Here is a 69,615-nt window from a genome sequence, read left to right as displayed (position 1 = left end):
GGATTGCAAACACTGACTTTCTACCACCACCTATACATCTTGAGAACAGATTTGAAATATTAATGAATATGAGTGAGGAATCCCCAAATGGGATAAATGTGATTGAACACCGATCTAATCAGCCAGCAGCTCACACTGATGCTAACCGCCGCTCAAGATTGAGCAGACAGCGGCACTCAGCGCAGAGCGCATCCGAGCCCAGAACTCTGATATTGGGCGACTCACTTATCAAAAACATTAACAACCGGGACTCAACTACGTGCTGCCTTCCACAAGCAACTGTTTCTGATGTAAACAGGGAACTTCAAAACATTCTGATGAAACATAAGACTGTAAATCGAGTTGTCATTCATGTGGGGAAGAATGATATTCACAAAGAGCAATCTGAACTCCTTAAGAGGGATTTCAACAAACTTTTTGAAACACTCAGAACAGTGAAAGTTCAGCCGTTCATCAGTGGACCACTTCCAGCAAGAGGAACAAATAGGTTTTCACGGTTGCTTGGACTTAATACATGGCTGCAAAAAACCTGCAACATAAAGGGACTGAACTTTATCAACAACTTCAATCTTTTCTGGAGTCAGAGACAACTATTTAAAAAGGATGGCATCCACCCAAACAGACTGGGTGCAAGAGTGCTAAAGGACAATATCTATTTCTCCCTTCATCATCCTTCAGCAGTGTGTGCCAATCCACTCAACCTGAATGGCACACACACACCTGGACAGAGTATGAATGACCACAGGACTTCTCTTCAGCACCTAAATGGACATGACGTCGACATATCCCACAAGGACAGAGATAACACCACGCAGCCACAACAACCACTGCTCATGGACACAATCTCAGCTGAGTCATGCCCACAGAGCTCACCACAGTCAGACTGTGTCAGATTAGAACTGCTCCAAGATTCAGCACCCAAGGACGACTTTCTGGAAAACAGCCAGGGAAACCAGGACTACATATCACAGCCTCCGGTCACATCAGAGCAACAGGACTCCTCCTCACTAGATATGTCATTCCTCTCTCCAGCATCCCCACTTTTGACCTTCTCCGGAAAAATGGAGGAACTGGTTTATGCTGGAACTAAACTATCCCACTCTATTGCTGCGAGCCCCCAGCTTTCGACCAGAAAACGGCAAGCCCCACAACCACCAAAACCAGTGGGCCCAGCTCCTCCTCCTCGTCCTGTGAGAGCTCTTCGGTCTCAGACACAACGCCAAGACACACACCCTCCTCCATCTGCTGTAGGTGAACCAAAAACAACTGATAACGGCTCTCAGTGATGTGTGTCGAGTTTCTGCTATGAAAATACTAATACTTTCAATTGTATACATAAAAAGCAGGAACTCAGTGTACCTATATCTTTCTTTATTTCTGTTTTAGTACATGATAGAAAGCCTAAGGCTGCATCAAACCGTGTGGCAAATCAATCTAATCTGCTGCCTGTGATATATCAAACTAAGATATCTGTTAGGGAAAAAATTAGTACTGTTAAGTTAGCACTTTTAAACATCTGTTCACTTAAAAATAAATCACTTCTAGTCAGCGACTTAATAACCACAAACAACCTGGATTTTATGTTTCTAAATGAAACATGGCTAGAAGAAAGCTACAGTGCAACAGTCCTTAATGAAACAGCCCCTCCTAACTTTACATTTATGAATGTCTGCAGAAATGCTAGGAAAGGGGGAGGTGTAGCTTCTCTTTTTAAAGATGTCTATCAATGTAAGCAAGTGTCATTTGGGAATTACCTGTCCTTTGAATATCTAGGTATTGTGTTGAAAGGTACCCCACGCATTCTACTGATCATTATTTACAGGCCCCCAAAATACTCTCCAGCATTTGTTGAGGACTTTACAGAACTGTTATCAATGATTTCCTCAGAGTTTGACTGTTTTGCTCTTGCTGGAGATTTTAACATTCACATAGATAAGCCAGACAGTATTATGGCAAAAGATGTCACAGCTGTTTTAAATACTTTTGATCTGACTCAACATGTACATGGACCCACACACAATCGTGGACACACTCTAGATTTAATTATCAGTAAGGGTTTAAACATTTCATCAATTGTTATTAAGGATGTAGCACTGTCTGATCATTTCTGTATTTTCTTTGATATGATAATCTCTCCTACTATTGAAACTAAATCTGTGTCTGTCAAAAAGAGATGCTTAAATGAGAACACCAGTGTGCTATTTATGAAGGCTATATCTTTAACACCAAGCATATCTGCAGACTCTGTTGATTTTCTCCTTGATTCCTTTAATTCGAAAGTTAAGAGTGTAATCGATGATATTGCTCCTGTGAAAGTCAGGAAGAAGAATGGCAGGCAAAAATCACCTTGGAGAAACTCAACAGAGGTGCAGAATATGAAGAGACAATGCAGAAAAGCTGAGCGCATGTGGCGGAAGACAAAACTTGTAGTCCATTATCATATCTATAAAGACAGCCTTCGTGCTTTCAGTGTGGAACTAGGCAAAGCTAGACAGACATTCTTTTCAAATATTATAAACAACAACATAAATAACACACGCACTCTTTTTGCTACTATAGAGAGACTAACAACCCCCCCAAGTCACATTCCTAGTGAAATGCTCTCAGACAGCAAATGCAGTGAGTTTGCTAACTTCTTCTCTGAGAAAATCAATAATATCAGAAAGGTGATCAGTACATCCTTGAGCTGCGCCGGGGTCGGACAAGTCAGATCACAACATCAGAAAGTAGTTACGATGTCTGATTTCGAAGCAGTTGATGGTAAAATTTTGGAAGAAATAGTACAGCATCTTAAAACATCAACCTGCGCCCTTGACACACTCCCAACATCTTTTTTCAAAAGTGTCCTTAACTGTTTAGAAGCAGATCTCCTAAAAGTGGTAAATTCATCACTTAACTCTGGCACTTTTCCAAAGTCCCTTAAAACTGCATTTGTTAAGCCCCTCCTGAAAAAGAGCAACCTAGATAACACTGTATTGAGCAACTACAGACCAATCTCAAATCTTCCTTTCATAGGCAAGATCATTGAAAAAGTTGTTTTCAATCAGCTGAACAAATTCTTAATTTCTAATGGTTACTTTGACATTTTTCAATCTGGTTTCAGACCACACCACAGTACAGAGACAGCGCTCATAAAGATAATAAATGATATTCGCCTCAATACAGACACAGGCAAACTATCAGTGCTGGTGCTACTCGACCTCAGTGCTGCTTTTGACACTGTCGATCACAACATACTTCTTGACAGGCTGGAAAACTGGGTCGGGCTTTCTGGGGTGGTCCTGAAATGGTTCAAGTCATACTTAGAAGGGAGAGGTTATTATGTAAGTATAGGTGGCCATAAATCTGAGTGGACATCCATGACATGCGGAGTCCCGCAAGGCTCAATTCTAGCGCCACTCCTGTTCAACCTGTATATGCTCCCACTAAGCCAAATAATGAGAGAGAACCAAATTGCCTATCACAGTTATGCAGATGACACTCAGATCTACTTAGCTCTATCCCCTAATGACTATAGCCCCATTGACTCCCTGTGCAAATGCATTGATGAAGTCAACAGTTGGATGTGCCAAAACTTTCTTCAGTTAAACAAAGAGAAAACTGAAGTCATTGCGTTTGGAAACAAAGATGAAGTTCTCAAGGTGAATGCATACCTTGACGCTAGGGGTCAAACAACTAAAAATCAAGTCAGGAATCTTGGTGTGATTCTGGAGTCGGACCTTAGTTTCAGTAGTCATGTCAAAGCAATAACTAAATCAGCATATTATCATCTCAAAAATATCGCAAGAATTAGATGCTTTGTTTCCAGACAAGACTTAGAGAAACTTGTGCATGCTTTTATCACCAGCAGGGTGGATTATTGTAATGGCCTCCTCACTGGCCTTCCCAAAAAGACTATTAGACAGCTCCAGCTCATTCAGAACGCTGCTGCCAGAATTCTGAGCAGAACCAGAAAATATGAACATATCACACCGGTCCTCAGGTCGCTACACTGGCTACCAGTTACATTTAGGATTGATTTTAAAGTATTATTAATGGTATATAAATCACTCAGTGGACTAGGACCTCAATACATTGCTGATATGCTCATTGAATATAAACCCAACAGGTCACTCAGATCATTAGGATCACGTCAGCTAGAAATACCAAGGGTTCACTCAAAGCAAGGAGAGTCAGCTTTTAGCTATTATGCCAGTCGCAGCTGGAACCAGCTTCCAGAAGAGATCAGATGTGCTCCAACAGTAGTCACATTCAAATCCAGACTCAAAACACATCTGTTTAGCTATGCATTTACTGAATGAGCACTATGCTGCGTCCGAACTGATTGCACTATATTTTATATGCACTATTTTAATTATTTTTATTTCTCTTGTTTTTATTCTTATTTTTATTTTTAAAAGTTTTATACTTGTATTCCTGTTTTATTCTTTTTCATACATTTAAACAGTTTTTATTAAAATCACATTTATTTTCTTTTAATTGATATTTAAAATTCATGTATATTTGATTTTTTGTTTTCTCATTTCTATGTAAAGCACTTTGAATGACCTCTGTGTATGAAATGTGCTATACAAATAAACTTGCCTTGCCTTGCCTTGCCTACCTGCCCGTTGTTTTACTTACCTGCCCGTTATTGTACTTGCCTGCCCGTTGTTTTACTTGCCTGCACGTTGTTTTGTCATTAAATGTTACCATGTCTTGTGAACTCCGCAATTGTGTCCTTACTCCTGTTACCAGTCATGACAAAAAAAATGCCTTATTGGAGAAGGAAGAAAAATTGTACTCCGGACGCGAGCAATGCAACAAAAGATCATAGAAGTCATGATGTGGTGCGGTTGCGTCCGGTGTAGAAGCGATGTTTTGTCAAATTATAACAAAGAAACTTAACCGTGACATAACATATACTTAAAGTTTGTTTAAAATAAGACCTTCATCCTCTGTTTTTTCTGGGGTGCATTTAACAGGTCCCAAAAAGAGCAAAATTGCAAAGTAGAAATGAAAATTAAAGAAATTGTGAGAGCAACAGGAGATTTAAAGCCGATGAACGATGCTTCGCCTCATAACTTGTATTTGGCTGCATGTTAGTTCACTCATGTCTGAAAGTGTATTTGACAGACTTAATGCAGCGCTGCAAGAACAGACGAGATGAGATCAAAGTACCGTGAGAATGATTGAAGAAATAATACGACTATCCAAAAAGCTTGCAGTTCTCTACTCTTTCTTTGTAAATATCTAAGTATTGTTTGATATATAAGAATTTATTGGTGTGGTCTCTCTGTCACGCATGAAAGCCCTCTGCTTGTGTATCCTCTGCATTAGACGAGCGAATGTCTTGTCAATATAATTACTCTATTTTTGCCACAAAAAAGTCAAGACTTTATTATTTATGCCTACCTTTGACTAAACATATTTAAGCCCTTTTCACACAGAAATTCCGTTAAATACCCGTAAAATGCATCCTGGATTTTTCCGGAATAGTTAGAGGTTTTTTTCGTTCACACTGCCAAGATTACACGGCATCTGATGGTCCCGGAAAGACACTTGACATGTTGAAAGTCCCGCCCTCTCTTCCACGCAGCGTCTGAAGTTTGCATATTATATATTATTTCTCTCTCCAGAAACAACTCGCGTGCATTTTTGTTTATGATAAGACTACAAAGGAGCGCGTGAATGCACAGTTCTATTCTGGTGAATGATCTCAGCTTCAGAGTGGATATTTGACGAGCTCCCTGATTTCTGCTTTGATACAGTTTTCAGACATTTCTCATCGTGATTGTTTATATGCATTTAAAACCCGCATTTTGAGGAGCTGCAATATATCTTGTTGGGATGACATGCGGGTATTTTCGTTTATTATAGCTCAAATGAGCACGTGACGCGATATTCTTTTATGCTGCTGAATGATCTCCGTTTCAACACAGTAAGTAACGAGCTAACTTACCTGAAATCTGCTTCAGTCTAGTATGCTGCCATTTCTCGTCGTGAATGTTGTAAATCCCTCATTTTAAAGAGTTGAACCAACTTCATGTTGCTATGACACGCGCGTCCTCACTATGGCACGTGCGTCATTGTTTATGCGTCTCATTTATCATTTTCTGATAACTGCTTCAATCTAGTTTGCAACATTTCTCGTGGTGAATTTTTATATGCATGTTATCTCTCGTTGTAAGGAGTTGAACCATAACTTGTGTTGTGATGATGACGCGCGCGTCCTCACTTCGTCACGCCGTTTACGGCATTATTGTTCTCACAGAGTGTTACGCGCGTATCTTACTATGTCCTCTTTCCGGCAACGATCCTATAAGATTAACAGAACGAGTTTTTGTTCACACAGACGCTTGTCTGGGAAATTTACGGGTAATTTCTGGGACCAGAGGTCTGTGTGAATGGGGTTTTAGTCTCAGATGTGCGCTACTCCTAGTTGGTGCAAATTGAGATTTGCACTCTTTTTATATTTACAGAAAATAGGCAAAGACTAAACATTTAAATATGAATGTGTAAATTGTTTTCAGCAGCCTTTTATTTATTTTTACATTCTGTTGTTTTTAAATCATGTCATGTCGTCCAACAGAACTGATTTTAAAAGCAGAATTATTTTTCGAAGTTTCTCATTTTTAAAACTACTTCTAAGCTTTAATCTTTAAGACAAAATCTTATCTCTGTGTGTGCAGGTGTGTTTGGTGCTGTAGTGAAGTCAGTGTCAGTGATGGAGGGAGATTCTGTTACTCTACACACTGATATTAAACTACAGACAGATGATCTGATACAATGGGTGTTTGGACCTGAACATTCTCTCATAGCAAGAATCAATGGAGTGGCCAAAGAGATCTCAATATATGATGATGTTCTTGATGGGAGATTCAGAGACAGACTGCAGGTGAATAATCAGACTGGAGATCTCACCATCACAAACATCACAACTCAACACACTGGACTTTATAAAGTAATCATCAAAGGCAAACAGAAGATCTCATCACACAGATTCAATGTTACTGTCGATGGTGAGTAAAGATTTAGAAAAAGTTCACTGGAAGTAAACACAGATTTCAGATTTCATAATTTCAATGTGTTGTATTATCCAACTGGATTTGATGTTGTTTTCTAAAAGTGTGTCAGAGTGCTATTCATAACCCAACACAAGTAGTTGTGTTTTGTTTTTACCAAATTTTGTTGATTTTCTAAGAGTCACTGCTTTATGTTTTCTTTCTTCAGTAATATTCTAAAAAAAATACAAAGCGACGCAACTAAAGATCATACACAGGAAAGTCCCCAGTGTTAAATTAACTCTATCAGTGTTAAGTCAACACTGTTTGGTGTTTGTGTGGTCCACACCAGGATCGGTGTTAAAAAAGACTGGTGTTAAAAATATAACTCTGAATCAGTGTTAAAGTTAATGAGATAATGAAGTGATGATTAAGACATTAATGGTGAACACCTGCTGGTTTCAAATCAATTACATTTTGGACATTTTCCTGTCTCTAAATTTTTATTCTGATGACTCGTCTTCTGGAGAAAATACTAAAATAATAAAGAAAAACAAATTATTAAATGCAATAAATGAATACTGTTGGGTGTATTCCTCCAAAAGCTTTCACGCTTGCCTCTCTATCAGCATCTCTGTTTGAAAATAAAAAGACAACTTGCTGAGTTATTTTCTAGTTGGATAAGTTTAACTTCTAAACAGCTGTCAGAACAAAATACAAGTGCTCAACTATTCCAGCATCCACACGCGTGATTTAGTAGACAAATCCACTTTCTGACGCGATGTCTCACAAGTCAAATAGACATTTATCACAAAATGTATCACATTAAATCTTAAGTTTGTGTTTGTTATGAGTTCATTTGAAGTCACCATTACTGTGATTAGTGTTTCCTTTAGTTAGGCATTTGTCCCTTGACCTTCACTAATCTAACTCTCCTCGTTTAGCAATAGCAACAATGTTTTAGTAAAACCACTTGTTCATTGCTTCATGTAAGGGGAAAACCTTCCAGACCTTCTCAGTTTCTCAGTACTTCACTTCTCTCATCTCCCTCTGCTTTAACAGATGTGTTTTATAAACACACTGCCACAATTAGCAGAAGAAAGCTAACACTACACTTCAAGACCCAGGTACCCAACTAAAGGGAACACTAATCGGAGCAATGGTGACTTACTTTATTAACCAGATTTACAGCAGTTCTTTAGAAGTTCAACCTATCATCCATGTAACTCTGCAAGCAAGTTGTAATTTTAGTTTTCAAACAGAGATGATGATAGTGTTCATTTAACTATGGTGATTTCATCTATTGCATTTAATAATTTGGCTTTCTTCTTCATTTTAGTATTACTTTCTCCAGAAAAAGAGTCAACAAAATAAAATTTTTAAGACAGGAACAATTCCAAAATTGAGTTGATTTGACACGGAATGACCAGCAGGTGTTCACTATTAATGACTCAATCACTTCATTATCTTATTAACTTTAACACTGATTTAGTGTTTTTTTAACACCAATCTTGGTGTGGATTATATAAACACCGAGCAGTGTTAATTTAACACTGGGGATTTTACTGTGTAGAACCAGTGCCGCTGCAAGCCATTTTGGTGCCCTAAGCATAATTCCTTTATGATGCCCCCTAACTGGACCCAGAGAAGAAAAAGTTTGTTTTTGCCAATTTAACTTTTTACTAAACATAACTAAACCAATAACACAATAGCAGCATCACAGTAGCCTATTGTGGGCGACAATCCGTAATCCAAAAATTTGTCGGCCGAGAGGCTGAGCAGGGGAAACTATTGCCAGACGTGCTTCCTCAATGATAATTATTCCAAAGAGCTCGTTTTATAGATGTCTTTGCGTGAGAAACAAACAAGGTTATGTATCCAATACATTCCATAATTATTTCACTTGCATATGAAATATTGTCCAAACAGCATTAGAATTGCGTTCTACAGTGGTCAACAAAAATAAAACTTACCCAGTCACCCCCTTTGTCCAATCGTGAACCACACAGGTGAACAGATGATATGCTTTACCTCTTCCACCACCACCAGGTGCTTTAATTACCGTAAGTGACCAAAAAGGTGTTCAGAATAATAAACCCATTTCTAGCGCTTTCATTCCGGCCCCTAATTATTACAGTTATACATGGTAATAATTACACATACATTACCTATGCAGGGGAAGAAAAACAGGTTAAATTATTTATAGTCCATCATATAAAGTTAACTGATCCTTGTTCCTCCTCTCAAAAGAAAAAAGGCAAAAAATAGTTCAATCAATTCAGTCAAAATCAAGTACAGCAATCAGAATTCAGCTGACTCCTGAAGAAGGCAGATCTTGGTTACGGGCCTGCATATACGGCTAGTTTGGGTCTTTATCCAGACTTGTCTCACGAGTCCTTTTCTGTCTGGCACCACTTCAGTTATCCTCCCAATGATCCAGGAGTTGCGGGGCGGAATCATCCACTACAAGACTGATGTCTCCAGGAATGAAATTCCGCTTGATCTTTGTCCATTTTTGTCGTTCCTGCAGTTGTGGTAAATATTCCTTAGTCCACCTTTTCCAAAACAAGTCCGCCATGTATTGAACTTGCTTCCATCTTCGCCGTGCATACATGTCCTCTTTGTGAAATAGCCCAAGAGGTAAACATGGTTTAGTTTTAAGAAGCAGAAGGTGGTTCGGAGTTAGTGCCTCCAGGTCGTTTGAATCTGTGGATTCCTTGGTGATGGGTCTACTGTTGAGAGTTGATTCCACTTCACAGAGCACTGTGTGAAGTGCTTCCTCATCCAGACTTTGTGTCCTCAAGGTAGAGTTAAGGACCTTTCTGACAGAACAAATCAACCTCTCCCATGCTTCTCCATGATGTGATCCTGTGGGAGGGTTGAAGGTCCATTTTATTCCTTTTAAAGAGAGTGCATTATTGATCTGTTCCAAGTTCCATCCTTCAATGGCTCGTCTCAACTCACGCTCTGCCATTGTCTGATCGCAACTCTTTGACCTGTCCTCTTCTTGCGATGAAGCGTCGCAATGCATTAATGCAAGAATCTGTGTCCAGTGATGAGGCAACTTCAATGTGTACTGCTCTTATCACTAAACATGTGAAGATAACTCTATATCTTTTTACAAGACTCCTACCACGCTTGACCTCGAACGGACCAAAGTAGTCGACTCCAACATGGCTGAAGGGAGGTTCTTCTGGACAAATTCTGTCTGCCATCTGCTGTTGCCCTGCAGCTCCATGTAGCCGCTGACACACCACACATTTTGCCAAAATCTTCCTTATGGAACCATTAACGCCAGGGATCCAATATTTCTGGTGTAGTCTTGACAACATATAATTTCTACTTCCATGACCAACCTCTTGATGAATATGTCGTAGAATGAGGTCAGATATATGAAGGTCTTTAGCTAATATGGCAGGATGTTTCGACTCTTCAGGCATGGCAGCTTTACTCAGCCGTCCTCCAACTCTTAGCACACCCTCTTCCAATATCGGATTGAGCTTATATAGATGACTGTTTCCTTTTACACTACTTCCCTTTTGGAGCAGGGAGAACTCTTCTGATACCTTCTCTCCTGACAAAGCCTAATTATTTCAATTTCAGCTTTTCTAATCTCTCCCAATGAGAGATAACCACTACAGAGCTTATTCTTGAAATCACATGCATACTTGGTGAGAGCATCTTCCCGTTGAATTGCATCTGACACAGACTGAGTAGGATGTTCAGTGGCCTTCTTCATTCTCCTAAGATTAAAAAACAAATCCTTGAATCTTCGGACCCAGCCCATCACTCTTGTTAGGTGTGTCCAAGATGAGTCACAGCATCATTTTCATCCTTTATTGCAGAAACTCCAATTGCAGCTGATACCTTGACCTCAGGGTCTCCAGGTGGAAGCTCTTGTAATTCATCCGGGTTAACAGGCCAGTCTTCTTCTGACTGCAAGAGAAATGAGGGACCAGAAATCCAAGTTTCATTATTTAGGAATGGTTCCACCCTTGCACCTCTAGGCAAGATCTGCTGAATTGTGTGTGGTGTTCACAAGATGCATCAGAAACCTTGAGAATCTCTGAGACCCTGTTTGCCACAAAGATACGAAATCTTGAAGTTTCATTCTTAATGTATTTTAACACAGAGGTGCTATCTGTCCAGAAAACTGAGTCTTGAAGCTGTCGTCTCAGCTCCTTTCTCCACAGTTAGATCCAAGTTGAGGGGGGCATACTTTCTAGACTATAGCAATAAATTATCTCGTTCCCTCTTTTTGTTACATATACATGGCTAAAAAGTGCCTAATAATATTTCTATAGGCTAATGAAAACATATCGGCATTATAATTTTTTTCTTTTTTAGGCTATTATTTTGGTGCCCCCTCAGCACTTGGTGCCCTTCGCACAGCGCGTGATGCACGTTATGGGAGTGACGGCACTGCATAGAAGCCATGATGTGGTGCGGTCCAGAACGATAATCTGTTGCTCGCTTGCGTCCGGTGTAGAAGCGATGTTTTGTCAAATTATAACAAAGAAATTTAATCGTGACATAACATATACTAAAAGTTTGTTTAAAATAAGACCTTCATCCTCTGTTTTTTCTGGGGTGCATTTAACAGGTCCCAAAAAGAGCAAAATTGCAAAGTAGAAATGAAAATAGAAGAAATTGTGAGAGTGTAAAGGGTTAATAAATGTTTATACAATAATTAATTGAAATTTGACACCCCCCCCCCCTATATTTTTTTAATGTGAACACCAATAGTTCAGAATCGTTGCCAGAAGCAATGTTGAGGTCTCAACCAACCAACTGACAGACAGAACTCCACCGCGCTAACGTCAGCTCGCGCCCGCACCACGTGCATATCACGCTGTGTAAACTTCTTCTTCTTCGGTTTTATTGGCGGTTGGCAAACCAGCTTAAAGGTAATGTGATTGGCTTATAAGTAAACAATCCCCCACGTGGGGTGCGTTCTTGTGATTGGCTAAAACAAGGGAGATATCTGATTGGTTGCAGATCATTCCCTGTTAAAAAGGCATTTGTGTGTCGAGCCAAGTCAGGGGAGTCTCCAAATTCACACACAAATGCAGTAAAGTTCACAGACCAAAAACAGTTTGTAAATCAAGATATATTTGTGTGGGCATCAGAAATACATTTCTGAATCTTGTCCTGTGCATTTGTGAATCTTGAGTGCATTTGTAAATGTTGTTTGCATTTCTGAATTGGTTGTGTATTTATGAATTTTGTGTGCATTTATGAATTTTGTGTGCATTTGTGAATCTTCTGTGCTTCTTAAATTTTGTGTGTGCATTTGTGAATTTTGTGCGCATTTGTGTATCCTGTGTGTGTATTTATAAATCCTGTGTGTGCATATGTGAATGTAGTGTGTGCATTTATTTTTATTGAGACTCTTCTAGCTCCATAGAACAGAGCGATCACACTAGTCAAACAAACCAGGCTTTGGGGGTCAAACGCGCCCGAGCGCGGTTTGGTTTGGATAGTGTAAGTGCGCACTTATTAGTCTCAGACGTGCGCTACTCCTAGTTGGTGCAACTTTGCACTCTTTTTATATTTAAAGAAAATAGGCAAAGACTAAACATTTAAATATGAATGTGTAAATTGTTTTCAGCTTCCGTTTATTTATTTTTACATTCTATCGTTTTTAAATCATGTCATGTCTTCCAACAGAACTGATTTTAAAATTTAAATTTTTTTCGAAGTTTCTCATTTTTTAAACTAGTTCTAAACTTTAACATTTAAGACAAAATCTTATCTCTGTGTCTACATGTGTGTTTGGTGATAAAGTGAAGTCAGTGTCAGTGATGGAGGGTGAATCTGTTACTTTAAACACTGAGTTTACTGGCAAACAGAGAGATGAGATACTGTGGCGGTTTGGACCTCAAGAGACCCTCATAGCTCGAATCAATGGAGTGGCCAAAGAGATCTCAATTTATCCTGATGTTCTTGATGGGAGATTTAGAAACAGACTGCAGTTAAATGATCAGACTGGAGATCTCATCATCACAAACATCACAACTCAACACACTGGACTTTATCAAATGATCATCATCGGCAAACAGAAGATCTCACACACATTCAATGTTACTGTCTATGGTGAGTAAAGATTTAGAAAAACTTCACTGGAAGTAAAAACAGATGCATTGAATTATTCTAACTGGATTTGATGCACTGTTTCTTTCTTTTTTTTTTAAGGGACAATGCATATTAAGATAACATATTAGCTTTTCAGCAATATAAATATGCCAGAATTAGCCCCCAGGTTATTTTACATCTGTAGTCCCTTGTCAGGTCACCAACAGTCCTCAATAACACAGCAAAACATTTAACTCTGAATTAACATATCAGACATCACAACTATGAAATCAACACAATCTCCTGTTTACACTAACAACACGAAATACCACAATTAACAAAACATACCCTCTAACATGGTAGACACCCATATGACATACATAGAAAACACATCTAAACATACACAGTGACGTGCTATTCTATATATATAAATATATTCTCCTATTCCCTTAGTGTTCACAAAATTGATGTGTATTTAGCCATAGTTTCAGATGGTTCTTAAAACTGAGATAGGTCGGACATTCTCTCACATCAACAGGTAGCGTGTTCCAGATCTCTGACCCTTTGATTGATAGTACATATTGTTCAAATGTTGTGCGTCTGTAGGGCACAATACAGTCTCCTCTTATAGCAGCCCTGGTTACATTTCTTCCTCCGCCCATTTTTTTTCAATTTAAAGGGGTCATATGATGAAAATGTTAGCATTGCCACTTTGTAGGTGTGAGCAAAAATAGGTCATTGAAATGTGGCTTTCATTATGATGTCATAAGGATATCTTATTAGAATAATACCGCCTCCTTAATCTGAACTCTCCAACCACTGCACTGCCGTTTAGTGCAGAGAGAAAGAGAGAGAAAAGAAGGACTTGACAGCACAATTGAGTTGAATTACAACAAACCACCATCATTGTGATCAGTGTTTGCACTTTATCCGCTCATTTGCATTTTAAAAAACACACCCAAAACGACACATTTTTGGACTTGACAGCACAATAGAGTTTCAATTACAACAAACCACCATCATTGTGATCAGTGTTTGAACTTTATCCGCTCATTTGCATTTTAAAAAACACACCCAAAACGACACATTTTTGCTCAAACCTACAAAGTGGCAATGCTAACATTTTCATCATATGACCCCCTTAATATATTTACTTAATGGGGGTGGAGCAAGTCCATGTAAGATCTTATAAATAACACAGGCATATTTGAACTTTGTAAAATTAGCAAAACTTAAAAGATTATTATTTCTGCAAAATTAAGCAGTGATGATATGTCAATGGTTTTCTGTCTAAAATTGTATAGCTCATTTGTAAGTGACCAGTTGGTAAAACCGCATTCAATATGGGACAGGATCATAGCATGGAGAAACATTCTGGCTATTTTATATGACAAAGACGGTCTTATCTAAAGTCAACGAGATTAAATTTAACAGTTTTTGAAAGACTTTTGATATGATTTTTAAAAGACAGTGTAGAATCTAACACAATGCCAAGGTATTTGAATTCATTTACAATCTGTAATTATTCTTGGTTTAAAAAAACATTTGAACGTGTAATTTCACATTTTAATTTTGATAATCTGGACAAGAGAATCCGATGATTGATGGTATCAAATGCCCTTTACAAAAAAAAAAAAAAAACAGCACCCACAACAGAATGAGTGTCTAGCGAATGTTTGACATTTTCAATAAAAACAGTAACCACCGTTTCAGTTGAATGGTCGGCGCGAAAGTCAAATTGCATAGGATGCAGAGAGGAAGTACATCTATTTAAGTGCTTTGTTAATTGTTTAGCTACCCACTTTTCAATAACTTTAGATATGACCGGTAAAATGCTGATCTATAATTATTGATATCTAATTGATATCTAATTTACTCCCTGTTTTAAAACTTGGTATAATTGTGGCCATCTTCCAATTAGGTGGAACAACAGATTGTCTTATTGACAGATTAATCATATGTGTAATAGGACATATTAAAGATTCTTTATGCAATTTAATGAAATTTGTGTCCAAACCAAACACATCCTTGTTTTTGGAGTTATTTAATTCATCAACAACAAGGCCACCTCTGGTTCTGTAATTTCCTTTATCATATATATAGGCTGTATATATAGTTTACGGTAGAAGAAACACTTATAGTTGGGGTGAATAATTAAGATATTTCATTGACAGAATTTCTAAAAAACGAATTTAACTCAGACGCTAAAATAAGTGGGTCCTTCACCAATACATTATTAATTTTAACTTCAGTTAATTTATCTTGTATATTCTGTTTACCAGTTAGTTTATTAATACTTTGCCATATTTTTTTCCCATTTTCTTTTGCACTATCAATTATGTTCTTAAAGAACTTTGCTTTAGCCTTCCTCATCATTTGTATAACTTTATTTCTTGCTGATGTCAATTGTTGTCTATCTAAGGTAAGGCCAGTTTTAATCGCCCTTTTAAAGGCACACCGTGGAACTTTTTGGCCACTAGGGGGCGCTAGACATGTATTTTTCATGCCTAGCGCCCCTAGAGGCCACAAGCGCCGCAGCACTGTCGCAAAGGAAAAGAACTGGCCAACCTTAAAACTAAACTAAAAACTAAACCTTTAAAACCCTAAAATATCAACATTTTGAGGCATCAGGAAGAAACGCAGTCATGTTACAACTTTCTAATGAGGAACTCGTGGCAGAAGCCATTTCTCAATCTGAAGGTTGCAGCCTGCGGATGTCGTATTTCTAAGCTGCATACGTCATCAAGACTGTCTTATTTCAGAATATTAACAATTATAAAGTTGACTATTATACTAAGTTAATCGTAAATTGTTGCAGTATGCTTATGACTTGCGAATGTAATGCTCAGTTTACCTTACTAAACCAGGTTTGATGACGTATGCAGCCTGCATATTTGACCTCCGGAGGCTGCAGCCTTCCAATTGAGAAACGACCAGAAGTATTTCCTTGCCTTTTTCAAAACAAATATTGTTGCATCGTCTCTCTCTCCCTCGCCACCAGGATTTTTTGCAATGGCGCTCGTTTTTCCTCTCTTTTGTGTGAAAATTGTCGCTCCAAATCTAAGTAAACCGATGTGTTTAGGTCTGCCGCTTTGTAATACGTCACGCGAGTGTCAGCGGAACGCAGCAAATGAGGAAGAGAGGAGAGAGAAACGCTCGGATCTGATTGGTGAATGAATAGGGTTTGGTTTTACACTGTGTGAGTTTGAGCAAGTTTGACTGCTATAGCATCCTGGATTGTAATGTAAATACCATAGACAGTAAAAGAAAGATAAATACGTGAACACGTGAATGCAGCATCTGAATACAGGGAACTATATGCAAGATAATCGCCGTCATTTATAAAGAAGATCGCATTTATGTATGAATCAAGATCGTGAGTTTATATAAAAAAATTGCCTGAAAGGCGAATTGAACCCAGGTCGCCCGCATCACATTTATAGTAAGATGCTGAAACATGTGTAGTCATCCGTTTCTACGTCATTTAGAAGATAAGCTTCAATTTGTCAGTGATTAAGAACATAAACAGTTAAACACAAATCTAGTGAAATCATAAAACGTATGTCTTGTTCTCAGTACATGATGTTTAAGTCCTTGGACATTGTACTTTGCTCAAAAAACAGAAAGAGCATAATTCTGTACGTTAGCAGAAAAACATGATCTCCATATGAATCACAATTTATGAGCTTATGATTGTAATTAAAAAATGAAAAATAGGATGAAAAATAAAACATAATAATATGAAAATAAAAGCATAATAAAAGTCCTCCACTACACTCCTCCCTTTTTATGATTTATTCATAACTTCATTTACTGTCATCGTTACGTAGCTCTGGTTATTACCCTTAACCATAGTGTACATATAGTTCTGTGCAGTTGCAAAAGCAAAAAATGCACACACACATAGTATGATCATGAACCTCATTTTTGAAAGAAGAAAAATAGTTTGTTTTCTTGAAGAAATTGAGCACAGTTAGAGTTGGGGTCGTGAGCCCTTGATGATTCCGGATTGAGCACAGTTAGAGTTGGGGTCGTGAGCCCTGAGCACAGTTAGAGTTGGGGTCGTGAGCCCTGAGCACAGTTAGAGTTGGGGTCGTGAGCCCTGAGCACAGTTAGAGTTGGGGTCGTGAGCCCTTGTTGATTAATTTCCTTTGTAGGTTCGGGTTTGGTAGGACCACACGGTGCAGTCGTGCCAAGCTATCCTGCTTTCTTGTTCGAATGAAATTATCTTAGTGTCTAAATTAATGTGGGGTCTAGAAGCTGGTGTTGTAATTACAGTTATTAAGCTGCAAGCGTCGTGTCGATTACCCACATTAAAGATGTCGTGTGCGTGTGTCCAAACCAAACCCAGAATACTGGAGTCGTCCTCCAATACCTTGTGAGCTGTTGCAGTTCTCTCGTGTCGTTCTTCGTATAAACTTGCAGTATACAGGTATCTGTGGTTCCCACCAATACGAAAAAGTGGTCCGTAGCAGTCGACTAGCCGTCCTCCCTTTGGTTTACACCTTGCAGTCCAGGACCAACCCTCCGGCAATGGGCAACGTGCACCCAGGTGGCACGCTCCGCGACCTTCACGGCGGTGTGAGTCGTCAGCAGAACCTGAAATGGCCCCTCCCACCGTCTCGCCTTCCAGGATTTCCTACTCAGGTTTTTCACCAACACGAAATCTCCTGGTTTGATGTTGTGCAAAGGTCCCTCTGCGGGGCGTGGTAGTGCTGCTTTAACCTGTTTTGAGATATTTTGAAGGATAGAAGACATAGGAATACAATACTGCAACATGTCATTTTCATTTCGAAGGGTATCACCTGTCGCCCTGTGTGGTTCCCACCCCATATGTGGGGGTCTACCAAAAAGTATTTCAAATGGGGACAATTTTGTTCGGTCTCTGACCCTCATTCTCATGTACATGAGTACCAGTGGTAAGCACTGAACCCAATTCAATTTTGTTTCTTCACACATTTTGCTTAGTTTTGCCTTGATGGTGCCATTCTCTTTTTCCACTGCACCTCCACTTTGTGGATGGTAGGCACAGTGATTGATCAAATTGATTTGCAAAAATGTACCCACATCTTTCACCACTTGAGCAGTGAAGTGTGCTCCATTGTCACTGGAAATTTTGTTTGGGATTCCCCATCGGGGAATAAATCTTTCAAAAGCATTTTTGTCACCCCAGCACTATCTGCATGTTTGGTGGGCGTGGCTTCAGCCCATTTTGAAAACATGTCTGTCATAACCAAACAGTACCGTTTACCTTCTGCCGGTGTCAATTCAATGTAATCCATCATTACATGTGTGAATGGTGCCCCACAGGTTCGGTTTTTACCCCTCTTGCAACATTATTACCCAGACATATATGACAGTTTTCACAATGTCTCTGCGCTACAGGAGAAAAAACCCTTTGTGAACCAATTTTGTGCCATGGCTGTCAGCATTCCTCCTTTGGACACGTAGTCTAAGCCATGTGTCAACCTAGCAAAATGGAAATAAAAGTGTTTAGGTAAGCAAGGTTTTTGATTTGGACCCATCCAAATCCCTTCAGGAGTTTTGGTAGCTCCACACGATTTCCATAGAGCTATTTCTGTTGGGAGAGAAAATGTTTGCATGCTTATTAATTACTCCTGTGCTGTTTCAGCTTCATTTCCTTGGGAGATCTGTGTAAGAGAAAAGTTTGTGTTATTAGTCATGAGCGATGCTGGTTTTGCACATCCGGGCGTGCGTTTCCTCTGGAGATCACGTCCTGTCCGTTGGTGTGTGCTTTACACACAGCTATTTGAGAAAGGAGTAAAATTTCCTCTAAAAGAGAAACAAGCAGTCAATGTAAATGGTTATAGATTGATTAGTAGCAATTTTACAAGCTTGTGTTAGTGCATGCAATTCAGCCACCTGTGCAGATTTGTGAGGTGGTAAGCATCCGGATTTCAATACTTCAAAGTCAGACACTACCGCCCACCCCATCCTATTCATGCCTCTATCATCTCTGGAAGAGGACCCATCCACATAGTATGTGAGGGTGCAATTAGGTATGGGTGTGTCAGCCAGGTCAGGCCTTGGTGTACATACTTCCCGCAGGGCAGACAAACAACAATATGGTGTACCTTCATCAGGTGTAGGTAACAATGTCGCCGGGTTCAGAACTGTACATCTTTCAACTGTGACATTAGACATTTGTAACAATGCACAGGAATAACGCAGCCACCTTGCTGCAGACAAGTGAGATGTGCGCTGTTCAAGCAGTATATGAGACACAGAAATGAGGGACCAACAGACAAAGCTGCGCGTAACCCACAAACTCACTGCTGGCTTGTACTGCTTTCTCTGCAGGTGCCACTGCCCTGAGACATCCTGGTAGGCCCCTGGCAACCGCATCAAGGCGACCTGAAAAATATGCAACTGGTCTCAACTTGTCACCATGTTCTTGCAACAAAACAGATGTCATACAGCCATTTCTTTCATCCACAGTTTGAATAAAAGGATTTTTTTTTGATCTGGCAGCCCCAAAGTGGGTGCCTGCTGTAATGTCTGTTTTAGTTCCACAAATGCCCTTTCAGCCTTCTCTGTCCACTTTACCTTCTCTGATGGTGCCAAAGGTTTCTCATAAATCATGTCATGCAATGGTTGTTGCATCTCAGAATAATTAGCAATAAAAGTCCTGCAATAAGATGTCATACCCAAAAATGACATTACTTGTTTCTTTGTAATGGGTTTTGGTATGTTAGCTATCGCCTCTATTCTCTTTGGAGAGAGAGACTAACCCATTGGTGTAATTTCGTGTCCTAGAAAGGTTACTTTCTGGACAGAGTACTGTACCTTCTTGGGGTTGACCTTGTGGCCCTCCTCAGCTAGATGAGTGAGCAACCATATGGTGTTGTCTGTGCACGACTGCTGAGTAGCGCCACCACCAAGAGGTCATCCACGTACTGCAATAAAGCAACATCATCATCCAACACAAGTTTCTGTAATGAACAATGCAATGCAGAGTTGTAAATCGTGGGGCTCTCGCTGTACCCCTCAAATGTAAAAGTAAACCAAAACTGGCTATCAGGATGGACAGGAAACACTGAAAGATGCATTTGAAATATCCACTACAGAAAACCACTGGCCGTCAGCTGGTATCTGTGAGAGAATTGTGTAAGGGTTCGGCACGTTTGGTGCCCTTACCTGCACCGCAGCATTTACTGCTTGGAGGTCTTGAACAAACCTCCACTCTGTGGGCTGACCTGCATCTCTGACCTTTTGTACAGGAAAAATGGGTGTTCTCACAGGTGAGTTTGGGCAGGGAACAATTATCCCTTTCTCCAATAAGGCCTCAAATACTGGCCTTATTCCCTCAAGCGCCTCCCTTTGCAGAGGGTATTGAGGTTTGCATGGTCTGTAATCACTCTTTGGGGTGATAACTACTGGTTCACACCCTTTAATCAAAACCCACATCATATTTATCTTTAGCCCACAGGTAGTCAGGTACTTTGTCAAGAACCTCTTGCAGTAAATCAATGCTAGCACACGTCATGTGTGCTGGCAAAATGTTTTGTAAATTTGAATCTGCAGAAACAGCTTTCTGTATTATAACTCTCTCAGCAATGAAAAAAAGAAACACAACTTCTCCTGTGTGCTGTTATCTGCTCTGAGAACTGCACGTTTTCTGACAACATTTCCTAATCAACAGCCTCGCTACAGGCCTTTGCAAATTCACCTGCTTTTTCCCATGGCTGACTGGTATTTTTTGCAATAGAAACATGGGGTACCGAATTTTCAACATCAAAAATTTGTTCTTGCTTTTCTGTCAATTTTAACGAGTGCCACACACCACGAGTCATTCCAGCCTATATGGGTTATAGTCAAACCTTCTGTTTTTACAGAGAACCATTTCTATGAGCTGTGCAATGCATGTTATCAGCTGGAATGACCTCGCTGGCTTGTGGCAATCTTATCTTCCCTTCAGCATGCAACTCATTCATACACATACAACAGAGACACACATATAGATGACATTCTGGGATCCCAACAAGAAATATTCAGGCCTTGGTTGTTACATAAGATGCTAGCATTAATTTTACACATCAAATCCCTCCCCATGAGGTTTACCGGACACGCGTCAGATAAGAGGAACATATGCATAAACTCGTTACCGTCATGCATACAACAGAGTGGAGCAATAAATTCTTCCCTCACTATATGCCCCGTAGCACTCATAGATGAGTTAAACTGCCCACTCAAGGTGACAAATGGGAATTCATCTTTGCGTATGACAGAGTTAGTCACGCCAGAGTCCACCATAAACAACAGAGCCTGTCCCTCAATCATTATTTCTTCGAGAGGCAATTTAGAGTATGCCTCTCGTCAATTTCAAGCAAAGCAAGTTCTTCATTGCACAGAGCATTCCTTTCCCTATCACACACATCAGAAAAATCAGAATCAGCAAGCAGATAATATGGCATTTGAACCGCAGAAAAAACAAGATTGGACTTACCCCCTTCCGTCTGATTCTCTCTTTCCCCCTCCTGGCTTCAGTCCCCTTTTTCTTTACACCCCGCAAAGTTTCCCTTGCTCGCTTGGGATTCCAGTGTCTCTTGAGATTTCAGGAATTGGAAAAATTGGTTTTTCAAGTGTCCTTTCTGTCCGCAATGCCAGCAAACTATTTCTTTTGGATTTTCCGGCCACTGCTTTGCAATCCTCTTCTCTCGTTCTTTCTGCTGCCAGTTCTCCTGGAAAACGTTGTCCTTGTGTAAGGAAACTGTGCTGATAACGCTGTTGCTGGCCCCATTCGCCTATCTTGACAAAAGCTGAAGATAGTTGTTGATCGGCCTTTCTCTGCTTCTTTCGTTTTTCTTCGTCATGCAGGCATTCAGCATGTAGAGAATGTGTAATGACCTCACTCAGCTTTCCTGATTCCCATCCGATGCAGGTTTGCTTCACCTTCGTTGGAATTTCAGGCTGAAGTCCCCCGAGGAACATTTGCTTTAGGTAGGATTCCCAGGATGTTACCTCTCCTGTGTTGATGTTTTTATCTGGACTTCCTCCTCTTCCAAAGTGCTGTCGAGGAGGATTGGTGAGTTTAGCTCAGGTGGTAGTTCTTGTGCTGGCGGGGGTGCAGTTTGTATTCTTGGTAATGCTTCTTGTGCGGGTGGTTGTGGGAGTCTTCTTGGAGGGGGTTGGAGATCATCGTCTAGAAGAGGTACCTTTGTATAAGAGAAATGTACCCCAGGTGGGGTACGTGCAGGTGCATATGGAGGAGGAAAAAAACAGAAAGTTAGGTTCATCATGTAATGATAAGTTTCCTGATGTAGGAAAACATTATGCTTAATGTTTAGCTCTGACTTAGTCTGAGTCAGTTCGTCCTTGGTCTTTATCTTACTCGGTGCTCTCATTTCTCTGCCATCCGCAATGATTTTTTCCCTTAATAAAGTGAGTGCTTTCTCACTTAGTTTTCCTTTAGGAGGAAAATCATACCTTTTCTCCCAGATTTTACGCTTTCCAACGCCCCCGTGCCCTTTGATTTGATCACTTGAGCATACACGCCATTTTCCAGATCCATTGACTTTGTACTCCCTTTCGAATTACCCTGACCCATGGTCACGAACGAAATAACGCTTACCGTATTATCTATTCAGATGCCACCACAGCGGTTCTTTTCCAGATTCCGTCAGCTTTGACTTCAGAAATGGTTGAGACTCTCCTTTCCCTTAGGCCTGGGGTACGGAGCCCGAGACCTCTCGTCTCAGGGGTGATTAGTCAGTCTCTCCCAAACCTTCTGGAGTCTTTGGCTGTGGAATCCGCATCCTCGTCGCCATTATTGTCGTGGAATTTTAGCCGCATCAAATAATACTCACTAAGAGTCAAAGTCAAGGATCACACAGACACACTGTCGACAGAATTTTCTTTGTCTGAATTTTATATATTCTGCAGAATAGGCTCTCACCCCCATGGTGCTAGAAGTTTAAAAACCTAAGAGCCCCGATTACAAGGTTGAACACACATTTATAGTAAGATGCTGAAACATGTGTAGTCATCAGTTTCTACGTCATTTAGAAGATAAGCTTCAATTTGTCAGTGATTAAGAACATAAACAGTTAAACACAAATCTAGTGAAATCATAAAACGTATGTCTTGTTCTCAGTACATGATGTTTAAGTCCTTGGACATTGTACTTTGCTCAAAATACAGAAAGAGCATAATTCTGTACGTTAGCAGAAAAACATGATCTCCATATGTGACCCGCTCTGGCGAAATGAGTCGGAAGTCGTAACGTTCTATTTTAAGATATGAGCCGATAATGTGGAAAAACAATGAAATTATCAAAAAAAATATTTTAAGCTAATTTCAAAGAACAGACATTAAAAAATAATCTCCCAAAGTTTCGTAGTCCAAATAATTTAGTAAAGGTGTTTAAATGACTATTAAAGTTGAAACAGTTTTACTAAATTCGCTGGAAATTGCTTTTCTCAAATCCTCTCGTCACCTCCGAGCATTTCGGGGGATCCCCTGAAACGTATCTCTCCAAATATGGTGTTACACGTTGTTTTAGAGCCAATCAGAAATCTTCATAAACGCTGATCGTTTGTCAATGGGAAACCCCGGGGCACGCGATTGGTCCAGCCATCCTCCTGTCAGTCTCGCAGCACTCTCCTCTCCTATTTAACTCTTTTTTGAATTGTTTACACTGTTATTGTCAACTAACCTACACAAAGATATGAATGCATAGGCAAGCATTATTTGTTTTCTTTTTGCTTGTCTCTCTGCCTCTCTCAATTTCTCTCACACGCGCACGCGAGCGCGCAGACACGCGAAAACGTACACACGCGCGCGCACGCATAAACACACACGCACGCACACACACATTCTGGTTTCCATGTTTTGTGGGGACATTCCATAGACGTAATGTTCTATTCTCTCCCCCTAACTCAAACCCCAACCATCACAGAAACCTTTCTGTTACTTCACATTTTCAATAAACATCATTCTGTTTGATTTATAAGCTTGTTTCTTGGTTTACTGTAATAGCATTTATATTAATGTCTTTGGTCAAACTAAGCTGTAAAATAAATCGTTTATCCCTTTAAAAATGCAATGGATTTTGAAAGATATACAAAAAACGGGCAAAAAACTTTAAAGGCGTTTTTCTCAGGTTTTCAATTGGAAAAAGAGGACAGACAACCTTAATTCAAATGTCTATATCTTTAAAACCATTCAAGGTATGACTTTGACTAGGATATCATTTGAAAGCTTATGATCTCCTCTTTCCATTGATACCAAAATCTCAATTTTGAAATTTGGGTCACTGTGACTCCTTTTGCTGGATCAGGTCACATATGAATCACAATTTATGAGCTTATGATTGTAATTAAAAAATGAAAAATAGGATGAAAAATAAAACATAATAATATGAAAATAAAAGCATAATAAAAGTCCTCCACTGCATTGGTTACTACCCGAAACCCTAAGTTTTAAAGTACGAGTAAAAGCGATACAGACCCCGTCAAGCTATGGTAGACATGTCATTCAACCTATTTAAAGTCGATGTACTATCACAAGGGTCTTGAAAATTTATTATGAAGGTTGAAAAACTACATGGTGTCGCTTTAAGTAATTGGTCTCTTCATTTGCAACCTGCAATCTTTGTTAAGCCATGGTATGGTCTTATCATTTTTTCTTCTATGCCTCCCCTTTTTAATGAATGACGCCATAACCATTTTAACCTTGCTGTGAAAGATGACACTATTGTTTATAACATCTTCACTTGCGATTAAATTAGTCCAGTCCTGCTCATTCAGAGCTATTTGCAAATTTTCATGTTGGTTTTTAGGGATTATATTATAGCACACATTATTATTTGAAGGATTTAGGTTGCAAAATCGTGATTTAGTTAATTTTTGTGAAAAAAAGTTTCCGTTATGATCAGATAGACCAGTTAAAAAATTATACGTTTTAGTAATTCCTTCAGGTTTGTTTGTGAATATACGATCTATTACTGTTTCAGAGCGATTAGTTATTCTAGTTGGCGTTTTGATTAATTGTTCCAAATTAAAATGGTCCGTTATCTGTTTAAGATTGTCCCAGTTATTAAAATCATATAATCTTATTACATTTAAGGGAGTCTTTAACATATAATATATAACCCCCCTTCCTTCCCCTGACCCCTGTCCTTTCTAAAAGCATTATAGCATGGTATTGTTATTGCTGCCTCTGGTGAGAAGGATGTTAACCATGTTTCTGTTAGTCCTAAAAAGGAAATATTAGACTGAATTAGAAGATGCTCTAACTTTTCACGTTTGGAAATCATACTTCTGATATTTAGGTGTCTATCAAGTAGCCCTTTTGGTTTACAGCATGTGTCCCATATGATCTTTGCCTGATTTAAAGTCCGAAATATTTTTAATGTTCTATGTTTCTTAAAAAGGTTAACTGCGGTGATAGCCCGGAGTGCTGCGTCAGTTGTAGCCAAGTAAGCTGCGGCGCGGATATCCATGTTAGCTGCGATGGTAGCCCGGGAAGCTGCGTTGGTGATATACAAATTGGCTGTGAGAGAAACCCCGGAAGCTGCGCCGATAGTATCCATATTAGCTGAGGCGGTAGCCCGGTAGTTTAATCTTAACGGCTGCTCGCTGCTCTTACTCGTTCTCTTTCTCTTCCAGCGCATCCGCGATCATAACTGTCATTAGAGTTTGAGCATACTTCTAAAACACAATCGATCAAATAATTGCAGAGGTATGACTTCATGAATCATTTGCAAATTTACCTCGTAAATCATGTCAATGCCTCACGCGTGAAGACGTTAAACTCCGTGACATTGCAAATTACTGAAAAGTAATTGCAGGCTTTTAGAAACCACTACAAAATATGATAAAAAAATAAACTCTTTTACTGCAGTAATATTTTAACTAATACAATTTTAACGTAGATTTGAAAGGAATCTACTGTTCTGTTCTGTTACTTGAACTTGGGGCTCGAGCCCGACCTAAGGTTCGACCTGCCTTCGAGAACAGCAAGTCAAGTTCGTTTACCGTTCATTTTTAAGACTAAATGGGCAGGTAAATTCGTTAAAAAATGAAAGTAATCCGCCAAAATATGGTTTTACATGTCTATTAAAATAAAGCCCTTATTAATTTTCCTAACGCATAGTTCTTTGATCACCTCCGTTTAAAACGTTATAAATTTGGCAAAGGAGGATTTTCAGCAATTTGTTTGAACAGCATCCCCGCAACCAACTATGGTTTCGGTTTATGTTGGTTAGAAATTGGAGTGAGAGGCTTTGTCCTATTTAATTTATTATTTATATTTCATTCTTTTTTCTGACATTTTTTTCTGCTGACAATACAATGTTAAAATAATACTTGTATTGGCACGAACACATTTTTTGTATAGCATTTATAATTGTTATAGGCATCTATCTCTTTTCGTTAGAGACATTTGAGAGTGAGATTCTGGAAACGAGATCTAACGAGATCTTTCCCGTCAGGTCGGGAAATAAAAGTCTTTCATGAGAGCATAAATGCCTGTAATATGTTACCACTATAGTACTTGATCTGTTTAAAATTATTTAATTGATATATTATGCCTATAAAGGTGTTAAATAAAAAATTTGTCTAATCCAGTAATTAATTTTTTTTAAATCTGAGGACACAATCAGAAAACCTGTGGTGGTTAATTTTTTCATTTTTGTTTTTAATTTGAAAAAACGATTGAACGAATGATACACGGATCCATAACCATGTTTTTAGCAATTTTTAATGCCGTCTTTCGTCTTTTAAATAGGAAATAAAGACAATGTTTCTTGATAAAAGACTAGGCTAATTCAAAATAAGACGTAAGTGTGCCAACAGCAGTTGGCCCGCCATCTACTGGCTAAAAAAACATTGGCCCGCGGCCAAAGTTACTTGCCGACCCCTGGTTTAGGATTAAAGACAAAAAAGTCATGTTTCTCAGCTCTGCACGTTTCTGTAATCAGCAGTAACTCTTCACAATGTTCATCATCATCATCAATCTCAAACTGTTCCTTACAATGTTCAGTGTTGAATGTGAGAGATGTGAGTCTGTCCTGGTATAAAGGAAACAGTTTATTGTCCATCATCAGTGTGTCTGATCTCAACATCAGACTCTCTCTATCTCTGGAGGTTGAATATCAAGATACAAACACATACAGATGTGTACTCAACAACACCATCACAAACCAAACTCAACAGTTCTGCTTAGAAATTACTTTATTAGAAAATAAATTAACGTGTATGATGCTTTTTTAATGTATTAGAAGTTTCCTTTTAGATGAATCTTGTAAAAGTGGCCTTATTGAAATAAACTCATCTGTTTGTGTTTTTTTCCTCAGGCTTTGGCCATTATTTTGAAGCTGTGATCCGATTGGTCCTCTCTGCTCTGGTGGGTGTGGCTGCGGTTTCAATTTTGGTTTATGACATCAGATCGAACAGAGCTGAACAGAATAAAAGATCAAAGACACCATCAGAATACATTTAGTGATGTTTCATTAGTAATCATAGTTACATTATTATATAACCACTATTTTTCTGTTTCTCTTTAGTTGCTTTTCCTCTGTCAATAAATATTTGAATATTACTTTATATATGATGATTGCTGATTTGATGTGTCAATGTTGTGTTAAAACAGAAAATGCATTTAAAATAAACAAATGTTTCGTGAGGCTGCTTTAAAATAAAATGAGAAAACAATTTAATAATTCAAACATAAAAATGCAAATAAATAAATGAGTTCAAGTTCAATATCCAGCTGCATGTCCATGGTCTTGCCAGACTCTTAACTCATATAAGCACGCACATGCCTCGCTTTCACTCTTTGTCTTGCCTACAGACAATATCTGATCTTTGTTTACATTTTAATAACAGATTTCATATCTGTTAAGCAAACAGTGTACATCATATATTATTTGCTGTTTCATACTTACAGCTTTACTGAGTTCATTAAATGTAACCCTGAAAGTAAAGTATAGATATGTACTACACCATGTCACTGAGTGGTGTGTATCTTTGTGTTGATATTAGTGAACATCAAAAATCTCTGTTTCCAAGTATGCATACTTTCAGTTTAATACTCAAAAACTAGTATGTTACCCTGATGAATAGACCTTCAACTAATCCGCTTTACTAATGTGCTTGAAAGCAAAGCGTGACTGGCGTGTCCTCAGAGTATACATATGTGAAGTTTGAGCACAAAATACCACACCCCACATTATAGCAATGTTGTTCCGGCCCAGCTCCGGCCCACACAACAGCCCTTCAATGGCCCAGTTCTGGATTACAGACAATAGCACATAACTGGCCCAGACCTGGGCCAGAACAGGCCCTACAAACAAGCCTACCATGGCCCTTGCAGCCCTTACTTAGCCCCCAGGAAGCCCTCATGCAGCAAAATCCCCAGAGTTAAATAAACACTGCTGGATGTATATATTGTCCCATCTTACAGAGTGTTAAAAAGTAACACTGAAGCAGAATTAAAAGCTCTGTTATCCTCTTTCTCAACATCTCTGTCTGAAACCTAAAATTGCATTTTACATCTTACTTGTAGAGTCATTTTTATACTTAAGGTTTAGATTTTGTTCCATTTAAAGTCACCCTTATTGTGATTAGTGTTTGTTTTAGTTGAACTTGACTCTTGACTCTTCCCTTATTTAGTTTTTTGACTGCTTTAACTCTGTGTTTTAACACATGTTGTTTACAGCAGGAAAAAGACAATAGAGCAATTCTTTGATGGTGGTTAGCACTGTTAATAAAGTCTAAACATCATCAACTAGAAAACGTATGTATTAATTTAATGTTTGAACACTTATCAGAAGCATCTTTCTCTGACAATAAAGTGATACTACAGTATGAGATCCAGCTCTCTCCTAGCAGTTTGTTATTTTGAAGAATTTTAAAACACTGACACTTAAAATTAACCGGTTTGTTATGTAGATGCACAAACATCAAGAATCAGACTATGAATCTCAACCCTGGTGACAAAGAAAATTGGAATCCCAATTAAATAGCGGATATTTTTGTCCAAAGTTTCTAAAACTCCTTAATGACAAACTGCTGTGAAAGAGCTGGATCTCATTTACATTATTGACAGAAAATAAACTTTTGATTAGTAAATTAATTAGGAATGATTTTTTACCATTATGTACCAACCACCACACCACAGAATTACACTACTAACTTAACATGTTCATAACAAATGTGGTGTATTAACAAAAAGTTAACACAACCAGGGAAAAAACTAGCAAGCAAAAGACAAGGCTCAAGAGCCCAACTAAAACGAACACTAATCACAATAATGGTGACTTAAAATGAAACAAAACATCAACATCTAAACTTATATATAATAGATATATAATATATAATAAATATAATAAAATAATATAAATATAAAAAATAAATATAATACAATGCAATGTTTCTCTATCATTTACATAACAATTAAACAAGTCAATATAATAAACAGTTGTTGTTTTAAACATTGTGTGAACATTAAAACATGACATTGTCATAACGTTTAAAAATGGTAAAATGTAACATTCCTCTAACGTTGAGACAAAACAAAAACGTTCTTAGAACGTCAAGAAAACTGGACACTTTTAACTAGTGATGCACCGAAATGAAAATTCTTGGCCGAAACCGAAAACCGAAAAAAGGAAACCAAGGCCGAAAAACCTAAACCGAAACACCGAAATAAATTATTATGCCAATTATTAGTACAATTGCATTTATGGCTATCACTGTGTACTTACTTTACTAGGGGTGTGTGACGGATAAAAAAAATCACAGTTCGGATCACATTACAGTTTTTGAGGCACAGATCAGATTATTTTTCGGATCAGCAAAAAGCAGGTGGGAAAAATCTTATAAACAAAAAAAGAAATTGCAAACATTTATAAAAGAGAACCAAGTTGTACATTAATAAGGTCTGAAATTAGCATTAGGTACAGAAATCAAATTAAATTAATCATAACACAATAAATTAAATATATTATTATTTTTTAGAGCTATTTGTCTCTTTGTCATGGGTTGTTTGATCAACATTAAGGACACAGACTTCAGTAGGTTAATCTGACTGTAATCTATACAGACATAAACAAATGTTTTTATTAGAAAAAGAATACTGTGGAGAGAATTTTGTTTATATGTGCCCTGTCAATAACAGAGAGAATTTATGTCTGCGCGTCTCTATTCAAATTATTACTCTAGTGCAGCACTGATTTGGAGACATTTACAGTACATTAAAACATTCCCACCAAACATGAGACGTCTCCTCGACGTGCAGATCATGTCTATATTAGGTCGGTTGGTCCAGGCCCTTATCTGTATGTCTATACAACGTGCAGATCTGGTACAGTATCTGGACGTCTGACTATGACCCCTCTTGGACGTCAGGTAGACGTCCAAAAGGGGTTCGGGAAATCAATACAAAAACATTTTATACAAATGTGGTCTATGAGTTCTGAGTCAAAAAACATAAACATCACGTGTATTTTTGTGGAAAAAATTTGTTAAGCTGATAAAATAATTTAATCTTTATATATGAATGAGTGTTCAAAAACATAGCACTGCTCATAGATAAAGTTCCACCTTAAATGCTCTCTCTCGCTCTCTCTCTCTCTCTCTCTCTCTCTCTCTTTAATTAACAGAGATGTATATGCTGACGTTTTATTGAAAATGTTTTGTCACCATAATGACGATCACTGATTCCTTTAGTTGGGTAGTTTGACTCTTTGACTTTTTATAGTAGTGTTTGGTCTTTGTAAGGGTGTTTGCTAAAGCATGTTATTTGCTGCAAAGAAATTTGTTATAAACAAAACTCACATGTGGATCTTACAACTTCATTCAAAGTTTGCCAAGAATAATACCTCATATGTAAAGTCTGTAAAATCATTTTGTAAACCATGTAGTATTGTCTCAATTTCTCAGTTGATTTGAGGTGTCACGTCCAACTTATTATTTAGGTTCATACCACCACTGGGAAGCGCTTATATACAATTAAAAGTCCAGATTTCATTGTCACACATGCAGACATCAAGAATCAGCCCACGAATCACAACAGTGGTAACACTCTCTGGACTCATGAGTTTTTATAATACGCCTGTGCAATGCATTGCAACATTTAGAAAACTCACCATCATTGTGATTCATGAGCCGACTCCCGACGTCTGCACCCGCGTCAAAAAAATCTAGACTTTAGATTTTTTATTACAGTCGCGAGGTTTCATTTTCAGTTACAGTAGGCAGCAGTATGCACCGAAGTATGTTCATTGCAGCTCCAAACAAAACTGAGATAGAGGTTTACTTCTAAACTAAATTTATGATGCCTTATCTGTGTTGTTAGTTCAGTTATGTTATATTATACCATCACTTCTGACCATCAACGTAATTAATGTGAAGCCACAAGTAAGTTGCATTGGTAACAAACACTTGGCGCAATAATATTGTGTTTTAAAAAACACCATCATCAAGCACGCACACTACAATATAAAAACAAAGAGTCAAACAACCCAACTAAAGGAAACACTGATCACCATGATGGTGACAAAACATGTTCAATAAAACATCAGAATCTTGTAAATTCTCAAAGAAATAGGGAGAGAGAGAGAGAGAGAGAGAGAGAGAGAGAGAGCAAGATTGCAGACGCAGACAGTTAAGGTGGAACTGGTATATTTGGGACTTATCTATAAGCAAAAAATTTTAACATTTATTCATATATAAAGATTATATATACACATATATTGTTAAATAAGGCCACATTTTAAATAGTTTTACTTTGCATGGAGGTCCCCTTGACATCAATCTTGGATGTTCAGAACAGGTCATAAAAAGACGTCATAAAAACTTTCATTCTGGCTCCTCATGGGACGTCGAAATGACGTCTTTTAAGACGCTTTGCTCAGTGGGTTAGGATAGGTGAAGAAAAGAAACCGATCCACCATTGCAAACACAGTTTAGAACAAACAAGAAGACAACAAAGAACAGGAATCAAACAATATGGTAACAAACATGCTCCACAGCTTTCTGTTTATGGATGAAACAAAATTAAAGAAGAAAAACGATAGTATGTGTGCAAATGCTGTCTATTTCCTTTGTATAATTGTTTGTAGTGGAGTGTCCTGTCTAAATATTTTCACGCGCATGCGATGTTGTACGCGGACTGTACGCGCACTGTCCGTGCGGTCTCAAATTTTGGGCTGCATGCGGACGGTCCGCGCGGCCGGCCGCGGACCCTCCTGATGACGAAAATGATGGCGCGCATACGCGGACGTCCCTAGTATACTTTCGGCTTTAAGGGCACTTAAACGCATGCATATACAGAGACTGATGGTGAATCCCAAACAGCGCAACAGTCGCTCCACATAAAAACGTTACGTTGTGTTTCATTGCTTTATTCGCCAAATGTACGTTAATGGATTACAGTAAGAGACACATAGCGCGACTTTCTCTAAAGTTTACACATCAAGACATTCTTAATCTTTGCAGACCCGTGCAAACAGCTGGACCCTGAGTGAAACCTGCTTGAGCACGAAGGGGAGGGGTGGGAGACGACTGATCACCGTGAGGCTGAGTGAAACCCAAGCGCTAGCGCACAGATGAAAGGGGCGCGGTTGACATTCATTTTCGGTTTACATTTTCGGCTGGATTTTTTATTTCGGCCCGAAACCGAAATTTCGGTGCACCCCTACTTTTAACGTTGGCAGAACGTTTTTGGGAACGTAAAGAACTTTCAGGGAACGTTCTTAGAACTTTTTTCTGTTAGCTGGGATAAAACTAGGATCAATATCGGACCGGCATTTGAAAGGAATCTACGAGATTTCAAGCTGGATGCAGAGCTTGCCACATTTCTTCTCAACAGGTAATTGTGCTTTATCAACCATTGATTGTATTTCGGAGTGTTATGTAAGTAATCTAAGTATTCTTGCTAAGTATGCGTTCACAATAATACTTTTGCACACGCGCTGACGAGAACGAACTCTGAGGGAGGTTGCTCGGAGGTAGTGGGGGAGGGACATGAAAAGGTAAACATTTGGAAACTGCTCAATCCTCCAGAGTTGCCGGCGGCAGCTTCACACCTGTTGTATCTGAACACGTCTGACAGAGTTAAGTGATGTTGAGATATTGAGTTTGGTTTGTGATGGTATTGTTGAGTACACATCTGTATGTGTTGTTATCCTGATATTCAACCTCCAGATATAGAGAGAGACTGATGTTGAGATCAGACACACTGATGCTGGACAATAAACTGTTTCCTTTATACCAGGACAGACTCACATCTCTCACATTCATCACTGAACACAATAATGAACAGTTTGAACATTGTGTAAAGTCTCTGGAGATGACAGGAACAGGGAGACGAGCTGGAAAACAAACAGGAAGCTTCTCAGTATAAGTGAATTTTTAGTTTTCAAAGTAAAAGCTTTTTATGTAGAATAATTTTTAACTGCAAATAACTAGATGTTAAAGGTTGGAACCCAACAATTTAGGAACCTTTATTTTTAAGAGCTGATATACAACCAAATACAACATGAGATCAATTTCCTATTTGGATCCTAAACTAACCAACAATTTAGGAACCTTTATTTTTAAGAGCTGATATACAACCAAATACAACATGAGATCAATTTCCTATTTGGATCCTAAACTAACACAGTCTCTCTGTCCAGACTAAAGATTCATCTCTCATCTCATCATCATTAATCTGAATTCATGCTGCATTACTGAAGTCTACTCTGATGATCTTTGAATATATACTGTGAGATAAATCAATAACAAGCATTCAATAGAGAAAATCCCAAAAACTCCACTCACCATAGACAACTTCTTTCACCCTGAAGCTATTTTGGAGATTTTCGCCTGGATTTGGCCTACCCAATTTCAAAAGCTTCCCATATTCACATGCAGAGGTTTACATATGTAGTGAAGTGGCGTAAAGCCCAGGTGCTAATTGGTTAGTTTCTTTTAAATGTGTGAACCAATCATGGCATGTTTCCCAATGTGTAGGAGTTAGTGATTACTCATTCATTTGGTGGTTTGGGCTGGGAAGTACCTACAACTACATTGTCATCTGAGTTCAGCCCTGCCTGTGACGTATACCCAAATGCAGGAATTGTGGTCGCCTGTATGATGGATCACCAATGTTATTTTCTTTTGTTATTTTGTATGTGGTCGTGTATGTTTAATTGTGTATTGAAATTGTTCACATCTACAAAGTGGGAGATATTGCCTCATTTTGTGTACACAATTTGCTGTGTGGAAATTTTGTGGTGTTTTCACGAGTGTATTCTTATATTAAGTGTGTGGTGACTCTCCGACCCCTGCAGGCGATCTCCCCTTGTAGATGTGATTTTGCTTTTTGTGTAAACTTCAACAATATCAAATATATTTTTTTCTACACAGTAAAACCCCCAGAGTTAAATCAACTCTGCTGGTTGTACATATTGTCCCAATCTTACAGAGAGTTAAAAGTAACTCTGAAGTTGAGTTAAAAGCTGCAATCAGTCATTTTATCCTCTCTATCACCATCTCTGTTTGAAACCTAAAATTGCATTTGCATCTTGCTTGTGGAGTTGTTTTCTTTACTTGGGTTTGGATGTTTGCTGTTTCATTTAGACTCACCATTGTTGTGCTCGGTGGGTGTTTTGGTGGGACTGGACTCTTAGTTCTTAGTTAGTTTTTCCAACTGCTATAATTTTGTATGTTAAAGACATGTTATGTTATAGCAAAGAAAAAACAATACTGCAATTCCATAGTGATTTTTAGTACATAAATTCTAAACTTTGTCAGCATTGTCAGTCTCACACAATTAATGGTAAAGAATACTTCTGATAAGTGTGCAAAAACTACACCTGCACATAAGTTTTCTAGATGCTGATGATGTTTAGACTTTATGTGCTAAACACCACTACAGAATTGTGCTGTTGTATTTTCCTTGCTATAACAAAACATGTTTAAAGAGCCACACAGATCCAAAATCGAAACTTACCTTTCTTGCAGTGTGTCATGAAGCTGTCCATCAATGTAAACAACTTGTAAAGTAGTTGAACCAAAAAGTGCATGATTAATAAAGTTATTGGCTTCAAAAGTAGGGAGTCGACTCTGAATCGCTGAAACGAGTCGTTATAGGGAGTGAGTCTTCTTCCTGATATTATCCACGTCACACAAACTTATCCACGTCACATGAGATACTAATCTCTGCCTACATCCTTGCCTGCGGGAGAAACGAAAACTATGACCCGCCCACAGCTAGTTTGTGTGTGAGTGTAAACATCAGCTCAATAACAGCTGTGTTTTCAGCTTGTGTTGTTTTCACTACCAAAGGAGACTTTTTCAAGGAGGGATATACTAAACGTGTCTGGCTGTGAAGAATCAGTGGTTAAAATTAATTTTTAGCGGAGGGATTTAGACGTTTGGCAATGAAAGATGGTTCAGTACCCACTTTATTTGGAACAACATGCGTCTCCTAACCACAAACTGTAAGTATGATTATAGCTCCATACTTGCTTAAAAGAGTGTAAAATATCTATATTCGTTTTTATTGCTTGGATTAATGATGAATGATATCGTTGTTTAAACTCTAACTTATATACTGTCAGAGTCACGATATAAAGCGGTTTTGCTATGACCCGGTAAGTTTACATAAATGCTTAAATGAGTGTAAAATTGTTAGTTTCAATCGTTGTTTGTATTGTTTGGATTAATGATGAATGATGTTGTGTGTTTAAACTGTTAATTTACTGTCAGAGAGTCACGTTAGCAAACGGCTAACGCATGCTCATTTACGGTTTTGTTATGACCCGGTTAGTTTACATAAATGCTTAAATGAGTGTAAAATGTTAGTTTCAATCGTCGTTGTTATTGCTTGGATTAATGATGAATGATGTGTATTGATGTTGATTATGTCTTCTCAGTAAATCATGTTAGCACAAGGTCAATACATGTTGCACTGTTGTTGGTCTGTGCCACCGATCTGTGGTCTGTGAGACTGATCTGTGATCTGTGCAAAGACATTGTGTCAGTTGACCAATCAGAGCAGAGTAGGCTACTGAAAGGTGGGGTTTAGGCAGACTGAGTCGTTGAACGGCTTCATACGAATCGTTTGGGGATCTCTGAGAAATGGAGTAATTTTAAATTTATATTTTGAAAAATTACAGTGTTTTTTGACCATGCATGCATTTAAACCTGTTGTCCGGGACTTATAAATAGTGATAGGATGCTTAAAATTGTCATCTTACTGACTCTTTAAAACAAACATAGTTATAGCAGTTGGAAAAATTAGCAACTAAGAGTCAAGTCTTACTAAAACAACAACTGATCACAATAATGGTGACTTTAAATGAAACAGCCAACATCTAAACCTAAGTTAAGAAAATAACTCTACAAGTTAGATGTAAAATGCTATTTTAGGTTTCAAACAGAGATGGTGATAGAGAGGATAAAATGACTGATTGTAGCTTTTATCTCTGCTTCAGAGTTACTTTAAACTCTCTGTAAGATTGGGACAATATGTACAACCAGCAGAGTTGATTTAACTCTGGGGATTTTGCTGTGTACCTGTTGTCTATGAAAAAAATTATATTTTGGTAAATTATTGTTTGTCTTTCTCACCCCATTCTTGACCATTGGACCTGTGTGTCTTTAAGATTTCCCGGGTATCCCGGTGCCGTAGTTGGGACATTAACATATCAAAATTCGTAGCTCACTGCTTGTACATCATTATGCCACACATGCAAAAGTTTGGTATCATTTTACAGGACACCCTTTGAAATTACATAAAACACTGTTGAAAGTGCTAAACATGGTTGTATGTGATGTCAGTCCTCTAATAAACACAAAAATAAATAGGCGCTTTTTGACGTTTTTTTTTCTAAAGTTTTTATTTAAAAGTGTATAACTCTGGCCCTGGGTGCCTCAGCTACCTGCAGACAGTTTTTTGATTCCAGCAATTGTCAGCTTACAGAGGAAAAATTAATTTTTTCTCTATCATAATCTATGCAAAAGTTATTTTACTCCAACTGAAGGAAGGAATAATACCCTTTTTGTATACAATTTCTGCCTAAAAACATTTGAAGTGTCCCCATAACCACATACAGTGGAATAAATGCAATTTCTTTATATCATTTTAAAGAAAAACCTTTGAAGTTACAATAAAACTGCTGTTTGTGACAAATATTGTTATTTATGTTGTTTTTCATATGATGAAACACCAAATTTTCTTTTTTATGTTGTAAACACTGTCTCTGATAGTGTATAACTCTGGTTCTGGGTGTTCTAGCAGACTGCAGACAGTTGTGGTTGTTAGCAGCAGCAGACAGTAAACACCCAAAAAAAAGAATAATCTCTTTAGCATGTCGCATTCAAAAGATATTCTTATTTTACTGAAGGGTGTGAAAATACATTTTTCATTTAAATATTTTTTGTTTTGCACATATAATAAATAGCAAGGGATTATCCATGCACACAACCAAAGAAAATGCTGTGAATGCACTAATTGTTTAGAGTAGGACCTAAGAGAAAAGATGGTGTATCATTTGTGGCTATCTGTGCTATCTGAGGCAGCTCACGCTCAAGTTTCCCATATGTTTACAAAAGACCATTTTTTACCTTATTATTCATTCATCGATTGTTGGATATGTGTTGATAATAGAATGAAAATAACGATGTAGCCTTATTCCTGAGAATGAGAGCTTTCATTTGATATAAGACTTGCCCATGTTTGTCATATTTGAAAAATATGAAATATGTGAATATTAAATGATATAAAAAATATGGGGGTGGGGGGTAATAGTGTAAATTAAGTGTAAATAACTTTCTTACACTAAAAGATATGTCAAAGTGATGCATATCTGCAGAAAGTAGAGACTCTAAGCTTTCAAACAGTATCTCATATGTGGTACTGGGGTCCATGACAGACCATTAAAAATTAAAAGAATATTTTATATTAAGTCAAAATAGGCTGATCAAACTAAAAATAAACATAAAGAAAAACTTTATAACAAAAATTTAAATGTTTATAACTTACAAGTCAGACCACAGAAGCACAAACAGAGATAAACACACATGAGAAACATTTTCTTCAACACTCCACACAGTGATGCTATCAAGAAGAGTTGTGTAGAGATAAGTTCAGATGTATCATTGGGTTATATAAGATAAGATGTAAGTATTGTGCAGAAATAACACAACTGGGTGCTCTGATGATGATGTGAGAATACGTGTCGAGATCGTACTTACAAATTTGTGAAGCAGTTTTTATCTCACAGATTTTCACTTGCCCCACCAAATAAAATGTGTCACATATTTAAAATTATAATTTAAAAGTCAAATATACCCTTTACACCATGCACGCTATGTGTTGTCTGCTTTTCTCATGTTCCAACAAAAAAGGTTACCAACTTGTCTGCTTTACTTGGAAACTGACGGCAAATTGTGCAAAACATTGCATTGTTTCTTTTGTTGTGTTTTATCCAAGTAAATGTCTGCTTCCAAGATGTTAAATTACGTTTTCATTTTGCCTCATAATTAGAGGGCACTGACGCCATCTTAACGTCTCTATGCTCTACCAGCTGATGTAAAACTTGACATTGCTGAGAAGTTAAAATGTTCCTTGATGGTAACAATGCATAAAAATACATACAGACAAATGGCCACAGCAGAAAATATATTTTAGTGACTGAAGGTGAAGCACCAGTCCTATCGGACTAGTGACAATACCGTTTACTGGCCTAAGCGTCTCTCATGCTGGTCCCGGGCCATCAGCCGGACCTTTATGTTCAGCCCTGAGTGTATAAACTTGTCTTAGAAGATGAATAAAATGTTTTGGGGGGCATGTGGGTATGGGGGTGGTCTGAACTCGGCAAACTTTTCTCTACATAACTAGATGTACTTGTTGATAGCATCACTCGAGTGACCCATCAGACCCCTGAAGTGTTGAAGAAAATGTTTCTCATGTGTGTTTTTCTCTGTTTGTGCTTCTGCGGTCTGACTGGTAAGTTTTAAACATGTTTTATTATTTAAAGTCTATTTTAATCATTCTTATTTTCAATCAGTCAAAGGATTTGCATTCACTTTTTTATAATTGAAGAAAGTAAGCAAAGACTAAACATTTAATATATGAATGTGTGAATTCAGAGATCTGTTTCCTGCATGCTGTTGTTTATGTCATGTCTTCCAGCATAATTAATTTTAAAAACAGAATTGTTACTAATGGCAAATACTACTAAGTTTGTTAATTTAGGATCTTGTGACACCTTATCTCTGCAGGTGTGTTTGGTGATGAAGTGAAGTCAGTGTCAGTGATGGAGGGAGATTCTGTTACTCTACAAAGTAATATTACTAAACTACAGACAGATGATATAATACTGTGGAGGTTTGGACTTCAAAATACTTTAATAGCCAGAATCAATGGAGAAGCCAAAGAGATTTCAATATATGATGATGTTCTTGATGGGGGATTCAGAGACAGACTGCAGGTGAATAATCAGACTGGAGATCTCACCATCACAGACATCACAACTCAACACACTGGACTTTATAAAATGATCATCATCAGCAAACAGATGATCTCATACAGATTCAATGTTATTGTCGATGGTGAGTAAAGATTTAGAAAAAGTTAACTGGAAGTAAACACAGACGCGTTGTATTATTCCAATTAGATTTGATGCTTTTTTTGAAAGTGTGTCAGAATGATATTCATAACCCAACACAAGTAGTTGTGTTTCGTTTTTACCAAATTTTGTTGATTTTCTAAGAGTCACTGCTTTATGTTCTCTTTCTTCAGACAAATAATCGTACCAAAAAATACAAAGCATTGCGTTGAATGAATTAAAATACAAAAGTGTGATAAAATTGTCACGGTTAATCCATGTCACATCTTGTTTCTGTTCCAATTGTTGTCACCTGGACATTCATTCATTAATTACCTGCCTCATCACACCTGTATATCATTTAGTCTGTGTGTTTATACCCCTGTCTGTGTCCCACTCACTGCTGGATCATTGTCGCTGATTCCATGTTTGTTCCTGGTCTCTGTTTGAGTGTTCCTGTGTTACCTGCCCGTTGTTTTACTTACCTGCCCGTTGTTTTACTTACCTGCCCGTTGTTTTACTTACCTGCCCGTTGTTTTGTCATTAAATGTTACCATTTCTTGTGAACTCCGCAATTGTGTACTTACTCCTGTTACCAGTCATGACAAAAAATGCCTTATTGGAGAAGGAAGAAAAATTGTACTCCGGACACGAGCAACGCAACAAAAGATCATAGAAGTCATGATGTGGTGCGGTCCACAACAAATCTGTTGCTCGCTTGCGTCCGGTGTAGAAGCGATGTTTTGTCAAATTATAACAAAGAAATTTAATCGTGACATATACTTAAAGTTTGTTTAAAATAAGACCTTCATTCTCTGTTTTTTCTGGGGTGCATTTAACAGGTCCCAAAAAGAGCAAAATTGCTACAGGAGATTTAAAGCCGATGAACGATGCTTCGCCTCATAACTTGTATTTGGCTGCATGTTAGTTCACTCATGTCTGAAAGTGTATTTGACAGACTTAATGCAGCGCTGCAAGAACAGACGAGATGAGATCAAAGTACCGTGACAATGATTGAAGAAATAATACGACCATCCAAAAAGCTTGCAGTTCTCTACTCTTTCTTTGTAAATATCTAAGTATTGTTTGATATATAAGAATTTATTGGTGTGGGCTCTCTGTCACGCATGAAAGCCCTCTGCTTGTGTATCCTCTGCATTAGACGAGCGAATGTCTTGTCAATTTAATTAATTTTATTTTTGCCACAAAAAAGTCAAGACTATAATTTATGCCTACCTTTGACTAAACATATTTAGTCTCAGACGTGCGCTACTCCTAGTTGGTGCAAATGGAGATTTGCACTCTTTTTATATTTAAAGAAAATAAGCAAAGACTAAACATTTAAATATGAATGTGTAAATTGTTTTCAGTAGCCTTTTATTTATTTTTACATTCTGTTGTTTTTAAATCATGTCATGTCGTCCAACAGAACTGATTTTAAAAGCAGAATTGTTTTTCGAAGTTTCTCATTTTTAAAACTACTTCTAAGCTTTAAACTTTAAGATCTTTCATCTGTGACAAAATCTTATCTCTGTGTCTGCATGTGTGTTTGGTGATGAAGTGAAGTCAGTGTCAGTGATGGAGGGAGATTCTGTTACTCTACACACTGATATTAAACTACAGACAGATGATCTGATACTGTGGAAGTTTGGACCTCAAGAGACCCTCATAGCAAGAATCAATGGAGAGGCTAAAGAGATCTCAATTTATCCTGATGTTCTTGATGGGAGATTCAAAGGCAGACTGCAGGTGAATGATCAGACTGGAGATCTCATCATCACAAACATCACAACTCAACACTCCGGAGATTATCAAATATTTATCAGCGGCAAACAGATCATCTCATACAGAGTCCATGTTACTGTATATGGTGAGTAAAGATTTAGAAAAAGATCACTGCAAGTAAACACAGATGTGTTGTATTATTCCAACTAGATTTGATGTTGTTGTCTGAAAGTGTGTCTGAGTGCTATTCATAACCCAACACAAGCAGTTGCGTATTCTTTAATGAATTTTTGACAGCTGTCAGATGTGACCCTCAATGTTCCCACACAGTAAAATCCCCAGTGTTAAATTAAAAATTAAAAGTGTTTATATAATCCACACCAAGATTGGTGTTAAAAAAACACTAAATCAGTGTTAAAGTTAATAAGATAATGAAGTGATTGAGTCATTAATAGTGAACACCTGCTGGTCATTCCGTGTCAAATCAACTCAATTTTGGAATTGTTCCTGTCTTAAAATGTTTATTTTGTTGACTCTTTTTCTGGAGAAAGTAATACTAAAATGAGGAAGAAAGCCAAATTATTAAATGCAATAGATGAAATCACCATAGTTAAATGAACACTATCATCATCTCTGTTTAAAAAACTAAAATTACAACTTGCTTGCCAAGTTACATGGATGATAGGTTGAACTTCTAAAGAACTGCTGAAAATCTGGTTAATAAAGTAAGTCACCATTGCTCCGATTAGTGTTTCCTTTAGTTGGGTACTTGGGTCTTGAAGTTTGGTGATAGTTTTCTTCTGCTAATTGTGGCAGTGTGGTTATAAAACACATCTATTAAAGCAGAGGAAGATGAGAGAAATGAAGTCTGTAACTCATACTATGTTAATTTTATGTAAGTATAAGTCTTGGGATTCAATGATATCATAAAAAAGTAATCACTAAATATAAGTGTTTAATTTATGTTCTGCCAATCCTGTGAATCTCCCATGAAATCCAACAGTGCTGTAAAAGTCCACATACCCTGAAGAGTTAAATATTGTTTACCCAAATCTAATCTGTGGTGTAAGTCAGACACACTGAGACATCAACAATCAGCCTATAAAACACAATCATGGTGACAATCAACAACAAAGCTTCATGCCGCAATGCATGCTGGGTACCAGGATTGTAGAAATGTCATTCATAACTCCCATCATGCATTGCAACATGACAAAATTTTAACAACTTTCTTACCATTAACTGTCACCATCGTTGAGATTTGTATCAGAAATCATGAAGTCTCTCTTAAGCAGAAAACAACAACAACAACAACAAACACAACAAAAAAACACTAAAGCACTACAGCAGTCTCATTCAATACAATGTCATTTGGATAGAGCTTTTCTATATGCCTGTTTCTTTATAATTAATTTGTGATCAAATGTTTCAATGATTTGTAGAGTAGAATATAATCAAAATAAACTGAGAAGGTCTGGAAGGTTTCCCTCTACATGAAGCAATGAACAAGTGGTTTTACTAAAACATTGTTGCTATTGCTAAAAGAGGAGAGTTAGATCAGTAAAGGGCAAGGGACAAATGCCTAACTAAAGGAAACACTAATCACAGTAATGGTGACTTCAAATGAACTCATAACAAACACAAACTTAAAGGGGTCATATGATGAAAATGTTAGCATTGCCACTTTGTAGGTTTGAGCAAAAATGTGTCGTTTTGGGTGTGTTTTTAAAAATGCAAATGAGCGGATGAAGTGCAAACACTGATCACAATGATGGTGGTTTATTGTAATTGAAACTCTATTGTGCTGTCAAGTCCAAAAATGTGTCGTTTTGGGTGTGTTTTTTAAAATGCAAATGAGCGGATAAAGTGCAAACACTGATCACAATGATGGTGGTTTGTTGTAATTCAAACTCAATTGTGCTGTCAAGTCCAAAAATGTGTCGTTTTTGGTGTGTTTTTTAAAATGCAAATGAGCGGATAAAGTGCAAACACTGATCACAATGATGGTGGTTTGTTGTAATTGAAACTCTATTGTGCTGTCAAGTCCAAAAATGTGTCGTTTTGGGTGTGTTTTTTAAAATGCAAATGAGCGGATAAAGTGCAAACACTGATCACAATGATGGTGGTTTGTTGTAATTCAAACTCAATTGTGCTGTCAAGTCCTTCTTTTCTCTCTCTTTCAGAGTTCAGATTAAGGAGGCGGTATTATTCTAATAAGATATCCTTATGACCATGGGCGAGGCTAGCCCTTTTTTAGGGGTGCTTCAGCACCCCTAAAAAGGAGCTCAGCACCCCTAAAACTTGGGGCAAGAAATTTAATTATTCTAAAATGTTCGTTCGTCTTTGACCAGGTTAAATAATGTCCAAAACATACTCCGTAGTTTGTGGTTTAAAATGTATAATAAGGTAGAAAATGAAAACCTCCTTGCTTAGCAAATGGTGTCACCCTCTTCTACTTCTCTGTACCTGCATCGCTTAGCCCGTCCGTCATTCAGCGTGAAACACACGCAGAGTGAGAATCAGTTAGTGTTGTGATGCAACTTTTTTGTTCAAATCTTACAAAATGTTTACGTTATGTTTATAATGAGCGAGTACATCACGAATCAATCTTTCAAGTCGTGTTTTTGTCTTATAATGAATCACCATGGTACACGTATAATAAGTGTTTATTTTCGGATTATTTAAGTCAGGCGGGTACCCGCGCGCTGCGGAGTAGCAAAGTACCTAGGTGACTCGTCCATAGACTTAAACGGAGAGAAGTAGCGCCGGTTACAATGTTCTTCCGCAAGACGCATGCAGTGCGTCTCAGTGGGTAGTTGCATACGTGTGTCTCCGTTGTTAAAGTTTATTGTATGATTTATCATTAATTTGAGACTTATTTTAACAATCTGGAGTCATGTAAACATGACATCACGGGCGTATTTTCTGGTGAGTCGTCATGAAAACATGGCGTTTGGAACAGAGTGAAAACAAACTACATATCACTATACCACCAGTAGGCTACCGGTAAGTTATGTGTGAAATCACTAACGTTAACTGTCTTACTATCAAACTAGACAATAAATATTTTTTTAGTTTGTCACATGTAGACTAATATGAAGGTGATAACGTTTTTAATCCTTAGTGCAGGAGTCACAAGTGTTTTGTTTTAGACATATAGTAAAGGTAATGGTTCAATTAAAGGACTGTTAAAAGAAAAGCTGCAAATTAACAAACTATTAATAAACCTACCATATGTTGTAGGCATAAAAGTTATAAATTAGGAGATTTGTCATTTTGACAAAGGCAGACGATACACTGTATATTCACATAAAGCCATACCCACACTGCTGGTGTAGCCCACCTTTTGTCCTGAGACTTTAATATGGCATTAATGGCAAAAATGTGCTAGCTCACCATTAATTAGAAATAAAAAGGTTGGCAAAAAATGCATCTGAAAACTCACCAGATTGATGCTTTAAAATATGTAATTTAAAAAAAATTCTAAGGGGGAGCATGCTCCCGGACCCTAGAGGGGTAATATTCTTCTCATCTTTTTCACCCCTGACCCATTTTCATGCCGGAAAGGTCTCCAAAAAATCTTTATTTTGGAGTTAGTTGAACCAATGTTAAAATGAAAGCTATTTTACAATATACATATTATTGGTTTCTGTAGGAAAAAAGAGCGGGTGGTGGCAGCGGGGCTCATTGGGTGCTCAGCACCCCTAAAGCTCTAACCCTAGAATCGCCTCTGCTTATGACATCATAATGAAAGCCAAATTTCAATGACCTGTTTTTGCTCACACCTACAAAGTGGCAATGCTAACATTTTCATCATATGACCCCTTGTAATCAGTGTTTGCACTTCATCCGCTCATTTGCATTTTAAAAAACACACCCAAAACGACACATTTTTGCTCAAACCTACAAAGTGGCAATGCTAACATTTTCATCATATGACCCCTTTAAGATTTAATGTGACACATTTTGTGATAAATGTCTATTTGACTTGTGAGAAATCGCGTCAGAAAGAAGATTTGTCTACTAAATCACGCGTGTGGATGCTGGAATAGTTGAGCACTTGTATTTTGTTCTGACAGCTGTTTAGAAGTTAAACTTATCCAACTAGAAAATAACTCAGCAAGTTATCTTTTTATTTTCAAACAGAGATGCTGATAGAGAGGCAAACATGAAAGATTGCAGCTTTTGGAGGCATACACCCAACAGTATTCATTTATTGCATTTAAAGGGATACTTCACCGATTTAGCATTTAGCTTTGTATCTGTAGAAACCCGGCAGTATTACTGAATGACCATGTTTCCCTCCATCATTTCCCCCTGAGAGGAGAGATATCTGCATTTTGGTTCTGCAAAAAAGTCCTCCGATGATGCAAAAATCGTCATATTACATCATCGGAGGACTTTTTTGCAGAACCAAAATGCAGATATCTCTCCTCTCAGGGGGAAATGAGGGAGGGAAACATGGTCATTCAGTAATACTGCCGGGTTTCTACAGATACAAAGCTGAATGCTAAATCGGTGAAGTATCCCTTTAAAATAATTTGTCTTTCTTTATTATTTTAGTATTTTCTCCAGAAAACGAGTCATCAAAATAAAAATTTAGAGACAGGAAAATGTCCAAAATGTAATTGATTTGAATGACCAGCAGGTGTTCACCATTAATGTCTTAATCATCACTTCATTATCTCATTAACTTTAACATTGATTCAGAGTTATATTTTTAACACCAGTCTTTTTTAACACCGATCTTGGTGTGGATTATATAAACACCAAATAGTGTTGATTTAACACTGATAGAGTTAATTTAACACTGTGGATTTTCCTGTGCATAGTAAACATTATTGAACCACACATGCTCTAGCTATATTATATATTAAAGGGGACATATTATGAGATTTTTTTTAAGATGAAAACTAAGTCTAAAATAGGTCTGAGCAAAAGTGTGCCGTTTTGGGTGTGTCATTTAAAATGCAAATGAGCGGATGAAGTGCAACCACTGATCACAATGATGGTGGTTTGTTGCAATTGAAACTCAATTGTGCTGTGAAATATTTTATCTCTCTCTTTCTCTCCATACTAAATGGTTGTGCTGTGGTTGGATAGTGCAGATAAAGGGGGCGGTATTACCTTATTCTGACATCACAATAAGGGCCAAATTACAACGACCTATTTTTCATATGCTTGCAGAAAATGGTTTACCAAAACTAAGTTATTGGGTTGATCTTTTTAACATTTTCTAGGTTGATAGAAGCACTGGGGACACAATTATAGCACTTAAACATGGAAAAAGTCTGATTTTCATAATATGTCCCCTTTAAATAGTTATATTTTGTCAATGTTTAATTTATTAAACACTGGCAAGTCGCCCCATTTGAAAAAAAACACAGTTCTCTTTCTGTTCTCAGTTCTCTTTCTTTGCTGCATCATGAAGTCAAACAAACTTTTACTAACAAACCAGAGAACAGGAACAGAAATTCAAGAAAGTGTGGAGGACAGAATCACATTTTTCTGAAAGTTGTTTGCTACGCCTCTATAGCCTAATAGTGAATAAGTTGAACACTAATTATGATACATTAAATATCTACATTTTTTAAATTACTAATAAATTCTGGGGATAAAGAAAATGAAATATATTTAAAAAAAAATTATAAAACAAAAATGTATTTTAATTGAATAGCGCAGGAATGGCCCTTCAGGTTGAGTTGTAATGGTGGTGTCTTCACTTTAATGGGGGTCCAGGACAATGAGCCCATCTTGATTTAATAACTCAAATAATGTTAGGGGTTGGAATTCAAAGTTGAAAAAAATGCTTTAATAACTCAAATATTTATGATAATGTAAATTTATTTTTATTATTAAATTGAAATTATTATTTAATGACTTATGGTTTATTAAAGACAAAAAGTCATGTTTCTCAGCTCTGCCCGTTTCTGTCATCACCTTTAACTCTTTACAATGTTCATCATCATCTTCAATCTCAAACTGTTTAGTATTGTGTTCAGTGTTGAATATGAGAGATGTGAGTCTGTCCTGGTACAAATGAAGCAGTTTATTGTCCATCATCAGTGTGTCTGATCTCAACATCAGACTCTCTCTACCTCTGGAGGTTGAATATCAGGATACAAACACATACAGATGTGTACTCAACAATACCATCACAAACCAAACTCAACAGTTCTGCTTAGAAATGACTTTATTAAAGATAAATTAACGTGTATGATGCTTTTTTAATGTATTAGAAGTTTCCTTTTAGATGAATCTTGTAAAAGTGGCCTTATTGAAATAAACTCATCTGTTTGTGTTTTTTTCCTCAGGCTTTGGCCATTATTTTGAAGCTGTGATCCGATTGGTCCTCTCTGCTCTGGTGGGTGTGGCTGCGGTTTCCATTTTGGTTTATGACATCAGATCGAGCAGAGTTGAACAGAAGAAAAGATCACAGACACCATCAGAATACATTTAGTGATGTTTTATTAGTAATCAGTTACATTATTATATAACCACTATTTTTTTCTGTTCCTCTTTAATTAATTTAAAATAAACGCATGTTTAATGAACCTGCTTTAAAATAAAATGAGAAATCAATTTAATAATTCAAACATAAAAATGCAAATAAATAAATGAGTTCAAGTTCAATATCCATCTGTATGTCCATGGTCCTGCCAGACTCTTAACTCATATACACTCTAAAAATGGTTGGGTTAAAAACAACCCAATTGGCAACCCAGCGCTGGGTAAATATTGGACAGAACACATGCTGGGTTAAAGTAACCCAACACGTTGGGTAACACATTTTAACCCAGCAGGTTGGGTTGTTGAGAAAACCCAACATGTAGTCATTTTAACCATTTATGGGATTAATATTCTGGGTTTTGGGTTATTCTTGCTGGGTTATTTTTATCATGTGCTTTATTGTAAATCAAGACCATTGTTAACAGCAAATAAATGTTTATTTGATTGCAAAATAACTACAAACTCTTACATTTTTACAGTTGTAAGTTGCAAAATCATTTAAAGGACTGCTTACTGACCCAAGTATAAATATTAGGGATGCACCGATAGGATTTTTTTGGGCCGATACCGATACCGATTTAAGCAGACAACTTCTGGCCGATACCGATGCCGATACCGATATTAAACACTATACAACACTATACAGTTGGTCTATTAGCTAGTTTATTTCTGCATCAAATTATTTTTACTGAACATGGATTGTATCTAATTAACATTCAACTGACCAACATAATAAGAGGCACAAATTAAGCTAAAACAAATATAATACGACAACAGGACAACCTTCAAAGGTGGTTTTTGCTATTCAGCATTTCTTTTATTAACAACATTAACTCATTTTTTTTTACATATAATGGATTTCTTTAATAAACATAAATAATGCCATTGCTTTAAACAGAGTATAAATATTGCTACTTCAACAAAGTTGGACTTCTTGCCCCACTAAAGTGCAGTCTGTTTCTTTTATTGTCCAAGACATTTGAGCCAGCTTAACAAAGGTTTTCTGTCTGTGCTTAAGTATAGTGCACACTAGGGCTGGACCAGAATGTTCGAATATTCGTTCCGTTGGTTGACATTAGATTTTCAGTTTTGAGATTCGAATATATATATATTTTACAGCGTTAATGCAGAGCTTTTGCCAAGCAGGAAGTGCGCTTCACGCTCCAGCTCTATAGGTGGCGCAGAGAGACCAACATCCATAGCCAACAGCCACCAAACTTCACCAGTGCAAGAGATCAGAAAGAGATCGCCTCAAAGCGGGCTTCCTGCTTTGGCATTCACACTAATAGTGTTGTAAATAACGTTCAGTTTTTTGCAAAAACTGATTGATTTGCTTCACAAGACATCAATATGTCACACGGAGTTATGGGGGATTACTTTTGTATTAGATATACATGTTTAAAGTGGCGGATCGGTTGGCTTGCATGACGGAGCACTGGGGTTTCTGCAAAATATCTTCTTTATTGTTCTACTGATGAAAAACATATTGGATGGTGTAAGTGTTAGTAAATAAACTTGATTTTAAAAGTATGCTACCGTTTTATTACAGTTTGTTGAACTTCATTCATTCGTTCATTTATTTACGTTGTTTTATTTAAATGGGCTAAGTTACCCTTTACGTTATCAGTAATTACTATGCTTCTAATTTCTTATACGGGAGTGTTTGTTTGTTAGAAAAATGTTAGGCTAACGTTACCTTATTAAAAGTTTTGCTCGTGTTTTGTTTCACTAATGCTGATCTCGCAGCACGCGTGACAGGCACGCCGCTACACGCACACAGATTCCTGCCTTTATTAAAGAGAAAAATATGTTCAGCCCCTCCTTCCGAAGCTTTGAATATTTGATTTGATTTCTACTAGAGCTTTGAAGCTCAAAAAATGGTATTCGGAACAGCCCTAGTGCACACCCAAACATTAAATCATTTTAATTGAACATGCAATTCATTGACTTTATGCGGTTAATTAATAAACAATCGGTATCGGCCTTTCTCGTGCTATTGCCGATATGCCGATGGTTTCAAATTCATCAAAAATCGGCCGATAAATATCGGCGGCCGATGCATCGGTGCATCACTAATAAATATATTTATAAAATATCATAAATTATGCACATTGAAGTAACAATGTAACAGGTTGAATCAATTCGTTTGAATTTAAGACAGAATTTGTAATTTTACAGTATATATATATGAAATACTGAAATGTACATAAACAAAACTACAGCAGTGTAAAAAAGAAACAATGTAATTGTTAAATTAAAAGTAAAATCATTCATAGATGTGTAAAGTTTTTTTAAAGAACAAATGTTTTAAGTTTCACAGAATGGAATGTATTTGACTAAAAATACTTCATTTATTAAAGTTACTCGTCGCGAACAAAGATGTACAAAGGAATCGAACAGCAGGGGATTCATCCATTTGAAAAATGACAGACTACAGGAATTCCCATAGAAGCACATTGCCTGGGGTATTTATTTTTTTAAGCACTTAAAATGCCTTTAAACCAGAGACTGTAAAAAATATGCAAGTAGTGTCCGTGACGTCACCTATTGGTTTGTGAAGAGCATTTTTGAAGCTTAAAGTAGGCGGTGCGTGCCGTCGCCATCTTGGCCGAATTGCAGTTTAAGTCACTTCCGTATTCAGAGAGACTGATTGAGAAAAAAGATTGAGAGGTCTGCTGCATGTTTCCCATGGCCAGGAAGAAAGGAAAGGGTTTCGAGGATTCTGTCCAAAGAAGAAATTCCACCACATTTGTTGCAATCTACAAAAGAGGAAAACACTTTTAGTGGTCTGAACTGAATGATCAGATTGAAGTATTCAGAAAACCATGTGGGCCAAGTGAATTATATATTTTATAAAAATTATAAGGGTTTCATTTGCATCCCTGGCCGCATTACCACCACGTGTGAGATTTTTTTTTCCAAAAATGCAATAGCCTGTTTACAGTTTGCATAAGACTTTGGTGTTACACTCCTTTAACTGTTGTGCCAACAACAAAGGCTGCAAACCACACAGACTGACAAATATGATGATCTGACTATTAAGAATAAAGTACTGCAGAACTAAAATTTAGCAGATAATTAAGACATTCTAAATATATTTTAAATAGGAATTATTAAATGTTATACTTACTGGCTGAAGTTGTATGAAGGTCTTGCTAGCCTCATCAATGGATGGACGTTAAAACTGCACACTCTAAAAAAAAAGAATTGGAAAACAACATCACATCTGATCTCTGCTAAAAACATAACATCTCTGATACAGTATCAGCCACAGTTCAGAGGGTTGGTCAATATACACTTGAAATCACAGGAGACAATCCAAAAATATTATGAAATGAATATAAAATAGTAACTAAATACGACTCAATAACACATCTAAATTCATATAACAGTACACATATACATGTTTGTGAACAGATAACGTTAGTCACTTCCACGCAGGCTCCGTCTTGGTGACAAATACGTTTATGTTTTCAAGTTCATATTCAAACACTTAAAGGGGTCATATGATGAAAATGTTAGCATTGCCACTTTGTAGGTTTGAGCAAAAATGTGTCGTTTTGGGTGTGTTTTTTAAAATGCAAATGAGCAGATAAAGTTCAAACACTGATCACAATGATGGTGGTTTGTTGTAATTTAAACTCAATTGTGCTGTCAAGTCCTTCTTTTCTCTCTCTATCAGAGTTCAGATTAAGGAGGCGGTATTATTCTAATAAGATATCCTTATGACATCATAATGAAAGCCAAATTTCAATGACCTGTTTTTGCTCACACCTACAAAGTGGCAATGCTAACACTTTCATCATATGACCCCTTTAAATTATTGTTTCATTTTAAAAGAGAGGAACAAGCATACATATAAGACACCAGTTCTTGGAAACGCTGTTTCGTTTTAATTTATCGACGCGTTACCTGCCGTACCGACTGTGAAGTGAATGTGCTTCTTGTCTTTGCCTCAGTGACAGACGGCGGCTCCGTGATCCTCCGCCGTGGCGCCGCCGGTAAAGTTAACATGTGCTTCTGCTCGCGCCTCGCCCTTTGACGTCTGTCTTTACATATCGAATGACAAGAAAGCAATTCGTTTGTCGCTAAATTTAATTTAACAGCGTCGCTATCGCTTGTTAAGCTGGGAAAGGGAAAACTATGCGCGTGTGTGACACAAAAAGCCGAAGTGGGTTGCGGAGGTCCACTCTGTACCGGTTTTGACTCGCTTTGTTAAAGGCTTACAGAAATTGTCATGAGTTAACGTAATCAACCGTGTGATGTGGATTTTATAACATGTTTTATTAATTTTATTAATATGCCATATCAAACATCTTAGAACGATTATTCAAGTCAATTTGTGTAACGTTAAATGGCGATCTGAGGTAACAGTCGTCATTCCTCCAAATTACACCCGTCGTCTTAGTCAGTATAAATGAACACGTTGCTGTCTCGCAAAATGTTATAATCTTGTTTATATTCATGAAATGTTCACAAAAGCATATAAACTTACCTTGAAACAACTGCTTCAGTGACTCTGTCCTTTCACGACGACCGTTGCTGAGCACATTCAAACATCAAGGGCGCAAAGCACGTGAGCCTCTTCAAACAACCCAACATAATAACCCAGCAGTTTTAACCCAACACCTAGAAAACTGAAACTACCCAAAAAGTGTTTAAAATGTAAAAAAATGACCCAGCAAAACAACCCAACAGACTCAACCCAGCATTTTGGGTTAAAAAATAACCCAGCCATTTTTAGAGTGTAAGCACGCACACGCCTCGCTTTCACTCTTTGTCTTGCCTACAGACAATATCAGATCTTTGTTTACATTTTAATAACAGATTTCATATCAGTGTACAGCATATATTATTTGCTGTTTCATACTTACAACTTTATTGAGTTCATTAAATGTAAGCCTGAAAGTAAAGTATAGATATGTACACACCATGTCACTGTGGTGTGTATCTTTCTGTTGATATTAGTGAACATCAAAAATCTCTGTTTCTGTTTTCAAGTATGTATACTTTCAGTTTAATACTCAAAAACTAGTATGTTAGCCTGATGAATAGACCTTCAACTAATCTGCTTTACTAATGTGGTTGCAAGCAAATCGTGACTGGCGTGTCCCCAGAGTACATACACTGCAAAAACCCGGGAGTTAAATTAACACTGCTCAGTGTTTATATAGGTCCACTCCCCAGAGTGTTAAAGGGGTCATATGATGAAAATGTTAGCATTGCCACTTTGTAGGTGTGAGCAAAAACAGGTCATTGAAATTTGGCTTTCATTATGATGTCATAAGGATATCTTATTAGAATAATACCGCCTCCTTAATCTGAACTCTGATAGAGAGAGAAAAGAAGGACTTGACAGCACAATTGAGTTTGAATTACAACAAACCACCATCATTGTGATCAGTGTTTGAACTTTATCTGCTCATTTGCATTTTAAAAAACACACCCAAAACGACACATTTTTGGACTTGACAGCACAATAGAGTTTCAATAACAATAAACCACCATCAGTGTGATCAGTGTTTGCACTTCATCCGCTCATTTGCATTTTAAAAAACACACCCAAAACGACACATTTTTGCTCAAACCTACAAAGTGGCAATGCTAACATTTTCATCATATGACCCCTTTAATAATAATCACACTTGTTTTATGTGAACATGTCTGACAGAGATGAGTGATGTTGAGATGTTGAGTTTGGTTTGTGATGGTATTGTTGAGTACACAGCTGTATGTGTTTGTATCCTGATATTCAACCTCCAGATCACTGTAAAAAATATGCCTCTCCAACATAAAAATTTCTAGTGACCCGTTGCACCTTAAATTGTTAGTTGGCTCAATTTAAGTTGGGGAAACAAACTTTTTTGTGTTTTGCTGACTACCCCAGCATGTACACTGAACTTAAAATAGAGTGTTCTGTCAATTAAATATTGTCTCTTGATTAAACATAGCTTGTTGGGCCAAATTTTAATAAAATGTATTAATTAAAGGGGTCATGTGATGAAAGTGTTGGCATTGCCACTTTGTAGGTTTGAGCAAAAATGTGTCGTTTTGGGTGTGTTTTTTAAAATGCAAATGAGCGGTTAAAGTTCAAACACTGATCACAATGATGGTGGTTTGTTGTAATTGAAACTCTTTTGTGCTGTAAAGTCCAAAAATGTGTCGTTTTGGGTGTGTTTTTTAAAATGCAAATGAGCGGATAAAGTGCAAACACTGATCACAATGATGGTGGTTTGTTGTAATTCAACTCAATTGTGCTGTCAAGTCCTTCTTTTCTCTCTCTTTCTCTCTGCACTAAACGGCAGTGCAGTGGTTGGAGAGTTCAGATTAAGGAGGCGGTATTATTCTAATAAGATATCCTTATGACATCATAATGAGGGCCAAATTTCAATTACCTGTTTTTGCTCACACCTACAAAGTGGCAATGCTAACATTTTCATCATATGACCCCTTTAAATTTTCTTGTTGGCCAAAAAGAAAAAAAATGTCATGTCAGATAAGTTACACACTATGCTCTATATAATTTATTTATTTAAATCCATATGAGCAAGCATGTTATGCAAAACAAAACCACTACCAAAACAAGATCTGACAGTTCAAGTAAGCATTGAACCAGAGACCTTTGTGCTGTGAGGCAACAATGATGTGCCCTAACCCACTGTGCCGTCCTCTACACTGAACACACACTTCTCAATCATGGTAACAATGAACAAACATTATTCTTTTAAAATAACTCTAACTACAACATATAACTAACATTAACAACATAACAACATGAATAAATCCAGAAAACATTAAAACAGTCATCTTTTTTAATAAATATTAACCAAAGAAGTGAACATGTCGCAATGCATGCTGGGAACCATTCCGACCATTGTTTTTTTATTGTTTGTTCAGATTACTCAGTTTGGTAAGTTGGGTGAACGAATTGGACATAAACTTATATATCTAATATTTGTTAGCTGAATGATTATGCTTTTTTCATTAAGTGAACACAAAATAATCAATTGGCGCCCTTCAACAAAGAAATCTTTGTTCAAGTTACTTAATTTTCTTTGTTGAATTAACATTTTAAAGTTGGATTTTTTTACAGTGATGTAGAGAGAGTCTGATGTTGAGATCAGACACACTGATGATGGAAAATAAACTGTTTTCTTTATACCAGGACAGACTCACATCTCTCACATTCAACACTGAACACAATAATAAACAGTTTGAACATTGTGTAAAGTCTCTGGAGATGACAGGAACAGGTAGACGAGCTGAAAACAAACAGGAAGCTTCTCAGTAAGTGAATTTTTGGTTTTCAAAGTAAAAGCTTTTTATGTAGAATAATTTTTAACTGCAAATAACTAGATGTTAAAGGTTGGAACTCAAGAATTTAGGAACCTTTATTTTTAAGAGCTGATATACAACCAAAAACAACATGAGATCGATTTCCTATTTGGATCCTGAACTGACACAGTGACTGCGTCCGAAACCGCATACTGTATAGTAGGTACTGAATTAGATGAAGTACCTACTTACTTGGCATTAAAACAGTAGGTACTGTATAGTATGAATCCTGGTAGTATGAATGAGATTCGGACGTACTACATTCGCCATGTTGCTACATCACGTGACATACGTTGTCGATGTCACAGGAGTGACGATCTTTTAGGCGGAACCAAAAATTGGGAAAGTTTGGTTCCGCCCGGATGTTTCCACCCGGACCGGTAAGAGAAAACACCGGACATCCGGTAGCGTCGCGAACGCTGAAATCAGCCAAATCATACACAGCTGGCAGTTATTAAGAGGAGCGCCGGGTGATTGGACGAAAGGGACACCAGGAGAGTATTTTAGAACAACGTAAATCACAGTGGTTGTTGTTACGGTGTGGTGTTGTGTATCGTAGCGCCAAGTTGGGCTCGCCGGATACGCTGTTTGGATCGCTGTATTGCTCTCTCTCTCTCTTGCTTGGATTACAGATCTATGCAAAGGAAGATATCGACGACCTTATAGGTGGAATATTAGACGAATACTAACGTTGGATGAGAGAAACGGAGGAAGAGGAAAACTTACTGTTGTGAGTACGCACCTGTGGAAGAGTGGTGTTGGTGGCTGGAAAACACCTTGTTTATGCATCTGGAGTTATTACAGCGTGAAGTTAACCTAGGACAAAGGGAGACAGAAGTTGTGAGTAACTACATCTCTTGAAGTAGGTGTTTTATATGCAGTTGATTTATGCAATCGTTTGGAGTGTTTTTCAAGAGAGAACGAGTGGCCCTACCCCTGTACCAGCGTGGTGGGTGAGCCGAAGGGTTTTTGTGTAAGCAGCTACAGTGACGACAATAAACAAACGCTAGGCCGTCTACCATCTCCCTATTCTCACCCAGAGCAAAGTGGAAGAAGGCGGGTGTCATTGTGTGCACTGAGCGTGGTGGGTGAGTCTTTTGGATGTAGAACTTTTCACTTGAAGTGGTGCTGTGTAATGCTGTGTATTGCAGTGAGAGTGCTGTGTCTTGTCTGACGTAACCCTGCCTTCAGTCCCTTGTCCCGGGACGACGAAGAGGAAAAACGGCGCTAGAGAACATCTGTACGATTATGCTGTAGTGTGCTTCAGTCTGACAGTATTATAGAGTGGCGGTGAAGAATTGTGCGATTGGCGGTGTGCGTGAGTACTACATTTACTGTTGTTACCTTACCTGTGTCTTTTTCATCACTACAGAGTAGAGGCGAACGAGATCCGCCGGCCCGAGGTCTCGACGAAAGGGCGCCCCGGTCCGGTTTTCGATTGACCAACGGGTCTCGAGGAAAGGGCAGCGCTCGACCCGGTGTGCCGGCGTGACGTCCTCGCCCCTCTGTCAACCAACAAGTTCGCCGAGTGGGTCTTGGTCCCCGGCGTCCCATTGTAAACTACTGTCCAATCGACGCATTGCATAGCCAGCCAGCGTTAAGCCCGCCACCCGTAGCCGTCTGTGAGATATTGAGCTGTGGAGAGAGTCATGCCTACCTAGAAGCTGTAACCAGCACAGAGGTGAGAGAAAATCTAGAAATCGATTTACTGTGTCCTTGTATCTCAGCAGTCGTCTGTGGAGAGAAAGAGAGCCAGCGTGAGCACTGAGAGATTGAGCTGTGGAGAGAGCCATACCTACCTAGAAGCTGTAATCAGCGCAGAGGTGAGAGAAAACCTAGAACTCGATTCACTGTGTCCTTGTATCCCAGCAGTCGTCTGTGGAGAGAAAGAGAGCCAGCGTGAGCACTGAGATATTGAGCTGTGGAGAGAGCCATACCTACCTAGAAGCTGTAACCAGCTCAGAGGTGAGAGAAAACCTAGAACTCGATTCACTGTGTCCTTGTATCCCAGCAGTCGTCTGTGGAGAGAAAGAGAGCCAGCGCGAGCACTGAGATATTGAGCTGTGGAGAGAGCCATACCTGCCTAGAAGCTGTAATCAGCGCAGAGGTGAGAGAAAACCTAGAACTCGATTCACTGTGTCCTTGTATCCCAGCAGTCGTCTGTGGAGAGAAAGAGAGCTAGCGCGAGCACTGAGATATTGAGCTGTGGAGAGAACCATACCTACCTAGAAGCTGTAATCAGCGCAGAGGTGAGAGAAAACCTAGCACTCGATTCACTGTGTCCTTGTATCCCAGCAGTCGTCTGTGGAGAGAAAGAGAGCCAGCGTGAGCACTGAGATATTGAGCTGTGGAAAGAGCCATACCTACCTATAAGCTGTAACCAGCCCAGAGGTGAGAGAAAAGCCTTGGAGCCGATTCACTGTGTCCCTGTGTCCCAGCAGAGTCTGTGAAGAGAGAGAGAATAAAGAAGAAGAGTGAGTCAACGAGCAAGGAACTGTGGGAGATAGGCGGCGAAACGCCGTGCGCTGCAGAAAGGTACACTGATCAGAAAAGTCCATACCCACACTCATTGTGATTTTATTCTGCCTCCAGGAAGGAAGAGGAGCGCGCCACGGGTAGAGGGAACCAGAGGCGGGAGCCAGTTCCCCGACGCAAAATCCCCTCCCCTTACCCTCCGTCTTCCATTCAGCCGTGGCCCCCTGGAGGACAGATTCTGATTTTAGTTTTAATTCCCCTTTTCCCAAGTCCCCGTATATTTTAACTATTTAAATAAATAAAGAATATTTTTATACTTACCTGTACTCGTTGTTGTCTGGTCATTGGGTAGGTTTTGGGGACCTCCTCGAGGTGGACGTTTAGAAGGGGCGTGGCTTAACCATTAGCGGCCAGCCCCTGGCTTGTGACATCATCACGTCATGTCATTTCAGCGCAAAAACAGCCGCGTGCCTCTTCTTCTTTGTTGGATAACTCCTCGTCCGGGGCATCATGGGATAGTGAAGCGTCCATCGTATGCACACTGCAAAATCTAACCGGAAGTAGTAGGTCATCCGGGTACTTTTCGCATACTGTTTTTCGAATACTATGTATTCGGACATACTACTCGCCTCGCCTACTGCTTTTCGCGTACTATATAGTATGTAGTAGGCGGTTTCAGACGCAGCAAGTCTCTCTGTCCAGACTAAAGATTCATCTCTCATCTCATCATCATTTAATCTGAATTCATGCTGCATTACTGAAGTCTACTCTGATGATCTTTGAATATATACAGTGAGATAAATCAATAACAAGCATTCAACAGAGAAAATGCCAAAACTCCACTCACCATAGACAATAACATTCAAAAACATATGAGGTCTTCTGTTTACCGCTGATGATTGTATTATAATCTCCAGTGTGTTGAGTTGTGATGTTTGTGACAATGAGATCTCCAGTCTGATTATTCACCTGCAGTCTGTCTCTGAATCTCCCATCAAGAACATCAGCATATACTGAGATATCTATCATCTCTCTGTAGTTTAGTAATATTAATTTGTAGAGTAACAGAATCCATTACTGACTTCACTTCATCACCAAACACACCTGCAAACACAAATATACAGACAGAAATTAAAAAATATATTTGATTATATTGTATGAGATCACGGACCTGAATCCAATTTTCCATCTGTGAATTTTCAGACTGATCAAACTAAAAATAAAATAAAATAAACATAAAGAAATAACAACAATTCAAACTTTATTAACTTACCAGTCAGACCACAGAAGCACATACAGAGATAAACACACATGAGAAACATTTTCAACACTCGACACAGTGATGCTATCAAGAAGAGTTGTGTAGAGATGAGTTCACATGTCTGTATCATTCAGCTATATAAGATAAACTGTAAGTATTGTGCAGAAATAACACAACTGTGTGCTCTGATAAAGTGAGCTTACGTGTCAAGATCATACTTACAGATTTGTGAAGCAGTTTTTATCTCACAGATTTTCACTTGCCCCACCAAAAAAAATGTGTCACATATTTAAAATTATAATTTAAAAGTCAAGTATAATTGTATACATAAACAATTTATATCATTTGTTAAGACCATTGGCAATTTTAAGTGTAAACTCTAAAGGAATCTTTGTTGTAAGGAAGATAATAAACCAATATTAAAAAACAGTGTTATTAATATGCTGTGGTGATATGTCTCTCAATGTGCTTAAAATTATCTTCATTCATACGTCTCGCCATTAAGTTCAGTGGACCAGATGAAGGGTTATCGGCAAACCCTTTAAGACACGACGCATGCTTCAGTATGTGCTGTCGGCTTTTCTCATGTTCCAACGGAAAAGGTTACCGACTTGTCTGCTTTACTTGAAAACTGACCAAAAACTGTGCAAACATCGCATTGTTTCTTTCGCTGTGTTTTACCCAAGAAAATGTCTGCTTCCGAGATTACGTTTTCATTTTGCCTCATAATAAGAGGGCGCTGACGCCATCTTAACGTCTTTTTGCTCTACCAGCTGACGTAAAACTTGACATTGCTGAGAAGTTAAAATGTCCCTTGATGATAACATTGCATAAAAATACATACAGAAAAATGGCCACAGCAGAAAATATATTTTAGTGGCTGAAAGTGAAGCACTGGCCCTATCGGACTAGTGACAATACCGTTTACTGGCCCAAGCGTCTCTCATGCTGGCCCCGGGCCATTGGACAGTCCTTTATGTTGAGCCATGAATATATAAATTTATCTTAGAAGATGAATAAAATGTTTTTGAGTGTATGTGGTTAAGGGTATGGGGGTGGTCTGAACTCAGCAGACTTATCTCTACATAACTCTTCTTGATAGCATCACTCGAGCGACTCCATCAGACCCCTGAAGTGTTGAAGAAAATGTTTCTCGCGTGTGTTTATCTCTGTTTGTGCTTCTGCGGTCTGACTGGTAAGTTATAAACATGTTTTATTATTTAAAGTCTATTTTAATCATTCTTATTTCCAATCAGTTAAAGGATTTGCATTTACTTTCTTTATAATTCAAGAAAATAAGCAAAGCCTAAACATTTAAAATATGAATGTGTGAATTCAGAGATCTGTTTCCTGCATCTTTTTATTCATTTTTTACATTGTGTTGTTTTAAAATCTGCCATGTTTTCCAATAGAATTTATTTTTTTAAAAGAAATGTTTTTTCTAATTTACTAATTGTTTAACTACTAAGTTTTTAATTTGGGATCTTACATCTGTGACAAACCTTATCTCTGCAGGTGTGATTGGTGCTGATCCAGATGAAGTAAAGTCAGCAGTGATGGAGGGAGATTCTGTTACTCTACACACTGATATTAAACTACAGAGAGATGATCTGGCAGTGTGGAGGTTTGGACTTCAAAAGTCTCTCATAGCAAGCATCAATGGAGTGGCTAAAGATATCTCAATATATGATGATGTTCTTGATGGGAGATTCAGAGACAGACTGCAGGTGAATAATCAGACTGGAGATCTCACCATCACAAACATCACAACTCAACACACTGGACTTTATCAACTGACCATCAGCAACAAAGAGAAGACCTCATACAGATTTAATGTTACTGTCTATGGTGAGTAAAGATTTAGAAAAAAATCACTGGAAGTGAATTTGTGCATCAAAGCCAGTTAAAATAGTACAATGCATCTGCCCTGAGTGCTATTTATTACCCAACACAAGTAATTGTGTTTCACATTTGATCTGAGTAATTTGTTATAAGAGAAGAGTCGTAGCGGCTATTTTACATTTTACCCAAAGAGACTTATGCAGATTAGGAAACAATAAAAGCAATGTGTCATACAGAGGCAATAGTTCAATAGTTGCTTAAACAAGATACAAGTTTTCACTATTCCAAAACAATACCTCTTGAGCGAGAAAGAAAGTTAGTGTTTTTTTTTTACTTAACCTCCTAAGACCACATTTTTTTGATGTTTGCACCATAATACTTAAATATGTGTAACTGGAACCTGTTGTACACGAACGTGGACAACTACACTGCTTCATTTCAATGAAAAATACTTGGTTATTATATTAATTGGTTCTTCCTAACCCCAAAAGCTGGTACAAATCTGAAAAAAATACAAACCAAAGCTCGGGTCTTAGGAGGTTAAAAGAGAGAAGAGAAAGATGTCAAGTATTTTTTGATAGAGATGGGTTTTTAATTGTATTTTGAATGTTGCAAGAGATGTGGCTGACTGGAATGCAATAGGAAGATCATTCCACCAGCAGGGAGAAGTGAAGGAAAATGAGCTGGAATGTAATTTAGTGCCCTTTGTGACAGTAACACAAGATTCTGTAAGTGAGCAGTAGCAACTTGCACCTGATACACAGCCAGTGGAGAGAGATAAAGCGCGGCGTTACATGAGAGCCCTTTTGGGCTCTTGGAAGATGAGCCGAGCTGCTGCGTTCTGAACCAGTTGGAGTGGATTAATAAACCTTAAAGGAAGAGCAAGAAGAGCATTTCAGTCCAGCCTGGAGATTACAAGGGCCTGGATCAGAAGTTGTGCAGCATGCTGCACTCTAAAAAAATAATCCGTAAAAAAACGGATAATGTCCTGGCAGAAAATTACCGGTACATTTTCCGTTATTTCACAGACATTTCCGTTTATTCAAAAATGGAACATTCTGTAGATTTATAGAACACTTTCCGTAGATTTACGGAACATTGTCCGCTTTAGGGACACTTCAATCTGCCTATGAAACGCAACAATGGTGACAATCAACAACAAAGCTTTATGCCGCAATGCATGCTGGGTACCAGGATTGTAGAAAACTCTTTCTTACCATTTACTCTCACCATTGTTGAGATTTGTATCCAAAATGTTGATGTCTCTGTGAAGCAAAATATACAACTGATACCTTACCTCAATGTTATTCAATACAGTGTCTTATCAGATCAGCAGAGCGTGTCACTCTTACACACTTCAGTTTTTTATTCTTATTTTATCACTTCATATTTAAACGCTACACTGTAAAAAATGTCTGTAAATTAAACAGTAAAATACCGTGTAAGTGATACAGAATAAAACCATATTTCACAAAACATGTGATAACCGTAGGATTCACTGTGAAAAACTTTAATTCGTTTTACAGACTAAGACCTTACATTTAACAGTAAAAAACATATAAAAATATGGTTTATTGCAGTAAAATTAACAAGATACTGTATTACCATAAAAATGAAAAAAAAATCTTGATCAATATCAGCGTAATAGATATGGCATTATGCGTTATTGGTGTAACATTAAACCTTTTAGAGAATATTTGTTACCAATATTCTGAACCATCTGTTTATATTTTACTAAATCCTTGTTGATAGAGTTTAAAAATTAGAATAATATCAGTCTGCACTATAGTGGTCATCATGCAGGCATTTGTCATCAAGTTCCTAATTTTATCACACTAAAATTACTTTTAAACATAAAATTACAAATATTTTCTAAACATGGACGATAAGTTTACAACTGCTGTCAAAACAAGATACAAGTCCTCAACTATTCCAGCATCCACACGTGATTTAGTAGACAAATATTCTTTCTGACGTGATGTAATCACAAGTCAAATGGATATTTTCCACCAAATTTATCCCATTAAATCTCCAGTTTGTGGTTGTTTAAGATTCATTTGAAGTCACCATTATTGTAATTAGTGTTTCCTTTAGTTAGGCATTTGTCCTTGTGACCTTCATTGACCTAACTCTCCTCTTTTAGCAATTGCAACAGTGCTTTATTAAGACCACTTGTTTATTGCTAGAGGAAGTAGATAAAACTATCATGTGATCTATTGATTGCTTGTATGTCATGCATATAATTTTATATGCATAAAATTTTATAAATATTTTATGAACATGAAATGATAAAAGAACAATAAAGATATAAAGCACAAAAAAGTGATGCTCTATGCAAATGACACTGTTTTGAACAAGACTGCTGTAATGCTTTAGTTAGTTTCTTTTTTTAGTTTCTTTAGACATCAACACTTTGGATACAAATCTCAACGATGGTGACAGTAAATGGTAAGAAAGTTGCACAATTTTGTCATGTCACAATGCATGATGGGAGTTATGAATGAGCTTTCTACAATCCTGGTACCCAGCATGCATTGCAGCATGAAGCTTTGTTGATGAATGTCACCATTGTTGCGTTTCATAGGCGGATTAAAGTGTCTGTAAAGACTACGGAGAATTTACTGTAAATCTACAGTATTTTAAAGGAATTAAAGGAAATGTCTATAAACATAATGGAAATAGTACTGGTAATCTATTTTACTGATTTTTTTACAGTGTAGCATTTAAATTAGACAGTTCTGAGCTGTAAAATAGATGGTACTGAACCGTCATTTGTACAACATAAACCTTTACAATAAATAGTTTTGAGCTGTAAAAAATGGTAATGAACCATAAGTATTACAATGTTAACCCTTGAATTTGACAGATATAAACTGTTTTAGCAACATAAACATGTTAAATAGACAGTTATAAACTGTAAAAAAAACATTTAAAATTTGTAAAATATACAGTACAATGGGTGCAATCCCGTAAAACCAATAACATTGCTACCGTATTTTTGACGGTAAAGATCTGGCAACCACAGCTGCCGGTTTTCTACCGTAAAATGTACGGTTTATTTTTAACAGTGTAGGCAGCATAACATAAAAAAGCTCAGATGCCATAATAGACACTCTCCCTTACTCAAGCATTAAACAAGTTGTAATTGCTACAAGCAAAAACATTGTTGCAATGTTAAAAGAGCAGAGTCAGTTCTGGAAGGTCAAGGGACAAAAGCCTAACTAAAGGGAACACTAATCACCATAGTGGTGACTTCAAATGAATCTACAACAAACACAAACTGTTTAATTTTTAAACCACAAAAAATTAATGTGATAAATGTTGTGGTAAATATCCATTTGACTCACACATCACGTCAGAAAGAAGATTTGTCTACTAAATCACATGTGTGGATGCTGGAATAGTTTAACACTTGTATTTTGTTCTGACAGCATTTGTTTAGAAGTTAAACATCATCCATGTTTAGAAAATAACTCTGCCAGCAAGTTGTAATTTTAGGTTTCAAACAGAGATGGTGATAGAGAGGCAAAAGTGAAAGATTGCAGCAGGAGTTATTGTACCCATAATGCAACATGTTATTAAAAAAACGGATAAATGCCTGTAAAACATAAATACGGAAAATTCCTTCATATTTACACAGTACTTTGTCCGTTTTTTTACGGATTTTTTTTAGAGTGTAAGATATGGCCGAATCTTCCTGATATTGTATAATGCAAAATGTAATGCTAATAGCAAAACAGGGGTTGGAGTTCAAAGTTGAAATAAAAAAGGCTTTAATAACTCAAATAAATATTTATGAGAATGTCAATTTCTTTCATTCTTAAATTGAAATTATTATTCAATGACTTATGGTTTATGGGATTAAAGACAAAAAGTCATGTTTCTCAGCTCTGCCCGTTTCTTTCATCACCTTTAACTCTTTACAATGTTCTTCATCATCTTCAAGCTCAAACTGTTCATTATTGTGTTCAGTGTTGAATGTGAGAGATGTGAGTCTGTCCTGGTACAAAGGAAACAGTTTATTGTCCATCATCAGTGTGTCTGATCTCAACATCAGACTCTCTCTACCTCTGGAGGTTGAATATCAGGATACAAACACATACAGATGTGTACTCAACAATACCATCACAAACCAAACTCAACAGTTCTGCTTAGAAATTCTTATTAATTACTTATTATTAATTTATGTTTAATAATGTGTGCAATGTTTTTTTAACACATTAGTTTATTTATTCATTTTAGATGAAACTATTTAGTGGCCTTATTGAAATTAACTCATCTGTGTTATTTTCCTCAGGCTTTGGCCATTATTTTGAAGCTGTTCTCCGATTGGTCCTCTCTGCTCTGGTGGGTGTGGCTGCGGTTGCTATTTTGGTTTATGACATCAGATCGAGGAGAGTTGAACAGAAGAAAAGGTCACAGACACCATCAGACTACATTTAGTGATGTTTTATTAGTAATGAAACATATATCGTAGTTATTTTTAACTGTTCATTTTTAATAGCTTTTCCTCTGTCAATAAGTCTTTTAATACTTTTAACTTTAACCTATGTGTTAATGTTGTGTTATAACAGAAAATGCATTCAAAATAAACATGTGTTTAATAAAGCCGATTTAATGTTAAATGAGAGATCAATTTAATAATTCAAACATAAAATTGCAAATAAATAAATGAGTTCAATATCCAGCTGTATGTGCATGGACCTGAAAGACTCACTTTTACTCTTTTCTTGCCTGCAGACAATAACTGATATTTGTTTAAATTTAAATTTTATTTTTCAGCCAATGAGAGAGGGAGGTGATTGACAGATCTATTGAAATAGCAATCGTGAATATGCCTAACACACTGCTCATATCTCATCATAAAGATGTGATAAAATGTATTTTGATTTAAGAATTTTTAGATATTTTTACTGAAAACAAGACAATAATAGTAAGTAGGAAAGTCATTTTTGCAGTGTATATACATATACTGTATGTGTATATAACCTTATCTTTCTTTTTGAGAAGATGAATAAAATGTTTTTGAGTGTATGTGGTTTGGGTGGTCTGAACTCTACATAACTAGATGTACTTGTTCATAACATCACTCGAGCGACTCCATCAGACCTTTGATGTGTTGAAGAAAATGTTTCTCACGTGTGTTTACCTCTGTTTGTGCTTCTGTGGTCTGACTGGTAAGTTATAAACATGTTTATGATCTAAAATATATTTGAATAATTCTTCTTTTCAATCAGTCAGAAGATTTGCACTCACTTTCTTTATAATTGAAAATGGACGTGCAAATTTAGAGATCAGTTTCCTGCATCTTTGTATTAATTTTTACATTCTGTTCTTTTTAAATCTATGTCATGTCTTTTATCAGAACTGATTTTAAAAAAAGCAAAATAGTTTTTTCAAAGATCCTAATTTTTAAAACTGCTACTAAGCTTTAAAATCAAAGATCTCTCATCTGTGATAAATCTTATCTCTGTGTTTGCAGGTGTGTTTGGTGATGATGTGAGGTCAGTGTCAGTAATGGCTGGAGATTCAGTTAATCTACAAACTAATATTACTGAGCTACAGGAGGATGAGATGATCTTTTGGAGGTTTGGAGAAGGCAAATCTAAAAGTCTTTTAATTGAAATTACTATAAATAACATCAGGTATGCATGTGGGAGATTCACCAACCAACTGCAGATATGGGACAGTAAGACTGGAGATCTCACCATCATGAACATGATGATCAAAAACTCTGGACTCTATGAAGCAGAGATCAACCTTGACACTGAAACAGTATACAAAAGATTTAATGTTACTGTTTTTGGTGAGTGTGAATATATTTTGTATGAATGTTTGCTTTACAAATCAATTTAGATTTATGCTTTCTTAATCTGTCTCTGTAAGTGTTTTATGTAGAGTCTCCTCCTGTTATCATAACCCAACACAGTATCACTTTTGATCCGAGTAATTTGCATAAGAGCAGTTATTTATGGGGGATTGACAGCTGTCAGGTGATGTGACCCCAATATTATTGCTCTACCCTTTTTAACCAATTTTATTTAACAATTTAAAAATAATTAAATAATAAGTGTTAATGTTTCATTTATTAAAGACCCATTACAAAATTAACTATGTTTTTGTGGTAAAAGTGTAGTAACCATGTTTTTTTTGGTGGATTGATTAATAAATCTTTAACTTTTTTGTGATAGCCATGGTTTTACTACAGGTCAGCTGTCTAAGCTTTTAATAACAAACTAGAGAACACAGCTAGCCAATTAGTGAATAATTGTGGCAGTTTCACTATTAAGTTTAACAAAGTAATTAACAGTGATTTTGTTACATTGAACATTGTTTAAAATCTACATTTTATCTAAAAGTTTTAAATAACGAATGAAATAAAGAAAATAAAATGTATTTAAATATTTAAACAACAGAAATGCTTTATGTTTCCCTTCCCATACAGACCAAAAATATAGTTTTAATATATTTCAAATTATACAAAAAATATATGTGCTAAAATATATTTGGAAATATGTTTATAAAAATGTGCTTTTCACCAATATATTGTTTGCCAATTTTTTATATTTTGAGATCGGCAGGTAAATTGTCACACTAGATTATCTTAAAAGAAGAACACAACTACTTAATCGTGATCTAAACTAGAACTAGAAATAATAACTCTAGGGCTGTTCACACTCCGCTTAACCCTGGGTTATATTAATTCTAAGTTTTCATAACTTCAAAAAATATTTATAGCAATGTCATTTTCTTTAATTATTAAATTGAAATTATTAATCAATGACTAATAGTTGATAGGATAAAAGACAAAATCGTCAGTTTGCTCTCAAATGTTTTTCAGTTCCTCTGCCCGTTCCTGTCATCTCCAGAGACTTCTCCCAATGTTCAAACTGTTTATTATTGTGTTCAGTGTTGAATGTGAGAGATGTGAGACTGTCCTGGTACAAAGGAAACAGTTTATTGTCCAGCATCAGTGAGTCTAATCTCAACATCAGATGTGTCATCTCTCTACATCTGGAGGTTGAATATCAGGATAACAACACATACAGTTGTGTGGTGAACAATCCCATCACAAACCAAACTCAACATCTCAATATCACTCAACTCTGTCAGCCATGTTCAGGTACGACTGCAGTTCTGCTTAGAAATTATTTGAATTTATCTTTAATAATGTGTAAGGTTCAAGGTGTCTTGTTGAAATACACTCATCTGTTTGTGTTGTTTCCCTTAGGCTGTGTTTTCTGTTGTCATGTTTCTGAAGTTGTGATCCGATTGGTCGTCTCTGCTCTGGTGGGCGTGGCTGTGATTGCCATTTTGGTTTATGAGGTTAGATCGAGCAGAGGTGAACAGAAGAAAAGATCACAGAGACTATCAGACTAGTTTTAGTGATGTTTTTATTAGTAATGAAACATATCATAGTCACAAAATTATAGAACCACTATTTTTCTTGTTCCTGTTTAATTGCTTTCTCTCTGTCAATAAGTCTTTAAATATTTCTTTAAATATTATGATTGCCATTTGATGTGTAAATGTTGTGTGTTAGCAAAAATGCATTTAAAACAATCACGTGTTTAATAAAGCTGCTTTAAAATAAAATGAGAAATCAATTTAATAATTCATATATAAAAATGCAAATAAATTGATGAGTTCAAGTTCAATATCCAATTGTATGCGCATGGACCTGACAGATTCTTAACTCATACAATAACATAAGCACACACTTCACTTTTACTCTTTGTCTGGTCTACAAACCATGGCTTTCCGATCATATCTAACATGTTTGATATTTAGGATGTTAAAGGTGACATTTCACAAGACTTTTTATAAGATGTAAAATTAACCTTTGGCGTCCCCAGAGTACAAATGTGAGGTTTTAGGTTAAAATACCTCACAGATAATTTATTATAACATGTCATAATTGCCACTTTGTAGGTGTGAGCAAAAATGTGCTGTTTTGAGGTGTGTAATTTTAAATCCAAATGAGTTAATAATGCAAACACTGATCACCATAATGGTGATTTGTTGAAATTGAAACTCAATTGTGCTGTAAATTATTTTCTCTCTCTCTCCTTCTCTCTCTGCACTTAAGGGCAGTGCTGTGGTTGGATAGTGCAGATTTAGGGGCGCTATTATAATAATATCACTTCTGACATCACAAGTGGAGACAAATTTTAATTATACATTTTTTCACATGCTTGCATAAAATGGTTTACGAAAACTAAGTTACTGGGTTGATCTTTTTCAAAATTTCTAGGTTGATAGAAGCACTGGGGACCCAATTATGGCACTTAAACATGGAAAATCAGATTTTTATGATATGTCCCCTTTAAATCAAGATGATTACATCATTACTTTCACAACAGCCATTAAGGAGGTGATTGACAGATCTATTGAAATAGCAAATATGACTGAAAGACAGTGCTCATATCTCATAAAACACAAAGTCAACAGTAAGAAAATTAGCGACGGACACTTCAGCAAACAGTAATCAACGATACATCAACAAACAAGCTAATTTCATAAATATATTATTACATATGTAATCAGCATTAATAAAATGTTTTGCAGAATCACAGAAACGTATGTAATAGAAAGTATAGAATTGCATAGAAAGTATGTAATCCAAATAAATGTTTATATCTAAACAAACTCATAAACTTTATGTAATTGATATGTGTCAGTTATTTGAAGCAAGTACAAATAAAATGTATGTAATAGTATTACTAAGTCCAATGTGTTTACAACATTTTTCTTGGCTTGTTTGATTGTGCTATACACATTACAACAGCCAAAAAAAAATTAAGGCTAAGAAGTCAACGGTCAATAGCCCATGTAAAGGAAAC

General features: G+C 37.2%; 1 pseudogene; it reads left to right on the top strand.

The window, feature by feature from the left end:
* Window positions 1–11,418: 11,418 nt before the first annotated feature.
* On the top strand, window positions 11,419–27,683 carry LOC141359398 (uncharacterized; annotated as a pseudogene).
* The last annotated feature ends 41,932 nt before the right edge of the window (window positions 27,684–69,615 follow it).

The sequence above is a fragment of the Misgurnus anguillicaudatus genome, chromosome 23 (assembly GCF_027580225.2).
Source record: "Misgurnus anguillicaudatus chromosome 23, ASM2758022v2, whole genome shotgun sequence".
Taxonomy (NCBI): Eukaryota; Metazoa; Chordata; class Actinopteri; order Cypriniformes; family Cobitidae; genus Misgurnus; species Misgurnus anguillicaudatus.
Note: the sequence above shows the minus strand (reverse complement) of the source record. Positions and strands in the feature narration are given on the sequence as shown.